The sequence below is a fragment of the Pogoniulus pusillus genome, chromosome 4 (genome assembly GCF_015220805.1).
Source record: "Pogoniulus pusillus isolate bPogPus1 chromosome 4, bPogPus1.pri, whole genome shotgun sequence".
NCBI classification, from domain to species: Eukaryota; Metazoa; Chordata; class Aves; order Piciformes; family Lybiidae; genus Pogoniulus; species Pogoniulus pusillus.
The window spans coordinates 20,796,420-20,867,334 of NC_087267.1; the positions used below are offsets into that span (position 1 = coordinate 20,796,420).

The window sequence follows — 70,915 nt, forward strand, 5'->3', positions numbered from 1 at the left end:
TACAACTACCTGAAGGGAGGCTGTAGTCAGGTGGGAGTTGGTCTCTTCTGCCAGGAAACCAGCAACAGAACAAGGGGACACAGTCTCAAGTTGTGCCTGGGGAGGTCTAGGCTGGATGTTAGGAGGAAGTTGTTGGCACAGAAAGTGATTGGCATTGGAATGGGCTGCCCAGGGAGGTGGTGGAGTCACCATCCCTGAAGGTGTTCAGGCAAAGCCTGGATGAGGCACTTAGTGCCATGGTCTAGTTGACTGGCTAGGGCTGGGTGCTAGGTTGTCCTGGATGATGTTGGAGGTCTCTTCCAACCTGCTTGATTCTATGATTCTATGGTAGAGAATGGCTGGACTCCATGATCTTAAAGGTCTTTCCCAACTGAAATGAATGGTTTTCTTTCTGCATTTTTTAAATGTCATCTTTCTTCTTCAGAGGGGGAAAAAAAGACAACAAACAAACACAAAAGACCCCAATGTTCAAAACTTGCATCATTACTATATCTCAGGTGCACAGCTGTGGAGGTAGACTGGTGAGATTAGACTGCCTAATTATTATATTCCCTTATGTCTAAATCTAACATGATTGCTCTAAAGCTGAAAATTAAGTGTACCCATGTATTGAATTTGTCCTCCCCCTCAAAGCTTTAAAATTAAAGAACAAAGCTGCCCTTGCCATCCCTCCCAAAACACAAACATATCTCGTAAGTAAATTGATATCACAACTGAGAAACCCAAATGGGCTTCAGTTTTCTTGTAAGTTTTAAGAACTAAACTTCTGTGTGCTATGCAATGCTAAAGAGTTATGGAAAGTTTATGTTCAAAAGTCAAGTTTTACTTTCTGCTTCAAGCCCCCAACACAAGGAGGACATGAAATCATAATCATAGAATCAAGCAGGTTGGAAGAGACCTCCAAGATCATACAGGCCAACCTAGCACCCAACCCTATAAAGTCAACTAGACCATGGCACTAAGTGCTTCATCCAGGCTTTGCTTGAACACCTCCAGGGACAGTGACTCCACCACCTCCCTAGGCAGCCCATTCCAATGCCAATCACTCTCTCTGACAACAACTTCCCCCTAACATCCAGCCTAGACCTCCCCCGGCACAACTTGAGACTGTGTCCCCTTGTTCTGTTGCTGCTTGTCTGGGAGAAGAGAGGCAGTTGGAATGAGTCAAGAGGAGGGCCATGAGGATGCTCAGAGGGCTGCAGCAGCTCTGCTATGAAGACAGGCTATGAATGTTGGGGCTCTTCAGCCTGGAGAAGAGGGGGCTTCAAGGAGACTTTGAAGTAGCTTTCCAGTATCTGAAGGGGGCCTACAGGAAGGCTGGAGAGGGAGTACTGACAAGGTCTTGTAATGACAGGATGGGTTTAAACTGGAAGAGTGGAGATTTAAACTGGATGTTAGGAAGAATGTCTTTCCAGTGAGGGTGGTGAGACACTGGAACAGGTTGCCCAGGGAGGCTGTGGCTGCTTCTTCCTTGGTGGTGTTCAGGGCCTGGTTGGATGACACCTTGAGTGGCCTGTTCTAGTGGGAGGTGTCCATGACTATGGTGGGGGGTTGGAACTGGATGATCTTTGAGATCCCTTCCAACCTAAACCATTCTATGATTCTATAAGCAGGCCTAACCTCAAAACTGCATTGGGTTGCAGAGGGCATCATGCAGCCAAGTTTTGAAAGTCCCAAAAGCTGGAGTCTACACAACATCTGCAGGTGCAGCCTCAGAGTTGCACCACTCTGACAGTGAGGAATGTTTTTCCTTGTGGCCAGATGGGGTTTTCCTTGCTGCAGCTTGTGACCATTGCCTTCTGCTTCATTCTCTCTTTACCTCCAAGAAAAGTTGAGTGTCATGGCAGTAAACTATGTTTTACAGCACTGGCCTCCAACTTAAGTGCCATCAAACTCTCTGGGTTTTCACAAGAGAAAAAGAGTTCACACACAGAATCACAGGACATTAGAGGTTGGAACTGAACTCCAGAGATCATCCAGTCCAATATCCCTGCCAGGGTTGTCCATACAGGAATGCATGTGGTTTTGAATGTCTCCAGAGAAGGAGACACCACAATCTTGCTGGGCAGCCTGTTTCAGTGCTGTAAAGAAGTTTCTCCTCATGTTGAGGTGAAATCATTGATGTTCCAGTTTGTATCTCTTGTTCCTTGTTTTACTACTGTGCACCACCAAAGAGAGATTGGCCCCATCCACTTGATACCCTTCAGATATTCATAGGCATGAATCAGATCTGCTTTCAATCTTCTCCAGTCTAAACAGTCCCAGGGCTCTCAGTCTCTTTTCATAGGGGAGATGCTCAAGTTCCCCCAGTCATCCTTATGGCACTCTGATGGACTATCTCCAGCACATCCCTGTCTGTCTTGCATTTGGGAACTCAAAACTAGACACAGTATTCCAGGTGTGGTCTACAAGACCATCAAGAAATTGAAGTTTCCTTCAACTCTGAGCATCCAAAGACATGTCTGAAGTCTGAAAAATTGCACAGCAGAAGATTTCCCAAAGAGCACATTTCTACTTATACTGACTGTGTTTCCAGTGCTAAGAACAACTGAGTAGAAGTGAAAGACAACAGAGCCAGTGTGGACAAAATGCTGCACAAAGAGATGAGTGTCAGCTTTCAAACTAGAATGTAACCAAGAGTCTTTCAGAGGCTGCTTTGTATCTTTTTGCTCCCTTGACCACTTGCCCAACACTTCTGTGCTGTGACCCAACCTCTGATCTTCTTCACCTTGTCTCATTTGTCTTATCTTGAGGCAAGGGCATAGAATCACAGGATGGACTGGGTTGGAATAGACCTCCAAAGATCATCCAGTCCAATCCCCCTCTGCAGTCAGCAGGGACATCCTCAACTAGATCAGGTTGCCCAGAGCCCTTTTGACCTCATCTTGAATGTCTCCAGTGATATCCTCTCATCTACCTACCACCAAGCATATTAGGTGATCTGTGGGGTAGGTTATGTCCAGGTGCTGATCTGAGTTGCAGCAGAAACATGTTCCCACATGTGGATGTGAATTCCCATCCTCAGAGCAGTGGGTGCCCAAACCTGGGTAACTCCATTTCAATAACCAGACTCATCTCTTTGGAAGTGGAGGGTATCAGCAGCTCTCACTGCAGATTGGAACCACTCTCTACTCCACAAGATCTAAGAAAATTCAGACCCTTTAAAATGACAGAACCACTCTCTGTTCAGAAAACACAACCTTTTAGGGACTGGTTCTGCTTTGGCTGGGAAGGCTGCCAAGGATTTCAGCTGGAGGAGGAATGAGGCCCTTCATTTCAGCTAGAGCAAAACAACACAAACAGCATCACAGATGCCCATCTGGGATGTTTATAAGCAGGGAAATTGGTTTTCTTATCTACCTCCTCTTCAGAGTACAGTGAAATATTTGGGCTTTCTCTTTCTATCTGCCTCTGTTGCATTACATTTAGAAAGCTCACAGTCTCTAAAGCTACTGGTAAAAAGTTGCCCCTGTCCCTTTTGGGACTTGCAAATCAGGGCTGAAAGCTTATCACAGAATCATAGAATTATCAGGGCTGGAAGGGACCTCAAGGATCATCTAATTCCAACCCCTCTGACATGGCCAGGGACATATCACACTAGATCAGGTTGCTCAGAGCCCCATCCAGCTTGGCCTTAAAGTCCTCCAGAGATTGGGCTTATGTCAATCTCCTTCCTGATTGGAAAGGAAAGCACCAAGAAAAAAAGGTGGCCACTTCTCAGGAAGCCATCCTGTAGAGAAAGCCACTGAGGGAAGCTGCTCTAGCAATAGGACTGTCTGTGATGCATGTGCAGGTGACTTAGTACTCCTGAAACTGGGAACGGATTTCCAAAACATAGAGAAAGGGGAAGGGGGGGAGGAGGAGGAGGGGGGCGGGGTAGAAATAGAAGACCCAAACCTATATTTTTGGCAAGCACAGTGCAGAAGCTGCCAGTACATACTGTGGTCCGAGCCCCAGTGGGATGTGCTTACCTCATTCGTTTCACGTAGGTGAAGCTAGCCAGGATGTTTGCTTTAGCCGTGGGCAGTGTGACAAGAATGGGACATCCAAATAAGGTCACTCAGGATGTGTTTAACAACACCGGGTAAAGTCTGTGGCAAAGGTTCATGCAGACACATACACACAGAGCATCCACTGTACACATCTCCGACTCAGTGCGTCATTATGCCTGGAATAACTTCTGGAGAGGCACTCCACCCTTGTACTTCCAGTCCTGACAATGTGATTGTCCCAGAGTCGGTTATTACAGTGATTTTAAGGAAGGGGGAGGCAGAGGGAAGCGCCTCTGATTTCTCTGACCTCTTTGAAGAGAAGCAGCACACAGAAAACCGTGAAGAGCTGAAACAGTTCCAAATCTCACTGCCTGGTGAGAGCGAGAGGCTTCCCGAGGCCATCCCAGATAGCCAGGGAGCAGAGAGTTCTGCAGAAGGCCACACACACCTGTTTAAATAGAAGTCAATATGCTTTATTAAGCAACAGTGCTGCAGGTACTGCTATGTGATGAAAGGCAGCGCAGCACTGCAGGGGAACGTGCATTTCCACTCGTAGGAGAATCTGGGAAGGCCACCCCGTTACCTGGAGGAGCAAACTCCTTTTATTTACCTGCAAAGTTCTGACAGTGAATAAAGCACTGGAGAGCAGCTAGGCAGAGAGAGACCTGGGGGTACTGGTTGATAGTCAGCTCAGCATAAGCCAACAATGTGCCCAAGTGGCTTAAGAGGGCCAAAGGCATCCTGGCTTGTATCAGGAATAGTGTGTCAAGAAGGACAAGGGAAGTTCTTCTGCCCCTGTACACAGATTGTTAGGCCACACCTTGAGTACTGTGTCCGGTTCTGGGCTCCCCAATTCAAGAAAGATGTTGAGGTGCTTGAACATGTTCAGAGAAGGGCAGCAAGGCTGGTGAGGGGGCTGGGGCACAGCCCTACAAGGAGAGGCTGAGGGAGCTGGGGGTGTTCAGCCTGGAGAGGAGGAGGCTCGAGGCAGATCTTATTGCTGTCTACAACTACCTGAAGGGAGGCTGTAGCCAGGGGGGGTTGGTATCTTCTCCCAGGCCACCAGCAAGAGAACAAGAGGACACAGTCTGCAGCTGTGCCAGGGCAGGTTTAGGCTGGATGTTAGGAAGAAGTTCTTCACAGCAAGAGTAATTGGCATTGGAATGGGCTGCCCAGGGAGGTGGTGGAGTCACCATCCCTGGAGGCGTTCAAAAGGAGGCTGGATGAAATACTTAGTGCCATGATTTGTTGATTAGAAGATGATAGGTGATAGGTTGGACTCGATGATCTTGAAGGTCTTTTCCAACCTGGTTAAGTCTGTGATTCTGTGAAGAGGTAAATGAGAGCAAAACATTTGCAGCAATCAAAATTTGTTACCAAAAATGCTTGCCTTTCCCTTTAAGGCTGCCACAGTTGACTGATGTGCTAAGCAATAAAAGAAAGGACTTCCTTAGCTAGAAGCAAGACTGCTGATTTGAAACAGTTTTGCTGATTTGAAATGTTAAGTTTAGGTGAAAAAAAAGCCCACCTAAGTCAAAATTAGGGAAAGTCAGATCCCAAGCTGCTGCCATGAGCCTAACTTGGCTTCTTCTGTGTACAGTTTTGGGTACAGTTTGCAGTTAAATTAACACCCTTAAGGACATTGCAAAACTTTCTACTGAACACTTGCTTCATTCATCACAGAAGTTATGTCCACTTACAGATACTCAGAGCTTTGTGTTCTATTTGCTGTGTGTCCTGGGCCACCACTCCTTGCACAAGCTGCACAAGCAAGGCACTGGCCTCACATGGATTAGAAGTGAAGCACCTGGCCCAGTTGAGTGCCCAGATTGATTGGTTCAGCCTCTGAAGGAATCTCAGAGCCTTAGAGGTTGCCAGGGACCTCCAGAGATCATTCAATCCAACCTCCCCTGTCAAGGCAGGATCCCCTAGGGTAGTCCACAGAGGAATGCTTCTAGGAAGGTTTTGAAAGTCTCCAGAGAAGGAAACTGCACAACCTCTCTGGGCAGCCTGCTTCAGGGCTCTGTCACCCTCACCGTAAAGAAGTTTCTCCTCGTGTTGAGATGAAACCTTCTCTGTTTCAGTTTTTATCCACTGCTCTTTGTCTTATCACTGCTGACCACCAAAAAGAGATTGGCCCCAGCCACTTGACACCAACCTATCAGATGTTTATAGACATGAATCAGATCTCAGTCTTCTCCAGACTAAACAGGCCTGGTTTTTTAGTCTCTCTTTGTAGGGGAGGTGCTCAAGTCCTCCAGACATCTTTGCGGCTCTCCCCTGGACTCTTTCTAGCAGGTCCCTGTCTCTCTCAAACTGGGAGCCCAAAATTTGACAGAGTATTCCAGATGTAGTCTCCCCAGGGCAGAGCAGAGGGGCAGGAGAACCTCCCCAGCCCTGCTGGACACACTTTTCCTGATGCACCCCAGGATGCCACTGGCTCTCTTGGCCACAAGGACACATTGCTGGCCTGTGCAGAACTTGCTCTCCACCAGCACTCCAAGGTCTTTTTCCACAGAGCTGCTTTCCAGCAGGGCAGCCCCCAGCCTGTACTGGTGCCTGTTGTTATTCCTATCCAGATGCAGAACCCCGCACTTGTCCTTATAGAACTTCATGAGGTTTGCTTTTGTCCAGCTCCCAGCCTGTTTAAGTCTTGTTGGGTGGCAGCACAGCCTGACAGGTGTCAGCCACCCCCTCCGATTTGATATCAGCAGTGAATGTGCTGAGGGTGTACTCAATGCCCTCATCCAGGTCACTGATAAATACATCAATGAAGGAGCAAGGAGACAGCAGTAGAAGATCTGGGATAAAGGTGTGGCAGAGATAAGAGAGAGAATGAGATTTTAAGGGACAGAGCATCAATGATTTTCTCAGATTTTTGGCCTGCAAGCTGGGGTCTGTCTTACCCATTTTTTCTTTTCAGCCTTGCTCTGAACTGTGAATTTCCTCACTTTGCCTAAGTGGTTTCCAATACTCATCACAGATGGTACCTCTGGGCTGTCACCCAGCTGCCTTTGCACTGTGCTTCCGAGGAAAGCCCTGCACCACTGTGGCACCTGGCACTGGCTGTGTAGCATCCCTGTTGCAGGAAGTGGAAAATATGGGAGTAGGGCAGTTGAACATCTTCCTTATGAGGAGAGCCTGAGGGAGCTGGGGCTTTTTGGCTTGGAGAGGAGAAGAATAAGGGGTGATTTCATTCATGTTTATAACAGTGTAAGGGGTGAGTGCTAGGAGGATGTAGCCAGCCTCTTCTCAGTGATGCCCAATGACAGGACAAAGGGCAATGGGTGGAAGTTGAGGCATAGGAGGTTCCACGTGAACCTGAGGAAGAATTTTTCCATGTGAGGGTGACAGAGAACTGGAACAGGCTGCCCAGGGAGGTTGTGAAGTCTCACTCTCTGGTGACATTGGATGCATTCCAATGTGATCTGCTCTAGGTGATCCTGCTCTGTTAGGGGGGCTGGACCAGATATCTTGAGGTCCCTTCCAGCATCTGACATTCTATGATTCTATGATCATAGAAGCATAGAATGAACCAGGTTAGGAGAGAGCTCCAAGATCATCCAGGCCAACCTAGCACCCAGCCCTATCCAGTCATCTAGACCACGGCACTAAGTGCCTCATCCATGCTTTTCTTCAGCACCTCCAGGGATGGTGCCTTCACCACCTCCCTGGGCAGCCCATTCCAGTGCCAATCACTCTCTCTGCCAACAACTTCCTCCTAACATCCAGCCTATACTTCCCCTGGTACAACTTGAGACTGTGTCCCCTTGTTCTATTGCTGGTTGCCTGGCAGAAGAGACCAACCCCACCTGGCTACAGCCTCCCTTCAGGTAGTTGTAGACAGCAAAGAGGTCACTCCTGAGCTTCCTCTTCTCCAGGCTGCACACCCCCAGCTCCCTCAGCCTCTCCTCATAGGGTTTATGTTCTCTGTTCATTCCTGAGGCATGGGTCAGACCTGCCCTTTCCCATCAGTATGTCTCAGGATCCACATGTTATCACACAGCATTCACTTTCCCACCTGCCTGCTTACAAGTTTTGGCTCCATATAGGAGGGACTATCCTAAATCAAACTGTCACATTTGTATGACATTTAGCACCACCTGAATTAGCTATGTGAACAAAAGTAGTAGTTAAAGTCAGCAAGATTTAACAAGGCCAAGTGCAGGCTTCTTCACTTTGGCCACAACAACCCCAAGCAGCACTACAGGCTGGGGACAGAGTGGCTGGAGAGCAGCCAGGCAAAAAGGGACCTGGGGGTGGTGGTGGATAGTAGCTGAAGATGAGCCAGCAGTGTGCCCAGGAGAGCCAATGACATCCTGGCCTGGATCAGGAGCACTGTGGCCAGTAGGACAAGGGAGGTTATTCTGCCCCTCTACTCAGCACTGGTCAGGCCACACCTTGAGTGCTGTGTCCAGTTCTGGGCTCCTCAATTCAAGAGAGATGTTGAGATGCTGGAATGCATCCAGAGAAGGGCAACCAGGCTGGTGAAGGGCCTGGAGCACAGCCCTGTGAGGAGAGGCTGAGGGAGCTGGGGGTGTGCAGCCTGCAGAAGAGGAGGCTCAGGGATGACCTCATTGCTGTCTACAACTCCCTGAAGGGAGGCTGTAGCCAGGTGGGGTTGGCCTCTTCTCCCAGGCAACCAGCAACAGAACAAGGGGACACAGTCTCAAGTTGTGCTGGGGGAGGTGTAGGCTGGATGTTAGGAGGAAGTTGTTGTCAGAGAGAGTGATTGGCATTGGAATGGGCTTCCCAGGGAGGTGGTGGAGTCACTGTCCCTGAGGTGCTGAAGAAAAGCCTGGCTGAGGCACTTAGTGCCATGGTCTAGTTGATTGGGCAGGGCTGGGTGCTAGGTTGGACTGGATGATCTTGGAGGTCTCTTCCAACCTGGTTGATTCTATGATTCTAAGTTTGCTGGAATCTGTCTGGTCTTCAAATATGGTTCTTTTTTTTTCTTCTTCTTTTTTTGCTTCCAAAACATGCAAGATCTGTAAGACAGCAGCTAATCCTTACTGAGATCTGAGAAAAGCTCTCTACATTTGTCAAGTGTCTGAGGAAAATACTGCATCCTTGACAGGGGAAGGACATGGAACTGATAGAGTGGGTTCAAAGGAGGGACATTAAGAGGATCAGAGGGCTGGAACACCTCAGCTACAAGGACAGGATGAGGGAGCTCAGATTGTTCAGCCTGGAGAAGGGAAGGCTCCAGGGAAACCTAATAGCATCCTTCCAATACCTGAAGGGGGCTACAAGAAGGCTGCAGAGGGATTGATTGCAAAGGCCTGCAGTGACAGGACACGGGGAAATGAGAGTAGAGTAGATTTAGATTGGATGTTAGGAACAAGTTCTTCACTGTGTGGGTGGAGGAACACTGCAACAGTTTGCCTAGGGAGGTGGTTGGGGCCCCATTTCTGGAGATATTCCTGGCCAGGCTCAACAGGGCTCTGAGCAACCTGATCTAGCAGAGGATGTCCCTGCTGGCTGCAGAAAGGTTGGACTGGATGAGCTTTGGAGATCTTTTCTAACCTAAACCATTCTATGAGTCTAAGGTTCTATGAATATAGAGATATCAAAAAGCAGTATCTACAGGTGGTAGAAGTTGCAGAACTATTGTTACTACCGGTGCAACATCACAATAATACCTGAGCAGAAAGGTTGTCTTGACTTCCACTAGACTGACAGACACAGCTGAAGTAGTACAGAAGCTGTTATGGAATCATTAAGGTTGGGAAGACCTCTAAGATCAACTAGTCCAACCATCAAGCCAGCACTACACCTTCATGAACAAGTGAATGGGTAGGAGCTGGTAAGTGGCAGACCAGCAAGAAGGAATAAATGCATCAGCCTGCTGGGGGAAGTACAGGCTGGATGTTAGGAGGAAGTTCTTGCCAGAGAGAGTGATTGGCATTGGAATGGGCTGCCCAGGGAGGTGGTGGAGTCACCATCACTGGAGGTGTTGAAGCAAAGACTGTCTGAGGCACTTAGTGCCATGGTCTGGTTGACTGGCTAGGGCTGGGTGCTAGGTTGGAGTGGATGATCTTGGAGGTCTCTTCCAGCCTGGTTAATTCTATGATTCTATGAACAGAGAAATGGACTGTTAAGACAAGCCTACATCCTATCAGCATTTATAGGCTTGCCTTTTTTTTTTTTTTTTTTTTTTAAGGAGTGTATAAAAAGCCAAAATTTGTGTTATCATCCTCAGAATCACAAATGTATATAGCTGAGGGGTAAGCAACTGATGTCATTTACCTGGACCTGAGCAAGGCCTTTGACACTGTCCCACACCACAGCCTGGTCTCCAAGCTAGTGACACATGGGTCTGATGGGTGGATCACGAGATGGATGAGAACTGGCTTGATGGCCACACCCAAAGAGTGGATGTCAATGGCTCCATGTCCAAATGGAGGCCAAGTTGAGTCCCTCCGAGGTCAGTCCTGGGACCAGTCTTGCTCAACATCTTTGTGGGTGCCATGTGGGTGCCCTGAGGAGAGGTACTTGGGGGTGCTGGTGGACTAGAAGCTCAACATGAGCCAGCAGTGTGTATTTGCAGCCCAGAAAGCCAACCAGAGCCTGGGCTGCATCACGAGAAGTGTGGCCAGCAGGGAGAGGGAGGTGATTCTCCCTCTCTACTCTGCTCTGCTGAGACCCCACCTGGAGTACTGCATCCAGTTCTGGAGCCACTATTACAAGAAGGATGTGGAGATGCTGGAGTGTGTCCAGAGAAGGGCCAGGAGGATGCTCAGAGGGCTGGAGCAGCTCTGCTGTGAGGACAGACTGAAAGAGTTGGGGCTGTTCAGTCTGGACAAGAGAAGGCTCCCAGGTGACCTTCTTGTGGCCTTCCACTATCAGAAGGGGGCCTACAAAAAGGGTGGGGAGAGACTTTTTCGGCTATCGGGGAGTGACAGGACTGGGGGGAATGGAGCAAAGCTGGAGGTGGGGAGATTCAGAGTGGAGGTGAGGAGGAAGTTGTTGATCATGAGAGTGGTGAGAGCCTGGCATGGGTTGCCCAGGGAGGTGGTTGAGGCCCCATGGCTGGAGGTGTTTAAGGCCAGGCTGGCTGAGGCTGTGTGCAGCCTGCTCTAGGGTAGCGTGTCCCTGGACATGGCAGGGGGTAGGAACTTGTGGTCCCTTCCAACCCTGACTGATTCTATGATTCTAATGTCAAGCTTCTTTAGCCCAGTAGCTTAAACAGAGCTTAGCAAAGTCTGGAAGCTTGCTGGCCCTGAGAGAACCATTTGAAAATGCCAAACAGTTTAAGCAGGTGAAAGATGTCTTTCTTTCTTTGCCATATACATAAAAGTTACAGATCTGCAGATGACTGGAGCAGGTGCAGAGAAGGGCGATGAGGCTGGGGAGAGGTCTGGCAAACATGGCCTATGAGGAGCTGCTGAGGGAACTGGAAATGTTTAATCTGGAGAAGAGGAAGCTGAGAGGGGACCTTTTTGCCCTCTACAACTACCTAAAAGGAGGTTGTAGTGAGGCTGGAGCTGGTCTTTTCTCCCAGATTACTACTGATAGGACAAGAGGAAATGGCCTCAAGTTGTGTCAGGGCAGGTTTTAGGTTGGATGTTGGGAGGAAGTTCTTTCCTGAGCAGGTGGTCAGGCACTGGAACAGGCTGCCCAGGGAGGTGGTGGAGTCACCATCCCTGGAGGTGTTTAAAAGGAGAGTGGATGTGGTGCTTGAGGTTATGGTCTAGTGATGAAGGCTGCTGGGATGAAGGTTGGACTGGCTGACCCTGGTGGTCCTTTGCAACCACAGCGATTCTTAGTGCTTAGATGTTGTGCTGAGGGATTTGGTTTAGTCAAGGACTTGTCAGTGTGAAACTGATGATTAGACTCGATGAGCTTGAAGGGCTTTTCCAACCTAAGCAATTCTGTGATTCTGTGACTGGCATGTGCTAAAGTGGAGTTTGAATGCAGTTTCCAAGCATTTGAGAATCCTGTCTCCGCAGCTGAGATACCGGAGAGAAACCACAGGCAAGCACCAGAAAAATGTCATGATGAATATAGGATATCACAACAAGAACATTTCATTCACAAGAAGAACCACAACACATTCCAAGAGGTCACACATTATCCTAGAGGTGCCTCTCACAAAAACTTTAGCAGCTGTTTCAGAGGTAGATTCATATTGCCATGGTTGTCTAATGAAACGGAGCAAAAGAAAACCAAACCAAACAACCAAATGATGACAACAATTCCCCAAGCATTTATTTTAGTAGTGAAGTGAAAAATATTGGGGGATAGTTTCAATGATAAATCAATACATAGAAACACAGAATCATAGAATGATAGAGACATAGAATCATGAATCATAGAATGAGAAACAGAATCATAGAATCATAGAATGATATAAACAGAATCATGGAATCATAGAATGATAGAATGGTAGAAACAGAATCATGGAATCATAGAATGATGGAAACTGAATCCTGGAATCATAGAATGAGAGAAACATAGAATGATGGAATCATAGAATGATAGGAACAGAATCATGGAATCATAGAATGAGAGAATTATTGAAACAGAATCATAGAATCATAGAATAAGAGAATGGTAGAAATATAGAATGGTAGAAACATAGAATCATGGAATCATAGACTAAGAGAATGGTAGAAACAGAATCATGGAAGCATAGAATAAGAGAATTATAGAAACACAGAATCATAGAATAAGAGAATGTTAGAAACATAGAATCATGGAATCACAAAATGATATAAACACTATCTCACAAAATGATATAAACACTATCACAGAATCATAGAAACATAGAAACATAGAATCATGGACTCAGAATAAGAGAATGGTAGAAATATGGACTTGTGGAATCATAGAATAAGAGAATGGTAGAAACAGAATCAAGGAATCATAGAATAAAAAAACTATAGAAATATAGAATGATGGAATCATAGAATGATTGAAACAGAATCATGGCATCACAGAATGAGAGAATGGTAGAAACACAGAATCATGGAAGCACAGAATAAGAGAATGGTGGAAACATAGAATCATGGAATCATAGAACAAAAGAATTGTAGAAGCAGAATCATGGAATCATAAAATGATATAAACACTATCATAGAATGAGGGAATGATAGAAGCAATAAATGATGGAATCATAGAATGATTGAAACAATCATGGGATCACAGAATGAGAGAATGAGAGAAGCATAGAATGATGGAATGGTAGAAACAGAATAATGGAATCATAGAATGATCAAATCAGAGAATGTTTTGGGTTGGAAAGGACCTCAAAGGCCATTTAGTCCAGCCCCCATGCACTAAGCAGGGACATCCTTCACTAGGCCAGGTTGTCCAGAGCCCTATTTAGTCTGACCTTGAATATCTCCAAGGATGAGGCCTCCATTACCTCCCTGGGCAACCTGTTCCAGTGACTTAGAAAAGAACAAGGAAGAAGAGAAGCAAACATAACTCTCCTTTCCTTCCAAACCATGGTTTAAATAAAAGCATTTGAGATCACAGAATCATAGAATCATAGAATCAACCAGGTTGGAAGAGACCTCCAAGATCATCCAGTCCAACCTAGCACCCAGCCCTATCCAATCAACTAGACCATGGCACTAAGTGCCTCAGCCAGGCTTTTCTTGAAGACCTCCTAACCGATGAAACATCTTCAGCCTGGATTGCCTTTTAGTGAAGACAGCCTTGTCAGCCTTCCCAGTTTCAGGCATGACCCCAATGCCCTTTGGCTAAAACCTGCTATCATTTACACAGGTGTATACACACTGATGCAAGACTCTAAATTTACACAGATGTAAGAGAATCATTTGGCAGCACTTGGCTAATTTTAAACAATAAACCCAAATCAAATCAACTCTTGCACTTGGTCACAGCTGAATCAATCCGTGATATGCTTGGTGCTGCTGGCACTGCTCCACAACTTGCTAATGAAACAAAGAATTGTGCATACTGAGCTCAGCTACAGGCTGTAGCTGAACCTGAGGCTGCTACAATTCAGATTCTCAGGTTCCACTTAAAGAGTAAATTATTTAGTGATTGTTCAGCACTCTTCTCGAGTTTTGTGTTGCTTTGTGACAGAAACCTTAACACATTCCAGTTTTATAACCTACTATTGCTATGGTCACTGTTTTACCTGTCCACACAGGGTGCTACCAGTTCAGGTTCTTCATACAATGAAGGGAACCACATTTTTTTTGTTCGTGAAGACACAGAACGCTGGCAGGAAAACTCAAAAGTGATGTAAAGAATCCAACAGAGGGTTACAAGGGTGACGAAGGGACTGGAGCACTGTGTAATGAAGAAAGACTGAGAGACCTCAGGCTTTTTAGTCTGAAGAGGAGAAAGCTGAGAGGGGAACAAGGCTGGTGAGGGGCCTGGAACACAGACCCTACGAGGAGAGGCTGAGGGAGCTGGGGGTGTGCAGCCTGCAGAAGAGGAGGCTCAGGGATGACCTCATTGCTGTCTATGACTACCTGAAGGGAGGCTGTAGCCAGGTGGGGGTTGGTCTCTTCTGCCAGGCAACCAGCAACAGAACAAGGGGACACAGTCTCAAGTTGTGCTGGGGGAGGTCTAGGCTGGATGTTAGGAGGAAGTTCTTCACAGAGAGAGTGACTGGCATTGGAATGGGCTGCCCAGGGAGATGGTGGAGTCACCATCCCTGGAGGTGCTGAAGAAAAGCCTGGATGAGGCACTTGGTGCCATGGTCTAGTTGACTGGATAGGGCTTGGGGGATAGGTTGGCCTGGATGATCTTGGAGATCTCTTCCAATCTGTTTGATTCTATGATTCTATGGTCTAATAAATATCTGAGGGCTGGGGAGGCCAAGAAGGAAGGGACAGGGACAGCCTCTACTCACTTGTGCCCTGGGATAGGACAAGGGCAATGGATGGAAACTACAGCACAGGAAGTTCCAGCTCAACATGAGGAAGAACTTCTTTACTCTAAGGGTCACTCTGGAATAGGCTCCCGAGAGAGGTTGTGCAGTCTCCTTCTCTGGAGCCTTTCAAGACCTGTCTGGATGTGTTACTGTGCAACCTGAGCTAAATTCTATGGTCCTGCTCTGCCAGGGGGGTTGGACTCAACGATCTCAGGAGGTCCCTTCCAACCTCTAACATCCTGTGATCCTACTGGGAAGTACCAAGCTCCCCAAAGAGCTTGTCTGTGCATTCTGCACATTTCTGAGGCAATAATGAAGGTATACATACCTCCATTTAATCTAAGCCTCCAGACCAGCCTCTCTGATCTTCTGTGCAGGATCCCAACACTGATCCTAGCAGTGAGAAAAGGAATTGGGATGCAGTGTTGCAATCTCTGGGGGACCTGACTGATTAATTGAACAGGCTGCCCAGAGAGGTTGTGGAGTCTCCTTCTCTGGAGACTTTGAAGCCCTGTCTGGATGTTCTCCTGTGCAACCCGCACTAAATTCTATGGTCCTGCACCAGCAGGGCTTTGGACTGGAAGATCTCCAGAGGTCCCTTCCAACTCCTAACAACCTGTGATCCTGGGTACCTTTAAAGACTTTTTTTTTTTAACTTCTCCATCATTTATTGTTTTTCAGCTTGGTCATGTCCCTTTGTAGTTCTCCCAGGCTTGCTTGCCATGCCTGAACTAATAAAACTGTGTCGAAGGGGAATGACTTCAGGCACGGTTCAGTTCCTAGATCTGCTGGCCCTGCTAAAGACTGCCACCCGGGTGTGCAACGCAGGAACAAACATGCAGTTTGTAAATGGTTTACAGGGTCATTTGCAGGTGCATTTGGTCAAGTTTAAATGATTGAAGTGCCTCAACCAGGAGAAATAAAAAGCACAGCTGGGTTGTGCTCACATCAAATGTTGTTCCCCCAAACAAAGCAACACAAATACTCCGTGATCAGCCCCAAAGCTTCCCTGCTGAACTGACACCATAAGCAAGGAACAACCAAACCTAATATCAGCTTTTGATACCGGCATTTTCAAAACATTTTAGCAGCATTTGATGTTTCCACCAAATCAGAATGTGTCCTGGGAACTGAGAGAGGGGACATGGGAATCTGAATAAACATCTCCAGAGTGGGGCTGGGGCGGGGGGAGAAGTGGAGGGGAGGGAAAAAAAGCAAGATAATTCAGGTCTGAAAGGTCATAATTCAGGTCTGCAGGGTCATTCCCTTCAGGAAAAGTTCAGTGCAGTGGATTGCTCTTCCTGGATCTAACAGTAGGGGCGTGGGAAGCTTTCAGATGTCACAGGGTTGTAGATAACATTTGAACATATGATTAGCTTTCGTGAGCTGTCTTTAGAAACCTTACATTTTTCCCCCCCCACACCTTAGCCAGAGATCCTTCCCTTGAGGTTTCGGGGCACTTAAAATGTTGCTTTGACACAAATCAAGGATGTGGAGAAGTTTTTCCTGTGTGATGTCACTTTGCTGCCCTTTATAAGCCTCTGCAGAAAAGAAGGGAACCTGCCTGAGCATTCACACTCCAAACAGAGGTGACCAAGGGTGAGCAAGAAGCACAGATAGCAGCCAGGACCAGTGAACTATGTCACAGAATAGTCACTACAGCTGCCTGGGGTACATCCTGCTCTGGAGCCTGAAGGCTACCCTTGCCTTTCCCAACTCCTCTCCACTGCTGAACCCCAGCTGGGGAAATGGAGATCGCCTGATGCACCTCTACACAGATACAGAGAGACACAGCTTCCATCTCCAGATCAATGCTGATGGCTACGTGGATGGTGTCCCTCACCAAACCATTTACAGTAAGTAGCTTACTATGGACCTCCAGGATTTGTTGGAGCAGGGGAGGGAGAGCAAGGCTCTTGATTTTTTTACCCCACCTGCAGGAAATTTCCTCCACTCCTTAGGCAGACAGAGGAGTATAGCTAAGGAATGGAAAATACACATCATTCTAATCCTCCTTTTTGTTTGACAAACAAATACAATTGCTCCAAAGATATCTAGTAGATGAGGAATTTCATTCCTCACATAAGAAAAGTAAAGCCCTCTGGTCCCTGCAAGCAATAACTGCCTGAATTATCCTTTGCTTCATGAGTTTACCCACAGCTTCTTGTAGAACTCCCTATGAGAGTTTGCTAATGGCACCTCCCAGATAGCTAATTCCCATTGCAGTGACAATTTTCCTAAAGGAACCACGCTGAGGAAGCTCACTTCAGCAGTGGTGAAAACCTGACAGCATCTGTAAACCCTCTTTTGGTTTTTTTGGGAGGTGGGGGTGAGGGTGTAGTGAGCTGAGAGCTACTGAAACTGATTCTATTGTGCATTGAACATGGAAAGTAAAACTGACTCTAATGTGCATAGAAGATGGAAATGCAAAGGCTGATTAAAGAGGGGCAAAACTATGGAAGGCCAGACTGTCATAAACCAAAAGATCACAGTATCACAGTATCATCAGGGTTGGAAGAGACCTCTTTGAGGTTTATGAGCAGCATTCCCTACTCTCAAACTATCTCACCATCATTTATTTTCATGGCAAAACTAAGGTATTTTTCTTCCTTTGCTGAATCATAGTACACCTGGAGTTGGAAGGAACCTTAAAGACCATCTAGCTCCAACTCCCTTGCCCATGAGCAGGGACACCTGCTCCTAGACCAGGTTGCTCAAAGCCTCATCCTGACTGGCCTTAAATGTTTCAAAGGATGAAACATCCACAGACTCTCTGGACAACCTGTTCCAGTGTCTCACCTCCCTCATAGTAAAGAACTTTGTCCTAACATCTAATCTACATCTACCCTACTCTATTTTAAAGCCGTTGCCCCTTGTCCTGTCACCACATATCCTTATAAATAGTCCTCATCAACTCAGGTATTGAGGGGGCCACTATTAGATCTCCCTATAGCCATCTCTTCTTCAGGTTGAACAGACCCAACTCCTTCAGTCCATCCTCATGGGAGAGGTGCTCCAGCCCTGTAATAATTTTTGCAGTCCTCTTCTGGACCTCCTCCCACAGATTTATGTCCTTCTTGTGCTGGGGGCTCTGGAGCTGGACATAGTACTCCAGGTGAGGTCTCACAAGAACAGAGAGGCAGAGTCACCTCCCTTGACCTGGTAGCCATACATCTGGTCCTGCAACTGGGAAAGAGCAATAAACTGCACCAGTACAGGCTGGAAGATGATCTCCTGGCAAGCAGCCCTGTGGAGAAGGACCTGGGAGTGCTGGTGGGCAGGAAGCTATCCATGGCATAGCAATGTGCCCTGGTGGCTGAGAAGGCCAATGGGATCCTGAGGGCATTAAGTGGACTGTGGCCAGCAGATCAAAGGAAGTTCTCCTTCCCCTCTACTCTGCCCTGCTGAGACCTCACCTGGAATATTGCATTCCGTTTTGGGCTCCTCAGTTCTGGGGATGACTGGATGAGGCACTTAGTGCCATGGTCTAGTTGCTGGACAGGGCTGGGTGCTAGGTTGGACTGCGTGATCGTGGAGGTCTCTTCCAACCTGCTTGATTCTATGATTCTGTGTTTACTATTATTGCTGCACTCAATAAAAAAATGGAAGTGTGTGTATTGATGATTTTAAATCATTGTTTAAGGAGTAAAGGATGGTTTTAAAAAATACAATTTAATCCAGGAGGGAAAAGGATCAGAGACTGCTTTTATTTTATTTTTTTTCTCTACGAATTGCTAATCAAACACTTGCAGGAACACTTGCACTGCCTTGTTGTTCCCTCCTCTATATTTAAAGGTTTTATACAATTCATCAACTCTGGAATAGGCTGCCCAGGGAAGCAGTGGATGTCTCCTTCCTGAGGGTATTCAAGGCCAGGTTGGTTGAGCAGGTGGGGCTTTTTGAAACATAGAATCAACCAGGTTGGAAGAGACCTCTAAGATCATCCACTCCAACCTAGCACGCAGCCCTCTCCAATCAACTAGACCATGGCACTAAATGCCTCATCCAGACTTTGCTTCAACACCTCCAGGGACAGTGACTCCACCACCTCCCTGGGCAGCCCATTCCAATGCCAATCACCCTCTCTGCCAACAACTTCCTCCTAACATCCAGCCTACACCTCCCCCAGCACAACTTGAGACTGTGTCCCCTTGTTCTGTTGCCTGGCAGAAGAGACCAACCCCCACCTGGCTACAACCTCCCTTCAGAGAGTTGTAGACAGCAATGAGGTCAGCCCTGAGCCTCCTCTTCTGCAGGCTGCACACCCCCAGCTCCCTCAGCCTCTCCTCACAGGGCTGTGCTCCAGGCCCCTCACCAGCTTTGTCGCCCTTCTCTGGACACACTCCAGTATCTCAACATCTCTCTTGAATTGAGGAGCCCAGAACTGGACACAGCACTCAAGCTGTGTCCTTACCAGTGCTGAGTACAGGGGCAGAATAACCTCCCTTGTCCTACTGGCCACACTGTTCCTGCTCCAGGCCAGGATGCCATTGGCTCTCCTGGCCACCTGGGCACACTGCTGGCTCATCTTGAGCTATTATCTACCAGCACCCCCAGGTCCCTTTTTGCCTGGCTGCTCTCCAGCCACTCTGTCCCCAGCCTGTGTCTCTTCTTGGGGTTGTTGTGGCCAAAGTGCAGAACCCTGCTTTTGGCCTTGTTCAGTCCCATCCCCTTGGCCTCTTCCCACCCATCCAGCCTGTCAAGGTCCCCCTGCAGGGCTCTCCTACCCTCCAACAGATCAACACCTGTTCCTAGCTTGGTGTTATCTTCAAACTGACTGATGCTGGACTCAATTCCCTCATTCAGATCATCAATAAATATACTGAACAGGATATTGAGAGGCTATTGAGAGGTGTTCCTGCCTATGGCATGGAGTAGATGATCTCTGAGATCCCTCCCAACCTCAACCGTTTTATGATTTTATGTACTTTGGTCAAGAACCAGCACAATGCAAGCAGCAAAATGCCATGTTCTTCCCATATCTGAAATGAAGCAAATACACCAATGTTTGGAATGGTGGAGAAGGAAAGATGTAAACAGACAAAAAAAGGAGTCAGGAAAGAGAAGGTGACTGAATCTCTGCCAGGTCACTGTGAGATGCCAAACAAATAAGAAGTGGAAAGTTCTGCACCAGGGCTGCAATAACCTGCTGCAGCTGCACAGGCTGGATGTGTACAGTTCTCCTGGGTAGGACCTGAGGCACCAAGTCAAGTACAAAGGGCACCAAGTCAAGCACTAGTCGACAATACACTCACTGACTTCGAGGCAAACCATCTCCTTCATCAAGGAGACTAAGGAAAACTGATATTCCTTCTTTACCTGGCATCAGTGAAACTGCTCTTGGAGCACTACAGCAATCCCAACTCAAGATGGATGTGGGGAAAATTAAGCTGGTCTGGCAGAGGGTTTTCAGGATGGTCAGGGGGCTTGAGCGTTTTCTGTTGGGAAAGGCTGAGGGAGCTGAGCTTGTTGAGTACAGCAGAAAGGTCAAAGATAACCTAATGCCACAGGACAGCCACAAAGATGAAGGAGACAAATTGACCTTGGTTGTGGCCAATGACAGAACTAAGGGCACTGTCCCCCGACTATGGCTCAGGACTTCAGAGGAGACATCAGGGGGAAAAGTGTTGTCTTTGGGAGGTTAGTGCTGCATTGGAACAGGGCACTCAGACAATTGCTGGTGTCTCCACCCTGGGATTTTTCCAAACTCATAGGCAAAGTCACAACTAACCTATCTAGGGTGGGTAACAGTCCCAGGTCACATGGCAGGTGTGTTTCAGACCCCTGGAGCACACTCCATCCAGAGTACCTGTAGATCATTAAGTCAACAGCACAGTGTAGAACTGGCTCCTGGATATGACATCTTTGTTTTTAATAAACAGGTGCCCTAATGATCAAGTCTGAGAGTGCTGGCTCCGTGATAATCACTGGTGTGAAGAGTGGACGTTATCTGTGCATGGACATGAAGGGAAACATATTTGGTTCGGTGAGTGACCTTTACCAAGACTCTACACTGAAAGGCAGTTGTGGTCTGCTGCTGTGGTGCCCACGAGGATGCTCAGAGGGCTGCAGCACTTCTCCTAAGAGAACAGACTGAGGGAGTTGGGGCAGGTCAGTCTGGAGAAGAGGAGGCTCCCAGGTGACCTTCTTGTGGCCTTCCACTGTCTGAAGGGGGCCTGCAGAAAAGCTGGAGAGGGACTTTTTAGGCTGTCAGGGATTGACAGGACTAGGGGGAATGGAGCAAAGCTGGAGGTGGGGAGGTTCAGACTGGAGATGAAGGGAAGTTGTTGAGCATGAGAGTGGTGAAAGCCTGCAATGGGTTGCCCAGGGAGGTGGTTGATGCCCCATGGCTGGAGGTGTTTGAGGCCAGGCTGGATGAGGCTGTGGGCAGCCTGCTCTAGGGTAGGGTGTCCATGGCCATGGCAAGGGGGTTGGAAATAGATGGTCCTTGTGGTCCCTTCCAACCCTGCCTGATTCTGTGATTTCCTCAGCTAGGGCATATCTTAGAATAATAGAATCAACCAGGTTGGAAGAACTCTCCAAGCTCATCCAGTCCATCCTAGCACCCAGCCCTGTCCAATCAACTACACCATGGCACTAAGTGCCTCATCCACTCTTTTCTTGAACACCTCCAGGGATGGTGACTCCTACAGCATAAAGATGCAGATTTAAGCAAGCTGAAGAGGTGTCACTTAGGTTAAAATTTCCTCCTTCCTTTGATTGTTTTGAGTTGTAGACCTCACAAAAATCATCTGAGTTCTGCTTGGGTGAAGGAGGGCAGTGACAGGCAACGTGAATGCCTGCTGCAGGGTAGAGTCATGGGTTGGGGACAGCTCAAGCAACAACAGGTTATCATTATAATATCTTTAGTGAAGACCTGGACATGCATCTCAGATCTATCAGATCAGCAGTGTGCCCTGGTGGCCAAGAAGGCCAATGGAATCTTGGGGTGCGTCAAGAAGAGTGTGTCCAGCAGATTGAGAGAGGTTCTCCTCCCCCTCTACTCCGCCCTGCTGAGGCCTCACCTAGAATATCTGGACACCCTAGTTCAGGAGGAACAGGGATCTGCTGGAGAGAGTCCAAGGGAGGGCTACAAGGATGATGAAAGGAATGGAGAAATGCCTGATGAGGAAAGACTGAGGGACTCGTGGCTTTTTGGTCTGGTGAAGAGAAGACTGAGAGGGGATCTAATCAATTCTATAAATATCTGAGGGACAGGGGTCAAGAAGGAAGGGACAGGGACAGCCTCTGCTCACTTGTGCCCTGTGACAGGATAAGGAACAATGGATGTAAATTGCAGCATAGGAAGTTCCAGCTCAACGTGAGGAAGAACTTCTTTACTGTAAGGGTCACAGAGCACTGGAACAAGCTGCCCAGAGAGGTTGTGGAGTCTTCTTCTCTGGAGACTTTCAAGCCCTATCTGGATGCATTCTATGGTCCTGCTCTGGCAGGTGGATTGGCTTTGAAGGTATCCAGAGGTCACTTCCAACCCCTAACATCCTATGATCCCATGATCTACATTTGATTAAGCTTGAACCACGTGAGTTACAGAGTTGGCAGATCAGAAAGACCTCACTCCTCTTTCCATCTTTAACTGGCATTTTGCCATCAGCCCAAATCCCTCTGCTGACAGGTGCCATATTTTCTTCTTTTCCTTTTCTCTAAGCATTACTTCAGCCAAGAAGACTGCATCTTCAACCACAGGACACTGGAAAATGGATACGATGTCTACCAGTCTCCCAAACACCACTTCCTGGTTAGCTTAGGCAGAGTTAAACAAGTTTTCTTGCCCGGTATGAATCCACCACCATACTCACAGTTCTTATCCAGGAGAAATGAAATCCCTTTGTTTCGATTCAACACACCTGAGCCTCACAGGCACACCAGAAGTGCAGATACAGACCCAGCGGACCCTCACCAGCTCCTGGTCCCGCAGAGAAAGATCTCCACCTTTGGATCTCAGTTGCAAGAGCAAGCAGACTTCTCCCACATTCCCAGAGAGCCCATGAGGATCAACCAGAATGATGTAGTCAACCCAGATGACCCACATGCTATGATGGATGCCAGGAGGTATGCAAGTCCTCGCTTCTATGTCACAAGATAACTGTGGCCCCAGCACCTGCAAGCTGATAGAAGTGGGAGCATAGCACGCTCAGTCTGAATGTCAAAATGGCCATAAGAAACTTGAAAGACATTGGGAAAAAAGTCTCCTTAATTCCAAGTTTTGTACTTATAGATGACAGTTTACTGAAAAAAAACAAACAAACAAAAAAAAAAACACATCAAAACCAAGAAAACCAAAACTCAAGTAGGACATTTTCCATTTGGGGCTCTGTTTTACTGCAAAGAAAATCCATTTTTGAAGAGAATCATACAAACTATCAATGGGGGAAAAAAAAGAGTCATACAAACCATCAATGGAAAAAAAAGAGTCATACAAACCATCAATGGAAAAAAAAGAGTCATACAAACCATCAATGGGAAAAAAAGAGTCATACAAACCATTAATGGGGGGGAAAAAAAAGAGCTTGGTTGAATGAAACAAGAAATTTATGTTGCATTCTTGATGGGACTGGGATGAGAGCATCTTAGAGCATCTCAGGTTCCAAGAGAGAGAGAATCTTCTTGCTGTTGCCATCCCTGGCTGTGCAAGTGCAGCAGACAAACCATCCCAGGGTGTGTTGTATTATTATATACCATTGTTCTACATGTTTTCAGCTGTTAAGTTGGAGCTTCAGTCACTTGTCACACCTGTGATCACTCTGCTGTCAGAACAGCAGCACACATGGGGAAGTTGGAGTAACTGATGGGAGAATGGGACAGGGTCAAATAGTTTTGTGTAGACAGAGTAATTTCTAGTATTTATGAATCCAAGATGAGGTTACTGAATTGTAATACCAAGATGTAGAAATATAACTATAGAATGGCTTTGTTTGGAAGGGACCTCAGAGATCATCTACTCCAATCTCCGACTGCTCAAGGCCACCTCCAACCTGGCCTTCAAAACTCCTAGCCAGGAGGCATCCACAACCTTCCTGGGCAGCCTATTCCAGAGTCTCACCACTCTTGTACTGAAGAACTTCTTCCTAAGATCCAGTCTAACCTTGCTCCAAGTGTCCCTCCAGTCTCCTTCAGCTTCAGTCTATTTCCCCTTGTCCTGTCTCTAGACACCCTCATGAAAAGTACCTCTGCAGCCTTCCTGTAGGATCCCTGCAGCTATTGAAAGGCAGCTCTAAGGTCTCTCCTGGAGCCCTCTTCTCCAGGCTGAACAACCCCAGCTCCCTCAACCTGTCCTCACAGCAGAGGTGTTCCAGTCCCTGGACCATCTTTGTGGCCCTCTTCCGGACTCACCTCAACAGCTCTGTGTCCTTCTTGTGGGGACACCAGAACACCTTTGCTTCTTTCCAACCCAGAGAGAGGTAACAGGGTTACTGACAATGAACAGTTTTGTACACTGATGAACTGCAGGGGGGCTAAAAAAGGAGCAAGGTATGGCTTACAGGCACAAAGCTGCTAATGGCTCATGAAGACTCTCATCTGATGAGTGAAAATTTGGTTTTATATTTAAAAAGGGAGAATCTAAAGTTTAGCATCCTGGTTTCTACTTAGTTCTGAGCAGGTATCAGATGCTTTGTATTTATTAGAGTGAAATTAATCTTAACCAGATCTCTAATACTGACAAAATGTTTCCCCTATATTGGTGCATCTCATGGATAAGTTCACTTAGCAGAATCTAAACTCCATATATATACATAGAATTTTACCAGTCTCCAGTTAAAATAGGTTATGTCCAGGTGCAGGTTATTCTGGGTTGTTTATTCAGTATATTTAACAGCCTGACAACAGGCTGAGAAGTGGCACATTTGTCCCAGGTGTGCTCATAGCAGTAATGGAAAAGGCATTAAGCTGAATTCAGAGAATCATAGAATCAAACAGATTGAAAGAGACCTCCAAGATCATCCAGGCCAACCTAACATGAAGCCCTGTCCAGTCAACTAGACCATGGCACTAAGTGCCTCATTCAGGCTTTGCTTCAACACCTCCAGGCAGCCCATTCCAATGCCAATTGCTCTCTCTGCCAACAACTTCCTCCTAACATCCAGCCTAGACCTCCCCCACCACAACTTGAGACTGTGTCACCTTCTTCTGTTGCTGGTTACCTGGCAGAAGAGACCAACCCCACCTAGCTACAGCCTCCCTTCAGGTAGTTGTAGAGAGCAATGAGGTCAGCCCTGAGCCTCCTCTTCTCCATGCTGCACACCCCCAGCTCCCTCAGCCTCTCCTCACAGAGCTTGTAAAGGAGTGATTTTAACATATTTAGATTGTCAGGGTGGGTGGAGAGTTGTGCATTTTCTTTCCTTACTCAAAATACAGCCAACCATTTTACCCTGCTGCCTACACAGTGGGGAGCTATGAGATTATTTCTGTGCTCTAGTTCAATCATTTCACTTCATCCCCACACCATTCCCTTTGTTTTTTTTCTTTTGGTTTTTGCTCCTCGAGAGCTCTGCTCTGCAATTTCAGAAGCATTTTAATTGTTGTAAGCTTCACAGATCTCTCCAGGACTCCAAATCACCAGACCTCCAACCATTTCACAGAATCACAGACTCCCTTAGATTGGAAAAGCCCTTCAAGCTCATCAAGTCCAATCATCAGTTTCACCCTGACAAGTCCTTGACTAAGCCAAATCCCTCAGCACAACATCTAAGCACTAGGAATTGCTATGGTTGGAAAGGACCACCAGGATCAGCCAGGCCAACTTTCATCCCAGCAGCCTTTATCACCAGACCATAGCCTCAAGCTCCACATCCACTCTCCTTTTAAACACCTCCAGGGACGGCGACTCCACCACCTCCCTGGGCAGCCTGTTCCAGTGCCTGACCACCTGCTCAGGAAAGAACTTCCTCCCAACATCCAACCTAAACCTCCCCTGATGCGACTTGAGGCCATTTCCTCTTGTCCTATCATTAGTAATTTGGGAGAAGAGACCAGCTTCAGCCTCACTACAACCTCCTTTTAGGTAGAGCCTCAATAACGAAAAGGTTCTGCCTTGGTCCACAGCACACTTCCATCAGAAATGTCTGTGGGTTAACATCTCTTTATTTATCTCTTATCTCTACTCATTAGGAAAAAAAAAAGACAAAAACCAAACAAGAAGGGTTGCTGGCTCCAGCAGCAGCCAGGGGATTTAATCCCTAAGCTAAGAGGGAATGTACAGTAGATTTTGCATCCCCCCACCCCTCTTCCTCTGCTTCCTCCTATAATTGCAGCTATAGGAACTGTATAAAAATGCCAAAAGAACTAAGTCTTTGAAGGAGAACGCAGGCAATCACCAGCTAGGGGAAAGAATTCCTTATTTATATCCCAGTATTTATTTATTTATTTGAGTGGGGCTTGAGTACCACAGAATATTTATGAACATATTTATGTCTGTCTGTCGCTGTGTTGTAGAGACTGTACCCATTTCTAAACAAGGGCCAATAAACTTTTCCTTCTCTCCAGCTGCTGGATTCAGCTTTGTGTGGTTTGGCTTCCCCATTACAGAAGGATTTGAGTGAGCAAAAGGTGCTAGCAGCAGCCGAAACGTTTTGTGTCCCTTTAGCCCTTCTGATTTTCAACCTCATCGTTTGCAGCTTCCTGGGCGTTTCATGCACCAGACCATCCAAAGTCCTGTTGTGATGGTTTGGGTGTTCCCTGTCCCCCCACACTTTGTAAATCGCCCAGACTAGACTCAGCCAGCTCTGGAAATATGAATGAAGCTTATATTTACAGCTTAGCTCAATATACAAGCAGAGATTTACAGTATATGCAGCTATAGACAGAAATAGACAAGGTAAAAGGTAATACAGAAACACAACAGCCCTCCCAGAAACCTGAGTCTCCAGGAGGGGCTTCCAACTGCCCTTCCACCTTCCCCCTACCCCTCTCAACCTTACCCCAGTCCCAAGGAAGAATGGAGGTTCAGCCAGGGGAGTTAGGAAGCAAAGTGGAGTAGTCAGAGAAATGGAGGGTGAGGTTAGAGAGAGAGATGCAGCTTGGAGCTCCCCAGCAGCAGAAGTGCCTTATCTATGTTTGGACTCTTGTTCTTATACATCTCAGCAAGCCTATGAGCGAGGTAGACATCAGCCTTGTTTTCCTTTCACAGTCTGTATAGGTTCTTCTCACTGAAACATCCTAGCTAGGTTCAAACTAGCACACCTGTGAAGGTGAAGATGAAAATACACTCTTACTAAAACTAGACTGACCATGAAGATCTCTTGGTCTCCAGAGAATCATAGAATGGTTTAGGTTGGAAAGGACCTCAAAGCACATCTAGTTCCAACCCCCTGCCATAGGCAGGGACACCTCCCACTAGAACAGGTTGCTCAAGGCCTCATCCAAGCTGGCCTGGAACACCTCCAGGGAGGTAGCAGCCACAACTTCCCTGGGCAACCCTCACTGTAAAGAACTTCTTCCAAACATCTTGTTTAAATCTGCCCTTTGTCAATTTAAACCCATTACTCTTCATCCTCTCATTACAAGACCTTGTAAATAGTCCCTCTCCAGCCCTCCTGTAGGTCCCTTTCAGATACTGGAAGGCCACTCCAAGGTCTCCTCAAAGCCTTCTCTTCTCCAAGCTGCAGAGCCCCAACTCTCATAGCCTGTCCTCATAGCAGAGCTTCTGCAGCCCTCTGAGCATCTTCACTGCCCTCCTCTTGTGCTGGGGGCTCCAGAACTGCACACAGTACTCCAGGTGGGGTCTGAGGAGAGCAAAGGGGGAGAATCCCCTCCCTTGCCCTGCTGGCCACACTGCTCTTGATGCAGTCCATGTCACCTCTCCTGGGACACTTCTGCAATCCAAAAGCAATGGAAAACCACTGGTCTAGTAGGTGACTCCTGCTAGGAAATAGTTGTGATCCTAGCTTTAAGATCACAGGATGTAAGGCGTTAGAATGGACCTCCAGAGATCTTCCAGTCCAAGCTCCCTGCCAGAGCAGGACATAGAATCTAGTGCAGGTTGCACAGGAACACATCCAGACAGAGCTTGAAAGTCTCCAGAGAAGGAGACTCCACAACCTCTCTGAGCAGCCTGTGCCAGTGCTCTGTGACCCTTACAGTAAAAAAGTTCTTCCTCATGTTGAGCTGGAACTTCCTGTGCTGTAGTTTCCATCCATTGTCCCTTGTCCTATCCCAGGGCACAAGTGAGAAGAATTTGTCCCCTCCCTCTTGACCCCCAGCCCTCAGATATTTACAAACATTGATTAGATCCCCTTGAAGTCTTCTCTTCACAGATCAAACAACCACAGGTCCCTCAGCCTCTCCTCACAGGGCAGTGCTCCAGCCCCTTTATCATCTTCATAGCCCTCCCTTGGACTCTCTCCAGCTGATCCCTGTCCCTCCTGAACTGGGGAGTCCAGAATTGGATGCAATATTCTAGATGAGGTCTCAGCAGGGCAGAGTAGAGTGAGAGAGATAGGCAGGGGGTTGGAACTAGATGAGCTTTGAGGTCCTTTCCAACCTAAACCGTTCTATGATTCTCTGGGGACCAAGAGATCTTCATGGTCAGTCTAGTTTTAGTAAGAGTGTACTTTCATCTTCACCTTCACAGGACTTTGGTTGGTCTGATGCATGAAACACCCAGGAAGCTGCAAAAGATGAGGTTGAAAATCCCTTGATCTGCTGGCCACACTCCTCTTAATGCATTCCAGGATCTCACTGGCCTTCTTGGCCACAAGGGGACCTTGCTGTCCTAGGGTAGAAGGCACTTGGTACATTACCACTAGTGCTCACACAAAATAGTCTAACTCCATCTCTAGGGCTAAGATTCTGCTTTGCAGCAGACAGGTCACAGACTGGACAAACTGTAGGTAACATCTTCATAGTTCTTTCCTGAAATGGTCCCAGGCCCATCAAGACTCAGAAGACAACTGCAAAATGGCACCTGTCCATAGGCCTGACAGGTTATCTCCTCAGCGTGCTTCCCCTCATTGCAGATACTCTGTGGAGCTCTGCCATAGTCAGTAGCATTATTTGTATCTGCTACAGTGCTAATACCAAAGAACCACAGAACCACAGAATGTACCTCCAAGCTCATCCAATGCAACCCTCAACTCAGCACTCAAGGCTCAACACTAAACCATGTCCCTAAGTGCTCGGTCCACACAGTGCTTGTACACCTGCAGGTGTGGTGACTCCAGCACTGCCCTGGGCAGACCACTCCAATGTTTGAGAGCCCTCTCTGTCAAGAAGTATTTCCTAATATCCAGCATCAACCTCCCCTGTCACAGCTTGGAACCATTTCCTCTGGTCCTGTCACTTGCCACGGAGGAGGAGAGGATGCTCCCTCCTTGCTTCCCTCCTTGCTCCAATCTCCCTTCAGGCAGTTGTAGAGAGCAATGAGGTCTCCACTCAGCCTTTTCTTCTCCAGACTGAACACCTCCTGCTCCCTCAGATGCTCTTCACAGCCCAGGTGCTCCAAGCCCTTCTCCAGCCTCTTTGCCCTTCTCTGGACACACTGCAGCCCCTCAACAACCTTCCTGCAGTGAGTGGCCCAGAATTGAACACAACACTTGAGGTGTGGACTCACCAGTGCTGAGCACAGGGGATGATCACCTCCTGTCCCTGCTGTCCACAGTGTTTCTAACCCAAGCCAGGATGCCATTGGCCTTCTTGGCCACCTGGGTGCAGTGCTGACTCACATTCAGTTGACTGTCAACCAATACCCCCAGGCCACTCTCCAAGCTGCAGATTTCCTACCACACATCCCCTAGGCTGTAGCATGGGACTCTTGTGATCTATGTGCAGGACTTGGCACACGGCCTTGTTGAACTCATGCAATTAGCCTTGGCCCATCAGTGCAACTCATCCAGACCCCATTGTAAAGCTTCCCTACCCTCTAGCAAACCAACACAGCCAACCAGCTTGGTGTCCTCTGCAAGCTTACTGAAGGTGCGCTCAATCCTCTCCTCCAGCACATTACCAAAGGTACTAAAGAGGACAGGCCTCAGCACTGAGCCCTGGGGACACCACTAGTGAGTGGGCAGCAGTCATAGTTAGCTCCATTCACCATCACTCGCTGGGCTTGGCCATGCAGCCAGTCTTCAATCCAATGCAGGGCCACGAGCATCTGAAGGACAACATTGTGGGGAACAACACCAGAGGCTTTGCTGAAGCCCAGACAGACAGTGCTCATGGCACTTCCCTCATAGAATCATAGAATCAACCAGGTTGGAAGAGAGATCTAAGATCATCCAGTCCAACCTATTACCCAGCCCTATCCAGTCAACTAGACCATGGCACCAAGTGCCTCATCCAGGCTTTTCTTGAACACCTCCAGGGGTGGTGACTCATCTCCTAGGTGGGTCACCCTGTTGTAGGAGGGGATCATTTATGCTATGATTTTATCATAGACTGACCTGTGCAGTCACAGGTGATGCATCCTCAGTAACATCTCCACACTCCTATATTTTTATTTAAGCTCATGACATAAAAATTGCCCCAGGAGGACCCTGAACTTGGACATCACTGCTTACTCACACCCATAACTTGCTTGAATATCTCCTTCATCTTTTTTTTCCCTTTCTATTTTGTTCTTCCTAGGAACATTTGCACATTGAACGGAGGGTTTCTAGCATGGCATTGTGTCAACTGTTCAAAATATCACATAGGTCATATTCCATCATATTTTGCTCTTGCCTAGACATCAGTTATTTCATCAAAGAAGAATTAGTGTAGTCTAGTGTGAATAACAGCAAAAAAACAACCCATTAAATTATATTCCAGGTTTTGTTTAGAATCATAGAATCAAGCAGGTTGCAAGAGACCTCCAAGATCATCCAGGCCAACCTAGCACCCAGCCCTGCCCAATCAACTAGACCATGGCACTAAGTGCTTCATCCAGGCTTTGCTTGAACACCTCCAGGGACAGCAACTCTACCACCTCCCTGGACAGCCCATTCCAATGCCAATCACTCTCTCTACCAACAACTTCCTCCTAACATCCAGCCTAGACCTCCCCCAGCACAACTTGAGACTGTGTCACCTTCTTCTGTTGCTGCTTGCCTGGAAAAAGAGACCAATCTCAGCCGGCTACAGCCTCCCTTCAGGGAGTTGTAGAGAGCAATGAGGTCAGCCCTGAGCCTCCTCTTCTCCAGGCTGCACACCCCCAGCTCCCTCAGCCTCTCCTCAGAGAGCTGTGCTCCAGGGCCCTCACCAGCTTCATCTCCCTTCTCTGGACACAGCACTCAAGGTGTGGCCTGACCAGTGCTGAGTACAGGGCAAGAATAACCTCTCTTGTCCTACTGGCTACACTATTCTTGATCCAGGCCAGAATGTCATTGGCCTTCTTGCCCACCTGGGCACACTGCTGGCTCATCTTCAGCTACTATCTACCAGCACCCCCAGGTCCGTTTCTGCCTGGCTGCTCTCCAGCCACTCTGTCCCCAGCCTGTAGTGCTGCTTGGGGTTGTTGTGGCCAAAGTGTAGAACCCTGCACTTGGCCTTGTTCAATCTCATCCCCTTGGCCTCTGCCCACCCATCCAGCCTGTCAGGGTCCCCCTGCAGCACTCTCCTATCCTCCAACAGCTCCACACCTGCTCCTAGCTTGGTGTTGTCTGCAAACATACTGATGCTGGACTCAATCTCCTTGTCCAAATCATCAATAAAGATTTACTTGTCTGTAATGAACTTCTCCAGAATCCGTTATAAAGCTTGGAATGTTAAAGCCAAGCTCACAGTTTTTGGAATATTACTTTGTTCCCTGTCCTCACAGAAAAGATTTTGTTTCGTGTTCTCTAGTCTTATGGTTCCTTGCCCATCCCGACAGATCTAGTTAAAATACTCACTTATGGATGTGTAATTTCAGATCTGCCTTCAGAATTCTGGGATGAAGATTAGTCATTTCCCCTCACAGAGGCATATTAAATACTTTAGTTCCTGGCTTCCAGTGGAGTATTTTCCCTGTCCTTGTACCCATTATCCCTCTTCTTTTGACCCTTGTGTCTAATGCTGCTGCAAATCAAGGAATTCATCTGGGGGATATCATTTAAGTCTGCCTGATCTCTACTCTGGGCACACACTGCAACATTTTTGATAGTCCTTTCACAGAATCACAGAGTGTTAGGGGTTGGAAGTGACTTCCAGAGGTCGTCAAGTCCAGGCCCCCTGGCAAAGCTCCTTGTTCTCTACTTTGATGTGAACATCTTGAGATAGATTTGCTGCTTGTTTTATTTTCATAGAATCACAGCATCACAGAATCATAGAATCAACCAGCTTGGAAGAGACCTCCAAGGTCATCCAGTCCAACCTAGCAACCAGCCCTGCCCAATCTACTAGACCATGGCACTAAGTGCCTCATCCAGGCTTTTCTTCAACACCTCCAGGGACGGTGACTCCACCACCTCCCTGGGCAGCCCATTCCAATGCCAATCACTCTCTCTGCCAACAACTTCCTCCTAACATCCAGCCTAGACCTTCCTTCTCTCAACTTGAGACTGTCACCCCTTGTTCTGTTGCTGGTTGCCTGGGAGAAGAGACCAACCCCACTTGGCTACAGCCTCCCTTTAGGGAGTTGTAGACCGCAATGAGGTCAGCCCTGAGCCTCCTCTTCTCCAGGTTAAACACCCCCAGCTCCCTCAGCCTCTCCTCATAGGGCTTGTAGGCTGAAAGTGACCTTTGAGATCATCTAATCCGACCTTCCTGTCACGGAGACACCTCTCAACTAGACCAGGTTACTCAAGGCCCCTATTCAACCTGGCCTTCAACTTCTCCATGGAGGAGGCATCCACAACCTCCCTGAGCAATCCATTCCAGAGTTTTAACACCCTCACAGTGAAGAATTTCTTCCTAAGATCCAATCTAAACCTATTCTCCTTCAATTTAAATCCATTTCCCCTTGTCCTATCAGTGGACACTCTTGTAGAAAGCCCCTCTGGAGCATCCCTTCAGGTATGGGGAGGCAGTTAGAATGTTCCCCCAGAGTCTTCTCTTCTCCAGGCTGAGCAATCCCAGCTCCTTTAGCCTATCCTCATAGCAGAGCTGTTCCATTTTGCAAATGCTGGTCATGTAGCTAGGGTACAATGTGCTGTAACTTCCTTTCTACTCCTCCTAGGCTCTGTTACCAGAATCAGGAACTCATTCTGAGTGTTGATTTAACTGGGCCTGGAGACCCTCTTTGTAATCTCTGCTTGTTTGAGATGTAACTTCTAGATATTTTTCACCTTTCTACTCAGCAAGCAAAGCTTTCCCCTCCCCTCTTTCCTCCATGTCAAGTCTATTTAATGTCCTTAAGTACAGCTGACCTTATTAAGCTGACTCTCTGATTGTAGTCTTGAAATAAAACCTTCCTTCACCTCAGCTTTGAAGTAAACTCACATCCCAGTAGCTAACTCTTCCTAAATATGACCTACCACAGCCAAGTCATCTTAGGTTTAGCTACAGCTTGAACAGTGAACTGGGCATCAGAGGGAAACTACCGCATCCAGTTGTGCCCCAAAAGGAGTTCTGCCTAGAACTCGAGTGAATTCCTTTGGTCATCAACAACTGCCTGTTCATGACTCGTAGTTTTCATCCTGGTGTCCTCCTGTGCCTACAGTTTCATAACCTCTTCTCCTATTGTGTTCTCAGAGGCCTCATCTATCAGCTTCTGGCATTCAGGTAGAACATCTGTAGACTCACACAGGGCTCCCTGCATGCGAGGAAATGCCAGAGATGTTTGTGAATGCCACTAGAGCTATCTCAGCACCGGAGACCTGCCCACACAGTGAGTCACCGAATCACAGAATTAACCAGGTTGGATAAGACCTCAAGGATGATCGAGTCCAATCCACAGATGCCAGGGAAACAGCTCACAAACTGTGCAGTTGATTTGTGCTCACACAGCTGCCCTTTGCCTGAGGTTACTGTACATCCAAAAAAGCCTTCATCTCACGGCCAAAGCCCTCACAAGAGGGAGAGAGCTAGGGAAAGTCTGATGTATTTTAGGGCCATGCATGTGGGCTGTGAATCTGAGGCAGACTCATGAAATATCAAAAGCTTGGACAGACAATGCATCTGATCTGAATTCTATAGACACCAAAAAGAGAGAAAAAAAAATACAAACCACCACCCCTAAACCAACAAAACCCACCCCCTCCAAGGAGAGGACTGTGTATGGAAAACAAACCCAAAGGAACTATGGGGATAGAGCAAGTATCTTGGAGAAATGAGCTGATACTTTAGAGGAAGGAAACTGATCTTACCAGAGCATTCTGCCCATGTGCATGCTCGGTGACACATTCAGCAGACCTGCCAGCATATGATGTTGGTGGAGCTAAAACTGAGGAACAAGTGTGCTATCATGCAGGGATCTTTAAAGTTCTCTTTGCCTCTCCTATCATCTTTTCCAACAAGGTTAGAAGAGACTTCTAAGATCATCCAGTCCAACCTAGCACCCAGCCCTAGCCAATCAACTAGACCATGGCACTAAGTGTCTCAGCCAGGCTTTTTTTCAACACCTCCAGGGATGGCAACTCCACCATCTCCCTGGGCAGCCCATTCCAATGCCAATCACTCTCTCTGCCCACAACTTCCTCCTAACATCCAGTCTAGACCTTCCTTCTCTCGAGACTGTCCCCCCTTGTTCTGTTGCTGGTTGCCTGACAGACGAGACCAACCCCACCTGGCCACAGCCTCCCTTCAGGGAGTTGTAGACAGCAGTGAGGTCAGCCCTGAGCCTCCTCCCCTTCAGGCTAAACAACCCTGGAGTGTCCTGGCTAAACAATTAATCAAGCCTGATCTGGTAAAAACATATCTTAAACAAGATCACAGGATATTAGGTGTTGGGACCACTGGAGATCTTCCAGTCCAACCCCTCTGACACAGGAGGATCATGGAATCTAATGCAGCTCACACAGGAACACATCCAGATGGGCCTTGAAAGTCTCCAGAGAAGGAGACTCCGCAGCCTCCCTGGACAGCCTGTTCAGGTGCTCTGTGACCCTTACAGTAAAGAAGTTCTTCCTCATGTTGAGCTGGAACTTGCTGTGCTGTAGCTTGCATCCATTTGCCCTTGTCCTGTCCCAGGGCAAAAGTGAGCAGAGGCTGTCCCTGTCCCTTCCTTCTTGACCCCCAACCCTCAGATATTTACAGATATTTATTAGATCCCCACTCAAGTCATCTCCTCTCCAGACTGAACAGCCTCAGGTCTCTCAGCCTTTCCTCATAAGACACTGCTCCAGTCCCTTCATCAGCCTTGTAAGCCCTCTGCTGGACTCTCAAGTAGATACCTGCCCCTCTTGAACTGAGGAGCCCAGAACTGGATGCAATCTTCATTAAAACAAATAATTATTAATTAAATATTAAAAAAAAAATAAACATTTTAAAAAATACCAAACATGAACAATTATTTTATCAAAGGAGGTCACAACTCCCCTACCTTTTTGAAGCATCACTTTTGGGGAGAGAAGAATGTCACAGGATTCTGCAACAGAAGAAAATGACTTCTTAGAAATGAAGGGGATGAGTTTGCTCTTGATCCTGGTGATTGCCATAGTTACCTTTTCTTCCCCTATTGTTCAGCTGAAAAAGCTTTGCCAAGGGGGTTTTGTTTCAAGCTTTGCCAGTTGGAAAGATAAAGCCTGCACTGGTGCTCTCAAATCTGCCCACAGGCCATTCGGTGGGTATGCTGAGAATTTCTAACCTTTGCTTCAGCTCCATTTTCCTACAGAGCCAGGAAGATACCTTTTTCCCTATCACTTGAAATCCTTATGATCCTGGTCATGTGTTTAACAGTTTGATCTGCTTTTATGGCCTCTTGCATCTTGGCAGCTCCTGCTGAAAATCCACCCTGTAGTTAAGGCCTTGTCTCCTGACGCTAATTAGAGCCTGGCATTTCACAAGGACAAAACATTCACTGCCCAGCACTGAGTAATCCCTCAAATATTTATGTTCTGCTGCTATTCCTAACAGAAACAGCTATAACTGCAGCGTTCCCATGATCCCAGTAAACTCTATGGAATTACTGTATCAATGCCCAAGTGTCAGTATTACAAGGGCAAGAAGAAAGATTTAATCTCAGTGACAACTTAAAGACTTTAAGAGACCGGTACTACACAGAATCTCAGAACTTTAAAGGTTGGAAGTGACCTCCAGAGATCATCCAGTCTAACCTCCCTGCCAAAGCAGGATCCTCCAGGGCAGTCCACATAGGAATGCACAAAGACAGGTTTTGAAAAGTCTCCAGAGAAGGAGACTTCACAACCTCTCTGGGCAGCCTGTTCCAGGGCTCTGTAAAGAAGTTTCTGCTCATGTTGAGGTGAAACCTTCTATGGTGCTGTTTGCATCCATTGCTCCTTGTCTTATTGCTGCTGACCACTGAAAAGAGATTGGCTCTACCCACAGAGACCTAAAGAAAAAAAATAAAAAGCTTTACAATTAACTTCAGAAGCTTCCAAACCCACTGAATTATTTCTTTTAGTGCATGGAGAAACTTACAGCTGATATTACAAAAAGGCATAAATGTATTAAGGCAAGCTCTAAGCTCACTTAGACCAGCATCCTGTCTTCAACTGCTTATGCACTCCTGGCCACTGGCAGATGTTTGCAGCATCAGGTAAACTGTTTTCCTCTTTGTGAACAGACAGATGGTTTCATAGCTGTTGGCTGGATAAACAAACAAAGTCAAGCACGGAGCCCTAGTCTCACCTCTAGGTTCTTGAAAGCACTACATTAGAAGCCTACCTCAAGTTACCACAGGGCCAAACAGTGCCCACTTCACCCTCTACATTTCAACAGTACTGAATGAAATGCACACAGAAGCAGATCCCTGTTCTGCATTCAGGTAGGAATGGGAACCTTCCTAGTGAAAGTCAGTCACAAGAAGCACTACAGTGCAAGTCATCAGTCACAGTAAGCAACTCTGGGGCTGCTTGAGGGGGGGTCGCAGTAAAGTATAGATACCCACTTACAGAACTGTTGGATGGTTTGGCTTGGAAAGTGACCTCTAAAGGTAATCTAGTCCAACCCCCCTACAGTCAACAGGGACATCCTCAACTAGATCAGGTTGCTGAGTACTGTTGAGCCTCACCTCGAAGATCTCCAGAGATGGGGCCTCAACCACCTCCCTGGGCAACCTGTTCCAGTGTTTCACCACACTCATGCTGAAGTGCTTCTTCCTGACATCCAATCTAAATTTGATCTTCCCTATTTCGAAGCCACTGCCTCTTGTCCTATCAATCCAGGCCTTTGGAAACATTTTCTCTGCAGCCTTCTTGGAGGTCCATTCAGGTACCGGAAGACTGCTATCAGGTTTCCCTGGAGCCTTCTCTTCTCCCAGCTCCCTGAGCCTGTCCTTGTAGAGGAGGTGTTCCAGCTCCCTGATCATTTCATGGCCCTCCTCTGGACCTACTCCATTAGGTCCTGTGTTGAGGGCTCCCGAGCTGGATGCAGTACTCCAGGTGAGGTCTTACCAGAGCAAAAGTGGCAGAATCACTGCTTTTTCCTCCTAAAGATTCAGTCTCTGCTTCAAGGCAAAGAAGCCAACCAGCTTAAAGTACACAGAACAGTGTAATTTTTTATTGTTGTTATTATATTACAAAAACTCCAATCAGTTAATTGTGTACAGTTGCAAGCTGTTTAAGGACATCCTTAACATTTCACCATCAGCAGTGACTCTTCTTTCCAAAGAAGAGTCATGGCAACAATGTTCCATAAGCCCTAAAAAGGGCTCTTCTTTCCACAGTAGAAGATCAGCCTGGGTTTTTTCAGAAGGAAAGAAAAAGACAAAACCAAACCAACCAAACCAACCAAAATCCACTTAGAAAAAAAACAAGCCAGGAATGTGCATGGCTTGAGCAAAGCTTCAGAGAGTAATATTAACAAAGACTATTTTACTTCAAAAAAAAACCCCACAAACCAGACAAAATGGAATTCCATCCAGGAGGCTTTATTAAAACAAGCTTAAAAGATGCAAATGAAGAAAAAGTGTGTGGATGTTACATAAATAACACAGATAAGCTTCCAGAGTCACACCACAAACACTTCAGTGGAGAAAGAACTCAGCACTACTGGCAGCTATAAACAACTCTGAATCAATCAAACTTGCCTAATTCTAGGCAAACATTCATCAAGTGTATGACTGCAGCTGAACAAAAGATTCTAGTCAGGTACAACTCCCCCCCTATCGATAAGGCTCCTTTTCAGAAGAGAGATTTATTTCAGCTACGTGCATCTGAATCTTCATCCTGCTTACAGTTAAAAATAAATACTTTTGGTTTTGTCTTCAACAGAGAAGGCTCAACAACACTAACAACTTCTTACAAGACACTCCTGTGAGGTAGGTATAGCATCATTCCCATTTTAGAAATGGAAGAGATTTGCCCAGAGTCTCACAGCTACTCAAGGAGCAGAGGCAGGAATATATCCCCTGACTCTGCACCCAACCTTTCCCACTAGGCAATGCTCCTATTGCATTCAAAAGCTTCTTTCAAGCCAATCTATATTGAATATTACAATACAGCATTTTGTAATAAAACAAGAATACAGTCTACCTCACATCAGAGGTACTATTCCTCTCTCCTCCCCTTATCTGGAGATAACCAAAATAATTATGGTCTATTGAAAAGAAGTTTTAAGAAATATGCACTGCAGGAGTAGATATGCAAGTGACTGGAAGTATCCAGAAACATTTGTGTTATTTCCCTAGTGCCAACTGATACTGGGCACAAGGACCATGCAAATTGTGGTATGGATGGTAAGCAGTTGTATGCCTTCAGTTTTGCAGTTTAGTGTCAAGTAACTCCAGTCTATCTCAAGTAACTACTACAGATACCTTTCCCTGGCTTAGCATAACGGTCATCTAAACCAACCCGCTCCTACAAGGACTCTTAAAACACTTTTGGAGCAACACATTCAGCTCCCACATTCACCAAGTGAGAGTCTTGATTAAGACAAACACATGTGATTTCAGGTTTTAACACGTTTCCATTTTCAAGTTTCACAATGAAGTGACTAACTCCTGTATTTGGACTGACAGAAGACAACTGAGACTTTGTTGAATCTGTCGGTAAAGTACAGTTGAGATCTGAAACAAAATAACCAATCCAGTTCCTCATGTAGGCTCCGTGACTCACCACTAATATATTGGCATCTAATGTCTGAGAAGCTCCATCAGAGCTAAGTTCTGTTTCACTGCAGTGGTTTGTCCAAGGGAAACCTGAGTGTTCTCCAAGTGCTTCTGAGCTTCTGCTTGCTGCAGCACCCACGTCTTGCTCTTTCTGTTCCAATTCAACAGCGAGCCGACACAGGAAGTCAAAAAAATCCTTTGCACGTTCTCTTACCTAAAGAGAAAGGTCAAAAGAGCAAAGTGTGAAGAATGCAAGAGACTTCAGCTTCCAAAATTTGAAATGGAACGACCTCAGTTACAAGACATACATGTATCATAAACAACTAAGTCTCACAAATCAAAGGGAAGTTCATTGGAATGCCAAAGTTAATTGGAATGCTGAAGAACCCCAATGCCCGAGGTTGGCAGAGCAATTGCCATCATCCTTTTGCAAACAAGAGCTTCATGAGGAACTAATCTCAAAATCCAATACAGAGTTTGCCTGCTTGGAAGCCACTCACTGAAAACTGCTCCAAGTAGTGGGGTTTTTTTAGCTTAGAAAATAAGCACCTTTGCTTGGCTGGGCTCTCAATAAGACCTTCCTAAGTACACAGCAGCTGCACTGATAAAATGGCCTAGAAAGCAGGGCATGAACAAACAAAAAAAATATAATACTTCATCCAGTGTTTCTCCTCCAGAAGGTGTGAATGAAGGACATTGCTCTCCAGCAGCCTTTGCCATAGCCTTCAGGTCAGTCAGAGGCCTTCCTTCTGCAACACCGTATTTCTGTAAGAGGCAAATCACAAAGAGCAGGTTCAGCAAGACGGACTGATGTTCCAGCACCACTTCCAATGTGAACATCTCTTAATAGCTTTGTTTTCTTGGATTTTCTTGAGGCATAACTCCCTTTCACATTTTATCTCAATACTGGAGGAGGAATCTTTATATCTGCGACAGAGAAATACATGAGGAGCAGCATGTCATTTACATTCATCTTCGTCTTTGCCTTGAGATATTTTTCCTACTGTCATTCTAAGCATATAAAATTCAACTGTCTTTGTAACTGAGGGTATCCTGCAAACACTTCTGCATGTAGCTGTTGAAATGAGGAGGTGGTGGAGTCGCCGTCCCTGGAGGTGTTGAAGAAAAGCCTGAACAAGGCACTTAGTGCCATGGTCTAGTTGATTGGGCAGGGCTGGGTGATAGGTTGTACTGGATGATCTTGGAGGTCTCTTCCAACCTGGTTGATTCTATGATACTTTTCAGTTGCAAAAATACTACAGGCAATTATTTTTCACAGGTAAAGGAACATGTAATTTCTCTACAAACTCCTGAAACCTCCACAACAGAGAGGAGCCCATTTTAAAATCAGAAATATTGGGAAAAAAAAAAGAGAGAGATGAAATCCCCACAAGTGATCAACTTGGTGGTGAATGGTGCCACATCCAGTTGGCAGCTGTCACTAGTGGTGTGCCCCAAAGATCAGTGCTGGGCCCAGTCCTATTCAGTGTCTTTACTGATGACCTGGAGCAGGGGATTGAGCCCAGCATCAGTACGTTTGCAGATGACACCAAACTAGGAGCAGGTGTGGAGCTGTTGGAGGGTAGGAGAGCCCTGCAGAGCGACCCTGACAGGCTGGATGGGTGGGCAGAGGTCAGTGGGATGAGATTTAACAAGGCCAAGTGCAGGGTTCTACACTTTGGCCACAACAACCCCAAGCAGCGCTACAGGCTAGGGACGGAGCAGCTGAAGAGTACCCAGGAAGAAAAGGACCTGGGGGTACTGGTAGATAATAGCTGAAGATGAGCCAGCAGTGTGCCCAGGTGGCCAGGAGAACCAATGGCATCCTGGCCTGGATCAGGAGCAGTGTGGCCAGTAGGGCAAGGGAGGTTAATCTGTCCCTGTACTCAGCACTGGTTAGGCCACATCTTGAATACTGTGTCCAGTTCTGGGCTCCTCAATTCAAGAGAGATGTTGAGATACTGGAATGTGTTCAGAGAAGGGCAACAAAGATGGTGAGGGGCCTGGAACACAAACCCTATGAGGAGAGGCTGAGGGAGTATAGCCTGGAGAAGTGGAGGCTCAGGGCTGACCTCATTGCGGTCTACAACTCCCTAAAGGGAGGCTGTAGCCAGGTGGGGGTTGGTCTCTTCTCCCAGGCAACCAGCAACAGAACAAGGGGACACAGTCTCAAGTTGTGCTGGGGGAGGTGTAGGCTGGATGTTAGGAGGAAGTTGCTGCCAGACAGAGTGATTGGCATTGAAATGGGCTGCCCAGGGAGGTGGTGGAGTCACTGTCCCTGGAGGTGTTCAAAAAACAGACTGGCTGAGGCACTTAGTGCCATGGTCTAGTTGATTGGGCAGGGCTGGGTGATAGGTTGGACTGGATGATCTTGGAGGTCTCTTCCAACCTGCTTGATTCTATGATCAATTTGAAGAACCTATTAAAAATAAACAGTAAAGTATCCCTCTGCTTTTTCTGGGACATGACGAAGAAAAGGCTGAGGTCCTGAATGCCTTCTTCGCCTCAGTTTTCAACAGTGAGGAGGGAGGAGTTCAAGGCAAGTGGCCTCTTGAACTGGGGGATGGGGTCGGGGAGCAGTGTGTTCCCCTAGAAATTCATGAAGAATTAGTTCAGGACCTGCTGAGCCACCTGGACACACACAAGTCCATGGGACCAGATGGGATCCATCCCAGGGTGCTGAGAGAGCTGGCAGCTGAGCTGGCCAAGCTGCTCTCCATCATTTTCCAGCAGTCCTGGTTCACTGGAGAGGTCCCAGGAGACTGGAAACTGCCAACGTGATCCCCATCCACAAGAAGAGTTGGATGGAGGAACCTGGGAACTACAGACCTGTCAGCCTGACCTCAGTGCCAGGAAAACTGATGGAGCAGGTTATCTTGGGGGTGATAAGAGCACACCTGAGGGATGGCAAAGAGCTCAGGTGCAGCCAGCATGGGTTTAGGAAGGGCAGATCCTGCCTTTCTAACCTGATCTCCTTCTATGATCAGGTGACCCGCTTGGTGGATGTGGGGAGGCCTGTGGATGTGGTCTATCTGGACTTCAGTAAGGCCTTTGACACTGTCCCCCACAGCAAACTCCTGGCTAAGCTGTCAGCCCACGGCTTGGATGGCAACACTCTCTGCAGGGTTAGGAACTGGCTGGAGGGCCGGACCCAGAGAGTGGTGGTGAATGGTGCCACATCCAGCTGGTGGCCAGTCACTAGTGGTCTCCCTCAGGGATCAGTGCTGGGCCCCATCCTCTTTAACATCTTCCTAGATGACCTGGATGAGGGCATGGAGTCAGTCATCAGCAAGTTTGCAGATGACACCAAGCAGGGGGCAGATGTCATTGGGTTAGAGGGCAGAAGGGCTCTGCAGTGGGACCTTGACCGCCTGCACAGATGGGCAGAGTCCAAGGGGATGGCATTCAATAGCTCCAAGTGCAGGGTGCTGCACTTTGGCCACAACAACCCCATGCAGAGATACAGGCTGGGGTCAGAGTGGCTGGAGAGCAGCCAGACAGAGAGGGATCTGGGGGTACTGATTGATACCTGCCTGAACATGAGCCAGCAGTGTGCCCAGGTGGCCAAGAGAGCCAGTGGCACCCTGGCCTGCATCAGGAATGGTGTGGTCAGCAGGAGCAGGGAGGTCATTCTGCCCCTGTACTCTGCACTGGTTAGACCACACTTTGAGTGCTGTGTTCAGTTCTGGGCCCCCCAGTTTAGAAGGGACATTGAGATGCTTGAGTGTGTCCAGAGAAGGGAGACGAGGCTGGTGAGAGACCTCAAGCACAAGCCCTATGAGGAGAGGCTGAGGGAGCTGGGATTGTTTAGCCTGGAGAAGAGGAGGCTCAGGGGTGACCTTATTGCTGTCTACAACTACCTGAAGGGTGGTTGTGGCCAGGGGGAGGTTGCTCTCTTCTCTCAGGTGGCCAGCACCAGAACAAGAGGACACAGCCTCAGGCTGCGCCAGGGGAGATTTAGGCTGGAGGTGAGGAGAAAGTTCTTCACTGAGAGAGTCATTGGACACTGGAATGGGCTGCCCAGGGAGGTGGTGGAGTCGCCATCCCTGGAGCTGTTCAAGGCAAGGTTGGACGTGGCACTTGGTGCCATGGTCTAGCCTTGAGCTCTGTGGTAAAGGGTTGGACTTGATGATCTGTGAGGTCTCTTCCAACCCTGATGATACTGTGATACATATCACAGAATCTGTCAGGTTGGAAAAGCCCCTCAGGATCACCAAGTGCAACCAATATGCCTACTCGACAAGGTTCACCCTAAACCATATTTCCAAGCGCCACATCCAAATGACTTTTAAACACATCCCGGGTCAGTGACTCGACCACTCTAGACTCAGTCTAGATTTAGACTGGAGATTAGGAAGAAATTCTTTCCAGTGAGGATGGTAAGACACTGGAACAGGCTGCCAAGGGAGACTGTGGATGTCCCCTCCCTATAGGTGCTCAAGGCCAGGTTGGATGAGGTCTTGAGCAACCTGGCCTAGTGGAATGTCCCTGCCCATGGCAGGGATGTTTGAACTAGCTGATCTTCAAAGCCCCTTTCAACATAAATCAGATGTTCTTCAAGATCCTTTCCAACATAAAGCATGCTATAAATCTATGAATCTATTTTACTGCTGTGGACAGGATCTTCAGAAAACAAGAAAGGGAAAAAGACCTTAAAAATGTATGCTAATGGACTTAGAGCACATGCAATTGACTATCTTCAATGACATCCAAAGTCCTGAGACCTCCAAATAAAAGGCCCATAGGAGACAGTAGTAAAAACCCACAAGTACCAGGTAGATGATATGCATCATTAGAAAACATGTAGTTGGATCATGATGAAATATTTAACACCTGTGATGTATTTTACAAGGCAAATATACTTGGAGGTGCATGACGCTTTTTGACCTTGAGGATCTCCAGCAGCGGTAACAGATGAATACTTCTCCCTCTAAACATTAATACTGCACTGCCACTCAGTAGCAGATGAAAACACATTCAAGGGAAAGCTTTGACCTTTCCATCCTGACAGTGAAAACACTGCAGTTATCATAAATACTTAAAGAAAGAGCAAATGCTGCACTGTCAAATGTTCAGTTAAATGCATTCCAGAAATCTGATGCTGATGACTAAGACACAGACTCATGTTCACTCCTGAGGCTTTTCTGACTTGCTCTTGCTGCGGCTATGCAATTAGAATCACAGAATCAGAATGCTGTGGGTTGGAAGGGACCTCCAAGGGTCAGATAGTCCAACCCCCCTCTGAGGTCATCAGGGGCATCCTCCATTAGATCAGGCTGACAGAGCCCTGTCGAGCCTCATCTTGACTATCTCCAGGGTTCAGGCCTCCACTACTTCCCTGGGCAACCTGTTCCAGTGTTCCACCACTCTCATGCTAAAAAGCTTCCTTCTAACATCCAACCTAATTTTACTTGTCTTTAATTTCAAACCACTGCTCCTCATCCCATCACTGCAGGCCTTTGTAAACAGTCTCTCTGCAGTCTTCCTGTAGGCCCCCTTCAGGTACTGGAAGGTTGGTAATTACCTGCCACAACTCATTTATTACAGTCTTCAGAATTTAGATGTACTGAAATACATTTACTTTAGTCTGTCAGTCCCTTTTGATTTAGCAAAGTATTGGCAGACTAAGAACCCTCTGAAAGATGTGAAGAATGAAGTGCTCCAACTGAAACAGCTGAAAATTAAACCCTAATCTTGTAAGCTTTTTTTCCAGGCTTCTCTCTTGAAAGCAAAGCATGAGAGAATCATAGAATCATTTAAGTTGGAAAAGACTTTCAAGATTGAGTCCAACCCATTAACCCTACTCTATCATGCCCATGACTAAACCATATCCACAAGCACATCTACACAGCTTGTAAACACATCTAGGGATGGTGATTCAATCACCTCCCTGGGCAGCCTGTTCCAATGCTTCACAACCCTTCCAGTGAAAATATTTTTCCTAATGCCCTTCCCAATTTCCCCTGGTGCAGACTGAGGCCATTCCCTCTTGTTCTATCACAGCTCATTGGGAAAACAGATCAACAACCACCTCACAACAGAACAAAAGATTAAGAGGGACAACAACGTAGATTCTTTTAAAGGACTTTTCTTCTTATCATGGAATTTAAATCTCATTTATCCAAAGTAGTGATTTACAATTTGTAGCCAAATGAAATACCATGAAAGAGGGGAAAGAAACATAACGGAATCACAGAACTGTCAGGGCTGGCATGGACCTCAAATGTCATCCAGCTTCAATCCCCCTGCCATGGGCAAGGACACCTCACACTAGATCAGGCTGCTCAGAACCACATCCAGCCTGGCCTTAAACACCTCCAGCAATGAGGCTTCCACCACCTCACTGGGCAACCTGTTCCAGGGTTTCACCACCCTCATGCTGTAGAACTTCTTTTTAACATCCAATCTGAATCTACCCACTTCTACTTTTGCTCCATTCCCCCCCAGTCCTATCACTACCTGACACCCCAAAACCTCCCTCCCCAGCTTTCCTGTAGGCCCTCTTCAGATACTGGAAGGCCACAATGAAGGTCTCCTTGGAGCCTTCTCTTCTCCAGACTGAACAGCCCCAACTCTCTCAGTCTGTCTCCCTGGAAGAGGTGCTTCATCCCTCCCTCCATCCTCGTGGCTCTTAACAGAGATTTAAGATGATGAGCCATAATATTTTCAAAACTTCCAGCTGGTAAAGCACAACCCAACAACACTGGATGGCATTTAACTTGCTGGTACCAGAGGAAGAACTTAAACTTCTGACAGAAAAAGAAGATCCAAACAGGAAATGCTGCAATCGTGATCTGCTTTGTAGAACACTCTATTTTTCTTTCCCTGCTGGCAATATGTTATCCCACTTTGTTTTGTAGCATTTCCTTACTAAAAATTAATCTGGCACTCTCAGTGAAGTATCTGAAGGGTGAGCCAGTATCTGAAGTCCTTCTGATCAAGAAATACCTAAAACCAGACAGGAGGTACATTTATGCTTCTTATGCAGAGAGGCTAATCAGGGAAGCAGACAAAAAAACAGACAGGAGGTATATCTATGCTTGTTATGCAGAGAGGCTAATCAGGGAAGCAGACCACTCTATGGGCAACAGAAAGCTCAGCAGGAATCTGTGCAAATCAAAAGGTATAAACAGGTAAAAAGCCAACACTGGGTTGTGCCATCAGGCTAGAGAAGGTAGGCAGGGGGAGCATTTTAACATCTTATGTATGGGGCTAGAAAACATGGCTAAGCTTTCTTCCCCTGTACTCAGCACTGCTCAGGCCACACCTTGAGTCCTGTGTCTAGTTCTGGGCTCCTCAATTCAAGAAATGTTGAGATACTGGAACGTGTCCTGAGAAGGGCAACAAATCTGGTGAGGGGCCTGGAACGCAGCCCTGTGAGGAGAGGCTGAGGGAGCTGGGGGTGTGCAGCCTGGAGAAGAGGAGGCTCAGGGCTGACCTCATTGCTGTCTATGACTACCTGAAGGGAGGTGGTAGCCAGGTGGGGGTTGGTCTCTTCTGCCAGGCAACTAGCAACAGAACAAGGGGACACAGTCTCAAGTTGTGCTGGGGGAGGTCTAGGCTGGATGTTGGGAGGAAGTTCTTCACAGAGAGAGCGACTGGCATTGGAATGGGCTGCCCAGGGAGGTGGTGGAGTCGCCATCCCTGGAGGTGGTGAAGAAAAGCCTGGCTGAGGCACTTAGTGCTATGGTCTAGTTGATTGGCCAGGGCTGGGTGCCAGGTTAGACTGGATAATCTTGGAGGTCTCTTCCAACCTGGTTGATTCTATGATAAGTAGCTCCCTCTACATGTTACTTGAATCAAAGCATGATATTGCATCACAAATCACTATGGCTTGGTGTTACTTCACAATTCTGCACCTGATGTGAAGAGTTGAGTTTTTTGTGATGAAAAGCACCTGAAACAGTGCTCTTCACTGTTAGTGTCACCATTTCACAAACCAACTATCCACTAGCAGTTAACTTCCATTTGCAGTTATTCACCACTCAACATTAAAATCAGCTCTTTTGGTACTTACTCTCTCTCGAAGTCTTGCATCATATTTGATTTCCAAGTCTTTGCAGAAGTTATTCTTCCCTAGAATTGTGGCAGCAGTCTGAAAAAGTGAATAGTGTCAGATCAATGAGCTGCTTCAAATAGCTAGACCACCTCATGCCACCATAGCCAGTGTAAACCACATTAGGAGTACCCAACAACCCAAACAAACAAGGTAAGAAGTTTTCCAGCTAGTGGTGTCTGTCAGAATTGGATATATGGCAGAAAAGACAGAAAAGCTGCAATCTTCTCAAAGTTCACAGAACTGTCAGAGTTGGAAGGGATCCCAAGGATCTTCTAGTTCCAACCCTTTCTGCCATGGACAGGGACACCTCACACTAGATCAGTTTGCTCAGTCATATCCAGCCTAGCCTTAAAAATGTCCAGAGATGGGGCTTCTGCTATCTCCCTGGGCATCCTGTTCCACTGTGTCTCATCACCCTCATGCTGAAGAACTTCCTAACATCCCATCTAAATCTTCTCTCCTCCAGTTTGGATCCATTCCTCCTAGTCCTATCACTACCCAACATCAAGAGAGATACTGGAATGTGTCCAGAGAAGAGCAACGAAGCTGGTGAGAGGCCTGGAACGCAGCCCTGTGAGGAGAGGCTGAGGGAGCTGGGGGTGTGCAGCCTGGAGAAGAGGAGGCTCAGGGGTGACCTCACCGCTGTCTATAACTACCTGAAGGGAGGTGGTAGCCAGGTGGGGGTTGGTCTCTTCTGCCAGGCAACCAGCAACAGAACAAGGGGACACAGTCTCAAGTTGTGCTGGGAGAGGTCTAGGCTGGATGTTGGAAGGAAGTTCTTCACAGAGAGAGTGATTGGCATTGGAATGGGCTGCCCAGGGAGGTGGTGGAGTCGCTGTCCCTGAAGGTGTTCAAGGAAAGCCTGGATGAGGCACTTAGTGCCACTGTCTATTTGATGGTCCAGGGCCGGGTGCTAGGTTGAACTGGATGATCTTGGAGTTCTCTTCCAACCTGTTTGATTCTATGATTCTAAGAAGCACTTACCTGCTTTGCTCGAAGGAGGTCACTTGAAAAGACATGAGTAAACTTCACATTACTGAGAAATAAACCAGCAGCATCTGCCTGTCTGAAACCAGTTGCAGAGAGTGGCTCATCCACTCCTTGACCTACAAACCAAAAGCCCATCCACATTAAGACATGGAAGTATTTAGCAGCTGAATAAACATGGCAGCAACAAAACAACATGCTCAGTCATAAACGTAGAATGGCTCAGGTTGGAAGAGACCTTAGAGATCATCTACTCCAACCTCCCCAACAACGGTAGGGACATCTCTCAACTATATTTGGCTGCATAGGCCTCATCCAGCCTGGCCTTGAATGCTTCCAGGAAGGAGGCATCCAACCTCCCTGGGCAGAGTTTCATCACCCTTGTACTGAAGAATGTCTTCCTAAGATCCAGTCTAAACCTACTCTCTCTCAGCTTCAAATCATTCCCTCTTGTCCTGTCTTTAGACACCTTCATGAAAAGTCCCTCTTCAGCCTTCCCTGGAGGATCCCTTCAGCTACTGGAAGGCAGCTCTAAGGTCCCCAAGGAGTCTTGTCTTCTCCAGGCTGAACAACTCCAGGTCCCTCAGTCTGTCCTCACAGCAGAGGTGCTCCAGCTCCTGGATCACTTTTGTGGCCCTCCTCTGGACTTGCTGGAACAGCTGTGTCCTCCTTATGCTGGGGACACCAGAACTGGTTGGGGGTGGGGTCTCAAGAGCAAAGAGGCAGAAGCCCCTCTCTTGCCCTGCTGGCCATACTTCTCTTGCTGCAGCCCAGCACACAATTACACTTCTGGGATGCATGAGGGCACTGCTGGCTCATGGTGGGCTTCTCATCAATCAACACCACCAAGTTTCTTTCTTCAGAGCTACTCTCTGTATTATGACCTTTCAGTATCTTAAGGGGGCCTACAAGAAAGCTGAGGAGGGACTTTTCAGGCTGTCAGGAAGTGATAGGACTAGGGGGGACAGAAAAAAGCTAGAAACGGGTAGATTCAGACTGGTTGTTAGGAAGAAGTTCTTCACCATGAGGGTGGTGAGACCCTGGAATGGGTTGCCCAGGGAGGCGGTGAAAACCTCATCCCTGGAGGTGTTTAAGGCCAGGCTGGATGAGGCTCTAGACAGCCTGATCTAGTGTGAAGTGTCCCTGCCCATGGCAGGGGGAGTTAGAACTAGATGATCCTTGTGGTCCTTTCCAACTCTGACTGATTCTATGATACTCTCAGCCCTCTCTGCACCCAGTCTGGATTTGTTCTTGGGACTGGCCTGACCCAGCAAAATGCTTCTCCTTCAGTAATGCCAACCATAAATAAAGTGTTCCTCTGGTCTTCCTTAAACTCAGTTATACAAATCTTATGAATAAAGGTGTAGTACAGGCTAGGGAGATTATGTGTGATATTTATATTCATGTATACATATGACCAATTTAAACTTACAACAGAGGCCTACGTTTTCTACAATCACTTGTCTTGTTTAGAATGGTCACTGGTAGGTTTCCTGCAAGAGGAATATCACAACTGAAACAAGGAAAAGGACAACAGAACTGAGCTGATAGTTTTGATACCAAACAGCTATCATGGGGGGAAATAAACGATGCACATTGGGAGAGTCAAGACCTGACCAATACAAAATGTTTGCTTCTCCCCATTCCTCACCATTGATGACACCTTGAAGAAGTGAGACAAGAAGAGAGCAAGCAGAAAATGCTTGCAGTTTCACAAGAGTCTCACAGCTGAGGAAAACACAATCTGCTGGAGGCTCTTCCTCTCCCATACTCCACCCTCCACACTATGCTCATGCAGCTGCAGAGTGAGCATGCTGATGGAGCAAACCCAGTTGAAATGCAGCAGCCCTTCCAAAAATCATTTTCAGACAGAGGAATCAGTGAAACTAGCTGCTCAGAGAGCCTGTGGGAGAACCAAGAGTTGTGTCAGAGAGACAAAGCTGTAACATATATAGAACACTTTGAGTTGGAAGGGCCCTTAAAGATCATCCTGCTCCAACTCCTCAGCCAGGCTGCTCAAAGCATCATTCAGCCTTACACGTTTGCAGGGATGAGTCATCCACAGGTTCTCTGGGCAACCTGTTCCAGTGTATCACCACACTCATACTGAGTTTTTTTATTTGTGAAAAAGAGTTCTGGACATTTTTAAGCAAGTCTTGAGCACTTCCTCATCTACTGCTGCCATCTCTGTAGGTTTGCTTTGAAAGAGGCCCTTTTTCACTTCACAAACTGGCTGTTGAGGTGTTAATGATGCCCAGTGTCAGTAATGGTTGGCTACCAAGGACTTTTCCAGTTGTCTGGTTTTGTGAAAGACAGAATTACTAGTTTTCCAAACATTTTGTGACTATTTGAATTTATAATTATTTTGCTTATAAGTAACACTGTAACACTGCTTCACAGGTGGCCAAGAGAGCCAATGGCATCCTGGCCTGGATCAGGAACAGTGAGGCCAGTAGGACAAGGGAGGTTATTCTGCCCCTCTACTCAGCACTGGTCAGGCCACACCTTGAGTGCTGTGTCCAGTTCTGGGCTCCTTGATTCAAAAGACATTTTGAGATACTGGAATGTGTCCAGAGAAGGGCAATGAAGCTGGTGAGGGGCCTGGAACACAAACCCTACGAGGAGAGGCTGAGGGAGCTGGAGATGTGCAGCCTGGAGAAGAGGAGGCTCAGGGGTGACCTCATTGCTGTCTACAACTCCCTGAAGGGAGTCTGTAGCCAGATGGGGGTTGGTCTCTTCTGCCAGGCAAGCAGCAACAGAACAAGGCGACACAGTCTCAAGTTGTGCAATCAGGTGACTGGCTTTGGAATGGGTTGCCCAGGGAGGTGGTGGAGTCGCTGTCCCTGAAGGTGTTCAAGGAAAGCCTGGATGAGGCACTTAGTGCCACTGTCTATTTGATTGGACAGGGCTGGGTGCTAGGTTGGACTGGATGATCATGAAGGTCTCAAACAACCTGGCTGATTCTATGATAGAATCACAGAATGCTAGGGGTTAGAAGAGAACTCAAAAGAGCATCCACTCCAACTCTCCTGTCAGAGCAGGACCACCTAAAGCAGGTCACACAGGAACACATCCAGATGAGTTCTGAAAGTCTCCAGAGACGGAGACCACACGACCACTGTGGGCAGCCCGTTCCAGTGCTCTGTCAGGGAAAAACAATTAATTTTCCATCTCTAACAAGCTATCAGAAAAACTGACACTAACCTTGCAGAATCTTGTCTTTGTTGTATCTTGTTTCTCCACTGCAAAAGATTAAATCAGAAGAAAATTATCTCACAACGATATGATGAATGTTCAAATCATTATTACATTAGATACTAACTGGAGAGAGCAGAGTCTGAATATGAAAAAATGAGATACAGTACAGCATAACCTCTTTTAAAAAGGACTTAACAAAACAAACACACACACTCCTCCCCCCAAAAAAAACCCCTCAGACAACTTTCAATTAGTCAGTATCACTACTTAAGAATGGCTTAGGTTGGAAGGGACCTCAGAGATCACCTATTCTAACCTCCTCATCATGAGCAGGGACAACTCTCAACTAGACTCAGCTGCACAAGACCTCAGACAATGTGGCCTTGAACATGCCCAGGGAAGAGGCATCCACAGCTTCCCTGGGCAACATATTCTAGAGTCTCAGCACCCTTGTACTGAAGAACTTTTTCCTAAGACTCAGTCTAAACCTGCTCTCCCTCTGCTTCAAACCATTCCCCCTTGTCCTATTGCTAGACACCCTTATGAAAAGTCTCTCTCCAGCCTTCCTAAGGACCCCTTCAGCTATCGGAAGGTAGCTTTAAGTTCCCCTGAAATCTTCTCTAGGCTGAATAACCCCAGCTCCCTCAGCCTATCCTCACAGCAGAGGTGCCCCTTGGGTCATCCTTGTGATGCACTCCAACGGCTCTGTGCCTCTCTTATGCTGGCAACACCAGAACTGGAGGCAGTACTGGAAGTGGAGCCTCATAAGAGCAGTGTAAAGAGAAAGATACTTCTATTCACTAAGACAAACCTATTTGGAACAAAAGGAAGTGGTTCCTTTTTGTTATCATAAATGCAGTATAACTTAGTTGTTATTATTTCATCTCCATGCTGGAGAGAGGAAGTTGCAAAGTTGCCCCTTGGTCTGACAGTAGCCCTGGCAATCCACAGTCATAGAATCAATCAGGCTGGAAGAGACCTCTAAGATCATCCAGGCCAACCTATCAAGCCAGTCCTGTCCAGTCAACTAGACCATGGCACTAAGTGCCTCATCCAGGCTTTTTTTTGAGCACCTGCAGGGACGGGGACTCCACCACCTCCCTGGCAGCCCGTTCTTAAGATCTTAAAGAGCTTTTTTTTCCAATCTTAACGATTCCATGGGAAAATCACCTTAATAATTTTAACGAAGTCACAGCGGCGAATGCACATTCCGTAACATTGCACCGCCACCCCTACAAGAGCTCTCCGCCCCACCAGAGCTTCCTTCCGGCAGGAGCAAGGCCTCAAGAGCAGTACCTCAGGGGTCACAGCGCTTACTAACGCTAGGTGTGAGGCAGCGCTGCCACGCCGCGCCGGCATGAACGAGCCTCTTCACTAGCGCACCCCAGCACAGGCTCACGCTGATGGCAACCAGACCCAACGACACCAGAGGCCGCCGGCAGACCACCACCCCGCAAGGGTCACTGACCCCCGCCAGCCCAGCCCGCCTCCCTCGGGGGCTGGCCCAGCGCTCCGCTGCTCCGCCTACCGGGACTACTTGCCGCGACACGTCGCCTGTCCCCCCCGGCAGCAGCCGCGGCCCTGAGGGAGCAGCGCACGCTCAACCGACCGCCCCGGGCGGGCATGGCGGGAGGGTAACGGAACCCCGCCGATGTCACGACTCGTCCCGGCACTGCCGGCAGAAAAGGGGAAGGCAGCGGGGAAAAAGGGCAGGGACAAGGGCAAGACCCGGGCCCGGCACCGCCCGGGACGGTGTGCCACGGTACTCACTGCCGGACGACGGTCAGCCCGAAGCGAACCATGCCTTGGCCACGCAGCTGCGCGCAGGCCTCCCCTCGGCGCCAGCCGCCAGCACCTCCGGCCCGCACTGCGGCGCCCTGCCGCTCGGCGCCCGGCGTGACGTCACGGCCCCGCCCCTGCGGGGGGAAGTGCTGGGGCGGGGGCGAGCCCGAAGCGGGCGGTGCCTGCGGCGGCTTCCATCTGTGGCCGCGAGTGCCCCGCCTCAGGGTCACGGCGCTGCTCTTTGTCTGCTTCGGAATGCATGGGCTGTGCCCGCGTCACCTGTGTTCCGCGCTCCAGGGCACGCAGTCGTGGTCCGTCCCTCGTCCTGCACTTGGGTCAAAGTAGCCCCTGCGGCGTTACAGGTTTGGGACAGTGGCTGGAAAGCTGCCCGGCAGAAAAGAATCCGGGATTCCTGGCTGATAGCCAGCTGAAGATGCGCCAGCAGTGCGCTCAGGTAGCCGAGAAGGCCAACAGCATCCTGGCGTGGGTCAGAAGTAGCGTGGCCAGCACAAGTAAGGAAGCGATCGTTTCCCTGCACGCAGCGCTGGTGAGGACGCACTTACAGCTGCTGCCTTCACTACGCTGAGGTCCTGGAGCATGCCCAGAGAAGGGCAGCAAAGCTGGTGAAAGGTCTGGAGAACAGGTCTGAGGAGGAACGGCTGAGGGAACTGTGACTGTTCAGTCCAGAGAAACGGAGGCTGAGGGGAGACCTTGCTCTCTCCCACCGCCTGAAAGGGGGTTGTAGTGAGGTGCGTGTCACAAGAGGAGGTGGCCGCAAGTCACACCAGGGGAGGCTTAGGCTGGACACCAGGAGAAATTTCTTTACGGAAAGAGTTGTGAGGCACTGGACCAGGCTGCCCGGGGAAGCAGTTGAGTCACCATCCCTGGAGGGGATTAAAATAGGTGTTGATGTTGTGCTAAGGGACACAGTTTAGTGGTGAACTTGAGAGTGCCAAGTTAATAGTTGGACTTGATGATCTCAGAAGTCTATTCCAACCTAAGCAACTCTGTGATTTTGTGTTCTTACTTTACAATTAGATATCTTTCACCTCAAAACTAGTTTTCATGTAGTCTGATGATTCTGGTTCCAAGGCTTTGAGTCAGCTTACTGTGCTGCAGAAGGTTTAGTGTTTGAGGAGGCTCTGCCTTGTTACATCAACCAAGTGAACTACAAAACCTAAACAGTGACAGGACTTTGCCCAGAGTAGTATCAATGCTTGGAAAAGTTACACTAATTGTAAGTCAATTAAAAGTTTTGGAAGCCGAATCATACTCCCAGGTCATCATTACCAAAGATGGGAGCTGTTTCAAAGCACTGATTTAGAACAGCAGTTTAGAAGGCAAAGCATCCACAGTGCAGACGTGCACAACCAGCTGGGACCATAATAGCTCTCATCATCTAGATTAGTCAGGGCTGGAAGGGACCACAAGGATCATCCAGGTCTAACCCTTCTGCCATGGGCAAGGAGACCTCACACTAGATCAGGTTGCTCATAGCCCTATCCAGCGTGGCCTTTAAGACCTCCAGGCTGGGAGTGTCCTGTGCATCAGAAGTCCAGGACCACCATGTATTTTCTGATAAGACAGGTTTTCATCTCAAAGTTCTTTTTGCCCAAGTAATTTCAGCTTTAGATTGGTGGAATATGGAATTGGGATCCATAGTCCTGAGATAGGTGAACTATGTATCAAGACTGTTGCAGAATGGTTTGTTGGACAGAGGCCTCTGGGGCTCTGTAGCCACCATCTGTCTTGATTCAGAAGTCAGGAAGGAGACAAGGTTCTTTTGAGCATTGGTGAAATTAGGACACAATTGAGTTCGTATATCAAAGTGAGACTATTTATTACTTTGAAACAAAACAGGGAAGGAAATGAAAAGAGTGGAGAAAAAGAGGGCAGGAGAGATAATTATCACCCCATGGTCCTTCTTTGGTGGGTTGGAGGGCGAGAGGGGAAACATTCCTGGAATGCTGCCTCCAGTCTGAGGTGTGCCAGGTGATGTCCTCCCCCTAAGCTGGCATAGCTCAGGAGTATTGTGCTGTTCCTGGCTCATTCATTGTAGCTCTGCCTGGCCTACACCCTTGTCACATTAGAATGCATATAAGACTCCCTGGTCTGCAATCTCTGTGGGCAGAGCTGACACATCTGCTGGCTCCTTCATGATGATCTTATCTTTGTTGTGCCAGGTCTGACCTTAATGTAATCATCACGTTCACAAGGTGATCTACATTCAGGAGACAATTCCCACACCATCCTTCTTGGGAAATAATAGAGGAAATGGAGTTGAGGGAAGTAACACATCTACCAGGTCCACACTCTGTATCATGGTGATGTTTTCAGACACAGGAATGAAACTGACATCTGAGCCAGATACAATAAAGCAGGTCTTCTCTCTGTCCCGGTAGTGTTCTTTCTGTACCAGCTGACAGCATTTTTGGGAAGCTAAGTGACACTTGTATGTCATTCTGTCATTCTATGATCTATTGTCAGTCTATGAGTCTAAGACATCTGCATTTTGTAGTTCACACCGTTTGTTGCCTATGCATTGCTTGCTGCGTAAGGAGATCCTTTGTTTGCTAGAGCTTGGCATTCACACTCTATTGAGAGTGAAAAAACAAAGGGGAAAAAAAGAAGTCTTGGAAAAGCAGAAATTTATATTGCTGTCACTTTTCCACTTCCTCTTTATGAAGATACTTGATTAAATCCATCCAGTTGGCAGCTGTCACTAGTGGTGTGCCCCAGGGATCAGTGCTGGGCCCAGTCCTGTTCAGTACCTTTGTTGATGATCTGGAGCAGGGGATTGAGTCCAGCATCAGTAAGATTGCAGATGACACAAGCTAGGGGCAGGTGTGGATCTGTTGGAGGGTAGAGAGCCCTGCAGAGGGACCTTGTCAGGCTGGATGGGTGGGCAGAGGCCAATGGGATGAGACTGAATGAGGCCAAGTGCAGAGTTCTGCACTTTGGCCACAACAACCCTAAGCGGCTATACAGACTGGGGACAGAGTGGCTGGAGAGCAGCCAGGCAGAAAGGGACCTGGAGGTACTGGTAGATAGTAGCTGAAGATGAGGTAGCAGTGTGCCCAGGTGGCCAGGAGAGTCAATGGCATCCTGGCCTGGCTCAGGAACAGTGTGGCCAGTAGGAGTAAGACATGGGAGGTCATTCTTCCCCTGTACTCAGCACTGGTCAGGCCACACCTTGAGTGCTGTATCCTTTTCTGGGCCCCTCAATTCAAGAGAGATGTTGAGATACTGGAATGTGTCCAGAGAAGGGCAACGAAGCTGGCGAGAGGCCTGGAGCACAGCCCTGTGATGAGAGGCTAAGGGAGCTGGGGGTGTGCAGCCTGGAGAAGAGGAGGCTCAGGGCTGACCTCATTGCTGTCTACCGCTACCTGAAGGGAGGCTGTAGCCAGGTGGGGGTTGGTCCCTTCTGCCAGGCAAGCAGCAATAGAAGAAGGGGACGCAGTCTCAAGTTGTGCAATCAGGGGAGGTCTAGGCTGGATGTTATGAGGAAGTTGTTGGCAGAGAGAGTGATTGGCATTGGAATGGGCTGCCCAGGGAGGTGGTGGAGTCACCATCCCTGGAGGTGTTCAAGCAAAGCCTGGATGAGGCACTTAGTGCCATGGTCTAGTTGACTGGCTAGGGCTGGGTGTTTGGTTGGCCTGGATGATCTTGGAGGTCTCTTCCAACCTGGTTGGTTCTATGATTTTAAACACCTGTATCTCTCAGCAAACACTGAAATAGGGCTTAGAAGATGTTTTCCCCAACACAGAAATACAGCATTCATCTCAGGAAAGGTCCTGCTGGCCAGAACTAACCAAGGATTCAAAATGATTGTTATTTTAGGAAATCAACCATAAACATTTGGTCAAATAATCAGTGTCTTATTGAAGTGAAATAGCATAACAAGTAAAACATGTTTCATGGATGCAAAAAGCAAGGCAAGAAATGGGAAAGTCACTTAAGGGCAAATAAAAATGTCCAAAGGGTTGTAATAGCACACAGGCAGTGATAAAATAGCATTTAAAGTTGATATTTTAATCATTTTGCCAGTGGTGTTCTGTAGTTGACAACAAGATCAATGACCAGGCTGGAGAGCTGGGCAAAGACAAATCTCATGAAGTTCATCATGAAAATGCTGAGTCCTGCGTCTGGAGAGGAATAACAGCAGTTAATAACAGTACAGGTTAGGGGTTGCCCAGCTGGAAAGCATCTCCATGGAGAAAGACCCTGGAGTGCTGGTGGACACCAAGTTCTGCCTGGGAGAACAATGTGTCCTTGTGGCTGAGAGAGCCAATGACATCCTGGGGTGAGCAAGAAAGGTGTGACCAGCAGGGCTAGGGAGGTTCTTCTCTGCCCTGCTGAGACTACACCTGGAATACTGTGTCCAGTTTTGGGCTCTTCAGTTCAAGAGAGACAGGGACCTTTTGGAGAGAGTCCAGCGAAAAGCCATGAGATGAATGAGGGATTGAGTGCCTCCCCTATGAAAAGAGACTGAGAGGCCTGGGGCTGTTTAGTCTGGAGAGAAGACTGAGAGGAGATCTGATCAATGTATACAAATATCTGAAGGGTGGGGATCAAGTGGATAGGGCCAATCTCTTTTTGGTGGTCAGCAGCAATAAGACAAGGAGCAATGGATGCAAACTGGAACACAGAAGGTTTCACCTCAACATGAGGGGAAACTTCTTTACAGTGAGGGTGCCAGAGCCCTGGAACAGGCTGCCCAGAGAGGTTGTGGAGTCTCCTTCTCTGGAGACTTCTCAAAACCTGTCTTTGTGCATTCCTATGTGGACTACCCTAGGGGATCCTGCTTTGGCAGAGAGGTTGGACTGGATGGATGATCTCTGGAGGTCACTTCCAGCCTTTAAAGTTCTGAGATTCTGTGATCTGGTGGAAAGAGTCTAATGGATAGCTACGAGGATGATTAAGGGACTTGAACATCTCTGCTATGAAGAGAGACTGAGAGACCTGGAGCTGTTTAATCTTGAGGAGTCTGAGAAAGGGATTTTATTGATGCCTGTCAATATCTGAGGGGTGTCAAGGTGAAGGTGCCAGGCTCTTTTTGGTGGTGCCTAGTGATAGGACAAGGAACAGTGGTGGGTACAAGCTGGTTCCACAGGAGGTTCCACCTCAACATGAGGAGACACTTCTTAAGCAACTCTTTAAAGCCTGGATTAGGCACTTAGTGCCATGGTCTAGTTGATTGGACAGGGCTGGGTGATAGCTTGGACTGGATGATCTTGGCAGTCTCCTCTAACCTGTCTGATTGTATCGTTCTTTATGGTGATGAAGCCCTGAAGCAGGCTTCATCACCATAAAGAACGATACAGTCCTCTGGAGGCTTTCAAAACCTGCCTGGATGCATTCCTGTGTAGCCTGGCCTAGGTGATTCTGCTTTGGTAGCGGTGATTGGACTTGATGATCTCTGGGGGTTGCTTCCAACCCCTAACGTTCTGTGACCCAATTGCTATTATCAAATACTAACGTGAGATTGCTACTGATAAAGTGGACAAACTGGCAGAAGAAAGAATTGCAAATCATCCTTTTCTCCTCAGCAAGATGAACGATTACAGACAATCTGATTAGCCAGAGTATTAATTGGCCACATAGCTGAGTGTGTTTCATTTAGGAATTCAGAACCAGATGGAAAAAATGCCATCTAAAAATTTGAGAAATTAATATGAATTGCTTGGAGCTGTGACCTGATTTTGTGACTGATTTGTTCCTTAACACCAAACAAATTCTAAATGAAGACCAAGCTGTAATTTATTTCATTCAATAGCAGTTTACAGCCGATGCTAAGTGAAATAATTTCATGCAGCTGTGGGTGTCTGTTTCATTCCCTCCTTATCTCCCTTTGGCCATGTGGCATAACCTTGTGTTTCTGCACTGCCTCTCCTCCACAGGTTTCAGAACTGATGTTTTCAAAGGGTAAGGCTGGTGACATGTCTAGTCTCTAAAGAAACCAGTGCCAAATGACTCAACCCTGGCCTATTTCTTTTGTATCACCATTAAAACCAGCTGCATTTTGCTATGATGATAAGACCCCAGCTGTGTTTCAAGCTTGTTTTAGAAGGACAAGAAACAAATTGTGAGCCAGTGCTGTTAGGTGCTCTACTCCTATCACCAAATCACAGAAACATCCTGCTTAAAAAAAGCCCTTCGTGATCACCAAATCCAACCTAAAATCTTACTCTACAACATTCACCTTAAACCATATCCCCAAGCACCACATCCAAACGACCCTTAAACACATCCAAGGTCAGCGACTCCACCACCTCCGTGGGCAGCTCATTCCAGCGCCTGAACACTCTGTCTGTGAAAAACTTTTTTCCTATTGCCCAGACTAAACCTCCCCAGTCTCAGCTTGAGGCCATTCCCCGTTGTTCTGTGTCCAATTATCTTTGAGAAGAGACCAGCACGCTTTGATACAGCTCCCTCTGCAGAAGTGGCAGCAAAGTTTTAAAGAGAGTTTGGGGTCACACAGTTTGTGTTCATGAGAACACATCTTGAATGCCCTGCAGCTTCTGACTTTACAACCTTGCAATTTGGCTCCTCCATCGTCTTTCCTTTTTTCCATTGTTTAGTCCTGTTGCCTTTACTCCTGTCTTCCTCATCATTGCACTGTGTGCAGGCTTTCTCCTGACCATTAACATTCTTATTTGTCATTTCCTCCTCCTTAGTAATTACTCTGTGCTGCTGTAGCACCTCGTGGCAGTCCGTGTTCTTGAGCCTGTTTTTTAACATTGCCCCTTGCAAACAAAGCCTTTATAAAGCACAGCTTTTGCTGTCAAGATATTATCATTTCCTGCACCTACCTAGCCTCTTGGAGGGCTTTTCAACTCTATGATTAGTCTTAAACCCACAACAGGAAGCTGATGAAACCTCTCAAGAAGTCAAAGTCAGATTCAAACTCTGAAGTTTCTGGTAGCGTTAATGGTGCCACTGGTGGACACTACTGAGAGAGTCTCCTCAGGCTGGAAGTGGTAACAGGTAAAGAAAAGCACCTAAAGATGTCTCTGATGCTGAGCAAACTTGGAGGTCTCATTAACCCAAAGGGATGAGCCCTGACCCCCAGCCCCTGGCAAGGGAGATTCCATCACTCACTCCTCAGGGCTCTTCCTGTGGCAATGTGATGTGGACAGGAGCTATGCCAAGGGCAGAAGTGTGGCACAACCTCTCCAGGCTCCTGATGATGGACAAGGAGTCAACAAGACCCCAGGGCTGGAAGGAGGAGCTGTCTGCTCATAGGCATCAGTGGCTAAACAACTGCAGGAGCACAGGAGCTCATAGGATGAGGAACAGTCTTTTGAAAAAGTCATCAGCAGATGGAGAGAGGTGAATCTGCCACTTTGCTGGGGTGAGACCTCACCTGGACTACCTCTAGCTCTGGAGGCATCAGCACAGGAAGGACATGGACCTGCTGGTGCCATGACAGTGATCAAGGGGCTGGAGCAGCTCTGCTGTGAGGACAGGCTGAGGGAGCTGGAGGTGTTCGGCCTGGAGAAAAGACTCTAGGGAAACCTAACTGCAGCCTTGCAGTACCTGAGTGGGCTACAAGAAGGCTGCACCGGCACTGGTTACAAAAGCCTGCAGTGATAAGAGGAGAGGCAGTGGTTTGAAATGACAGGAAAAGAGAATTAGATTGGATGCTAGGAAAAGAGAATTAGATTGGATGCTAGGAAGAAGTTCTTTAGCATGAGAGTGGTGGAAGACTGAAACAGGTTGCCTAGGGAGGTGGTTGAGGCCCCAGCCTTGGAGATATTCAAAGTGAGGCTAGACAGGGGTCTGAGCAACCTGCTCTAGCAGAGGATGTCCCTGCAGGGGGGTTGGACTACATGGCCTTTGGAGGTCCCTTCCAACCCAAACCATTCTATGATTCAGAGAAGCCTTCTGAGTGTGACTTTCTAGAGATCTAAAGAATTAAAAGCTTTTGTGGATGGGAAATGAAACATTTTAAAATTATTTTTTCCCTAATACACATTTTAAACTGGAATAATGTTGACTGTCTAGTGAAGTTGTCATCATATGGATCACATATCACTAGCACCAGACAATACCATCAATCCAGGGTGAGTTAGCTGGTCTCCATGAAACAACAGTTGGCAGTTAGGAGCACAGAACTGAAATCATCGCTTGGCTGTGTTCCCTGCAGCCCACTTGTGATTCAGGATCTGATCTTGCTTCCTGCTCTTACAATTACAGCAGCCCAACCAAAACCGAGGCTGAATTTGTTAGTATTTTTACTCCCTGCATAATATGTCTCAAAGAACATGTTGTGTGTGAAGAAATTACTGACTTGGTGAAATCCAAGCCCAGAGACTGCACTAGGGACAAATCTTGAGTTAGATGGGCTGGAGAGCATGGTTGTGCAATATCAGCTCCATCGGCTGCTTTCATGAGAAAGTAACTTTAGGGAAGTGTTGACTTATTTTTATGTGATTTTCAGTGTGATAGTGGCTCTGCAGTGAGCAGCAAAGCCAACTCCTTGTGCCTCTGGCTGAGCAGAAAAACCTTCTGTGCTCCTGCAACAGCACTGTAGACCAATTTCCTCAAGCTCCCCCCAAGTGTAAAAGTTCAAGCCATGGCTGCAGGCTTTCTGGTGGATGAAGGCATTCAGGTGATGAGCTACTGGAGAAGTGAAACGGTTCAGTTAAACATTTCACTTTCCAGGCTAGGAAACCCTTGGAGGAGCTCCAGGAGCAGCTGCAGCTGTAGGAGTTACTTTACTGTCATCTAGTGGTCCTCCTGCAGTCTGCACCCCCGGGGTTTGTTGTGGTCCACTTTAAAGAGAGCTTCCACTCAACGAGCTTTGCATTTCTCTTACAGGAAAATACTTTCTCTTCTGCGCTGGTCCTGCTAACCGTCGAGAGGAATCACATCTAAATTCTATGCAATTTTCTCTTGCAAATATCATAGAATCATAGAATCAAGCAGGTTGGCAGAGACCTCCAAGATCATCCAGTCCAACCAAACACCCAGCCCTATCCAGTCATCTAGACCATGGCACTCAGTGCCTCATCCAGACTTTTCTTCAACACCTCCAGGGACAGTGACTCTACCATCTCCCTGGGCAGCCCATTCCAATGGCAGATCACTCTCTCTGGGAAGAACTTCCTCCTAACATCCAGCCTGTACTTCCCCTGGCACAACTTGAGACTGTGTCCCCTTTTTGTCTTGCTGGTTGCCTGGCAGAAGAGACCAACCCCCACCTGGCTACAGCCTCCCTTCAGGTATCTGTAACATATAACAGCTCTGCTACGAGGACAGACTGAAGCAGCTGAGGTTGTTCAGCCTGGGGCAGAGGAGGCTCTTGGGAGACCTAATAGCAGTCTTCCAGTACCTGAAGTGGGCTGTAAGAAGGATGGAGGGAGACTGTTGACAGAGCCCTGAAGTGACAGGACAAGGTGCAGTGGCTTCAAACTAGAGAAGGGCAGATTTAGATTGGATGTTAGGAATAAGTTCTTTACCATGAGCGTAGTGCAACACTGAAACAGGTTGCCCAGGGAGGTAGTTGAGGCTCCATCCTTGAAGATATTCGAGGTGAGGTTTGACAGGGTTCTGGGCAGCTTGATCTAGTTAAGGAAGACTCTGCTGACTATGGGGGAGTTTGGACTAGATGACCTCTGGAGGTCCCTTCCAGCTCAGAACATTCTATAATTCTATGATTAGGCCAAACTTTAACATCTAAATGTAGGAAAATAAAGAATACCATCAGGACACTCCAGAAGGATTGATACTTTGTTGTGTGTTAGAAGCAAATCCAAAGAAATTGAAAGAAAAAAAAAACTTTTTTGGAGAAGCAGAGATGTTGAACTCAAGGAAAGAGGGAAAACTGAGAGGAATTTTTGGTTTTATATGTATGTGATGGGTAACAATCATAGAATCATAGAATGGCTTAAGTTGGAAGGTACCTCCAAAGATCATCTAGTCCAACCCCACTGCAGTTGAGCAGGGACATCCTCAACTAGACCAGATTATCCAGAGCCATGTGGGCCTCAGCTACCTCCCTGGGCAACCTCTTCCAGTGTTCCACCACCCTTATGGTAAAAAAAATCCTCCTAACATCCAACTTAAATTCACTCTTCTCTAATTTCAAACCATTGCCTCTTATCCTATCACTTCACAAACAGTCCCTCTTCAGCCTATGGGATGGCTGCCATTAGGTGTCCATGGTGACTCCTCCAGGCTGAACAATACTGAATCCATTCCTCATCCTCCAGCTGGTTATGTTCCACTCACAATTTTGCTCAAGCTCTGCAAACCCTGGTCATCAGAAAGGTCAGAGTCTGTTGTTCCTCAGGGATGTTTGCTTGTCTCCTGCCAGACAAACCAGTGTCTGCTGTGAAAAACATTACCAAGCAGTCTGAGGAGCCACAGACCCAAGCATGGCCACCCTGCTGACGTTTCTCTCTCCTTCATTGCTCTGGCCTAATTCTCCTTGTAGTTTCTGTATGTTACTTTTTGGAAGAGCTCAAATGACATCCCAGTTTATCCTTAGAGAAGAACTCAACAGCAAGACAGAGCTATCACCACATAATTTCCACAGATGGACAGACATTCAAGGAGACAGACATTGCTCCTTGGCTTTTTTTTCCCCCTTACCCTCTGCATCAGCTCCTCTATTTCTTTCTAGTAGGTTGCAACAGAACTGAGAGCAGCAGTCCCTCATGCCAGGGATATTGCATGCAGTCCTCACACTTAAGTGTAAATACCTCACCTTGTAAGCCTTGATGTAATATATCCCCTTCTGAAGGGTGCTGTTCCCACAGAGCACCTGAAACCCAGCTGAGCTCTGGCCTGATGTTCTTCCTGCCAAGTATTCTGTACCAAGACCCTTGCAGTTTTCTTTCTTCAGCACACACAGCGGGCTGGGTTCAGCAGAGAAATGTAGCTCTTTTCCTGAATCAGGGTCTAGCAATGCTGCTGCTGCTCCTCCTTAAGAACTGGGTCAAGAACTGGATGGAAGGCTGGGCCCAGAGAGTGGTGGTGAATGGTGCCACATCCAGTTGGCAGCTGTCACTAGTGGTGTGTCCGAAGGGTCAGTGCTGGGCCCAGTCCTATTCAATATCTTTATTGATGATCTGGAGCAGGGGATTGAGTTCAGCATCAGTAAGTTTGCAGATGACACCAAGCTAGGAGCAAGTGTGGACCTGTTGGAAAGTAGGAGAGTCCTGCAGAGTGACCTGGACAGGCTGGATGGGTGGGCAGAGGCCAGTGGGATGAGATTGAACGAGGCTAAGTGCAGGGTTCTGCACTTTGGCCACAACAACCCCAAGCAGCTCTACAGGCTGGGGTCAGAGTGGCTGCAGAGCAGCCAGGCAGAGATAGTAGCTGAAGATGAGGCAGCAGTGTGCCCAGGTGGCCAAGAGCCAATGGCATCCTGGCCTGGAGCAGGAACAGTGTGGCCAGTAGGACAAGAGAGGGTTATTCTTCGCCTGTACTCATTACTGGTCAGGCCACACGTTGAGTGCTGTATCCTTTTCTGGGCTCCTCAATTCAAGAGAGATGTTGAGATACTAGAATGTGTCCAGAGAAGGGCAACGAAGCTGGTGAGGGGCCTGGAGCACAGCCCTGTGAGGAGAGGCTGAGAGAGCTGGAGGTGTGCAGCCTGGAGAAGAGGAGGCTCAGGGCTGACCTCATTGCTGTCTACAACTACCTGAAGGGAGGCTGTAGCCAGGTGGGGGTTGGTCTCTTCTGCCAGGCAACCAGCAACAGAAGAAGGGGACACAGTCTCAAGTTGTGCCAGGGGAGGTCTAGGCTGGATGTTAGGAGGAAGTTCTTCACAGAGAGAGTGATTGGCATTGGAATGGGCTGCCCAGGGAGGTGGTGGAGTTGCCGTCCCTGGAGGTGTTCAAGCAAAGCCTGGATGAGGCACTTAGTGCCATGGTCTAGTTGACTGGCTAGGGCTGGGTGCTAGGTTGGACTGGATGATCTTGGAGGTCTCTTCCAACTTGCTTGATTCTATGATTCTCTGTTGTCTCCTAGCAGCATCAGCTGCTGCTCAGTCTTTTCAGTGTGAGGGGTACCTGCTGAAATGCAAAATCACCTATGAGAACCCTTTTACAGAGAACACTGCATCAAAAGAAAGGAAAGAGCATGTTCTGGGTGTGTTTATTTTTTAATATTCCAGGGAGGTATAAAGTAAACGTGGTCCAGCTGGCTTTCTCCAGGGATCTAAAGGGATCCCCAAAGTTTTTTTCAAAGAAACTTTCCCTTAATTGGGAAAAATGATTCAGTCTGCTGTGGGGGGCAAAGAAGCAGAGCATAGCCTGTTTCACTCCGTGCCAGCTGGCTGGCTTCAATTTGCAAACTGCACAGAAAAGGCTCTAACACAATCCTTTAAAATCTGGATGGCAACTACTCTGTGCCTGGAAGGGGCTGCAGAAGGGTGTGAAAGTGTATCAGCGAAGCCATATGCTTTCCTGGCTTATTTCTTCCTCACGAAATGTGACATTGAAGTCATAGGGTCATAGAATTGTCAGGGGTGGAAGGCACCTCAAGGATCATCCAGCTCTGACCCCCCTGCCATGGGCAGGGACAACTCACACTAGATCAGGTTGTTCAGGGCCACATCCAGCCTGGCCTTAAAGACTTCTGGTGATGAGGCTTCCACTACTTCCCTGGGCAGCCTGTTCCAGTTTCTCACTGCCCTCATGCTGAAGAACTTCTTCCTAACATCCAATCTGAATCTACCCACTTCTACTTTTGCTCCATTCCCCCAGTCCTATCCCTACCTGACATCCTAAAAAGTCCCTCGGCAGCTTTCCTGTAGGCTCCCTCAGATACTGGAAGGCCACAATAAGGACTTGTCAGAGCTTTCTCCTTTCCAGACTGAACAGCTCCAACTCTCTCAGTCTGTCTCCATTAGAGAGGTGCTCCACCTTCCCCTTCCACCCATTGTCCCTTGTCCTCCTGTCACTGGGCATCACCTGGCAGAGCCTGGCTCCATCTTCCTGGCACTCACCCTTTACATCTTTATCAACATGAATGAGGTCACCCCTCATGCTCCTCCTCTCCAAGCTAGAGAGCCTCAGCTGCCTCAGTCTGCCCTTCTAAGAGAGATGTTTCACTCCATCATCTTTGTGGCTCTGCGCTGGACTCTCTCAACCAGTTCTATGTCATTCTTGAACTGAGGGACCCAGAACTGGACACAGTACTCCAGAAGCAGCCTCACCAGGGCAGAGCAGAGAGGGAGGAAGAGAACCTCTTTCCACCTACTAACCACAGCCCTTCTCATCCACCCCAGAATGGCATTGGCCCTTCTGGCCACCAGAGCACATTGCTGGCTTATGGTCAACCTTCCATCCACTAGGACCCCCAGGGTCTTTTTCCCCTTCACTGTTGTCCAACAGGTTAGTCCCCAGCCCATAGCGACACCTCAAGGGTAATGCTTGAGGGTTAGCACCGTATTGGACCTCTCCTACCAAGATTACTTGGCCAGGCTTAATGGAAATTCTACCTGCCTTTACATCAGCTTTACATTTGTTGATGTGGCCAAGAATTTACAGTATGAGGCAAGAAAGGAGCTGGTGGGAAAATCACAAAACCCATTAAAATCTACCAATGGAGCTTCTGCTGTCTTCAGCAGGGATAGAAGTTCATTCTGCTTGTGCTGGCTACAAGAGATTTGCTGGGAATTTTGCAAAGTGGCTACATAATTAATGGACCAATTTAAAAGAAACCACAGCAGAAGAGTTTGAAATGAGCATGAAGGTTACCTTCTTTGAAGTGCAAAGGCAAATTCCCTGCTTAGAAAGCTCAAACTGCATTACTAGCCCTTACAGCGACATTTGAGGGAGTATAAAATAAAACATGATCTATCTCACACTCTGAGATTGGAAGCACCCAAGCAATTCATAGATCCACAGAATGGTTTGAGTTGGAAGGGATCTTAAAAGTCATCCAGTTCCAGCTTCCCTGCCATGAGCAGGAACACTTCACACTAGACTGGGTTGTTCAGAGACCTTATAGAACCTGGTCCTGAACACTTCCAGGAAGGGAGCATCCACAACCTCCCTTGGCAACCTGTTCCAGTGTTTCACCACCCTCACTGGAAAGAGTATCTTCCTAATCCTCAGTCTAAGTTTGCCCTCCTCAAGCTTCATTCCCTCTCATCCTATCACTACAAGCAGTTGTAAAAAGTACCTTCTGTCTTCTTGTAGCCCACTTCAGATACTGGAAGGTCACTATAGGGTCTCCCCAGAGCCCTCTGTCCTCCAGACTGAACAGCCTCAACTCTCTCAGCTTGTCTCCACAGGGGATGCTCTCCAGCTCTCTGATCATGTTCATGGCCCTCCTCTGGATCCGCTCCATGTGCCTCTTCTTCTGGGGGCACCAGAATTGGATGCAGTACTCCAGAGGAGGTCTCACAAGAGCAGAGGGGCAAAAATCACCTCAGTTGTTCTGCTGGTCCCACTTCTTTGATGCAGCCCAGGGTATGTCTGCCTTCTGGGCTTCAAGTGCCCATTGTGGGCTCATGTTGAGTTTATCCTCAACGGACACCCCGAAGTACCTCTCCTCAAGACTGCTCTTGAGCCTTTCCTTGCCTGGAATTGCATGGCCGAGGTTTTTTGCTGGCACCTCAGTGCACAAGCTTTCTCTCCTTTGCCTCAGAAATGTTCTTAGACACAAAAGCCAGTTTCCCATGCAGCTGTTTTAAAGCATGACTTTGCTTGTGTTGCCCTTCCTTAAAATCCTCAGGCTGTCCTTATGTAAAGTGTAGAACCGTGATGGGCAGAAATTGGTTGCAGATGGTAAGAAGACACTACAAAACAGTTTGACATAACAGTGGAACTTAACCCTATTGTATGTGGCTTGTCAGCATTCAGTCAGCTCTCTTTAAAGGGAGGGAACAGGCTGTTGTCCAATTAATATCAATTTTAGCTTCTGGGCCCTATATCCACTAGTTTTGAACACACACACTTAAATGACAACAGAAAATTTCTTTTACACTAAATCTAGACTTACTAAAACCTTTGAAAACACAAAAGCTGTGGAGTACATCCCTGCAGTCCCAGGAGGACTACAGGTGACACCACAGTAAGCAAGGAATGCATCACCTAAACCCTGAAATTAGACCCTTTGAGCTTGAAACCACCAACAGAAGGTGTTAACAACCCTCACAAGTCCCATTTCTTCACAGGCTCCAAGTTGTGCCTACAAAATGCTGCAGGTTGCTGGTTCTCTTGTCAAAAAGTGGTCAGAGGAACATGGGGACTCATTATGCTTTAAAACATCTACCTTTGGTGCAGACAAGTGTGAAATTGGAGGCTCATAGATCGCTTTAGAGGGAAGTCTTAAGAGACTTTGCCTAAAGCCTCAAGTCCCAAGGTTGTGTGATTGTGCCTAGAAAGATCTGTGTCTTCTGACTCCTCACCTTATGATTTGGTTCATTTTCCTGTCTTGTCCAGGTTTTTTTTCTGTAGAAGACTGCTGCTGGGGAGCAGGGAAGAAGGGCAGATGCTGAAGTCAGGCCAAGCATGTCTCACGGGAGGTTGGACAGTTCACAGCAAGCATCCACAAGCAAGAGACATAGAAGTGGGAGCGGGACAGAACAAATATCCCACCTCATAGCCACAGGCTGAGGAAAGAGACTTCACAGAATCACAGAATTAACTATGTTGGAAAAGACCTTAGAGATCAAGTCCAACCTATTGGTCAGCTGAGTATGAGCCAGCAGTGTGCCCAGGCAGCCAGGAAGGCCAGTGGCATCCTGGCTTGGATTAGAAATGCTGTGTCCAGCAGAAGTAGGGAGGTGATTGTCCCCCTGGACTCAGCTTTGGTGAGGCCACACCTCAAGTATTTGCTCAGTTTGGGGCATCACAATACAAGAGAGATGTGGAGGTGCTGGAGCAGGTCCAGAGGAGGGCAACAAATGGCCTGGAGAATAAAGCTGAGGAGCAACTGAGGGAGGTGGGGATGGTTAGTTTGAAAAAGGAGGCTGAGGGGAGACCTCATTGCTGTCTATGACTACCTGAAGGGACACCGTGGAGAGGCTGCTGCTGGTCTCTTCTCACAGGTACCTGGAGACAGAACAAAGGGGAATGTCCTCAAGCTGAGACTGGGGAGGTTTAGACTGGGCATTAGGAAACCTTTTTTCAGTGAAAGAGTGGTTAGGCATTGGCATGAGCTGCCCAAGGAGTCACCGACCCTGGACGTGTTTAAGGATCATTTGGATGTGGTACTTAAGGATATGGTTTAAGCTGAATCTTGTAGAGTAGGGTTATAGGATGGGCTTGGTGATCCTGAGGGGCTTTTCCAAACTGGATGTTTCTGTGATTACCTAACACCATCTAATCAGCTAAACCATGGCACCAAGTGCTACATTCATTCTTTAAACACATCTAGGGACGGTGACTCCACTGCCTCCCCAGGCAGTTCATTCCCATGTCCTATCACTCTTTATGTGAAGAATTTTTTCCTGACATCCAGCCTAAACCTCCCCTGGCACAGCCTGAGACTGTATCCTCTTGTTCTGTCACTGGTTGGCATGTGGAGGCTCATTTCTTCCCATTGGCCTCAGTACAAAGCCCTCCCATTTTAAACAGAATTTGCCTAAAGCTTACAGAAAGAAAAACATTCATTTTTGCAGCAGCATTTAAATGCCCAAATAACTAAGTGGAGATGGAAGTATTTCAGTTAGCTACAAAAAGTGGCCTCTGTGGACTGTTTCACCAGCTCAGTTTAATTTCCACTAAATGTTTTGATCCAGAAACTTACCATTTTTAAGACTTTGTTCACTTTAAATCTCACAGAATTGTTTCACAGAAGAAACATGCCAGAATGTGCTTATCCAGAAGGCAGTGAGCTATGTTTTACATAAAAACTTGTTCTGTGACTGCAAAGTTCAATAGTTCACATTTTACATGACTGCTGACACCATCTAGCTAGATCAGAGGCTTTAGAATCATATCTTTAGCATTATAGAATGGTTTAGGTTGGTCATCTAGTCCAACCCCGCCTTGCAGTCAACAAGGACATCCTCTACTAGATCAGGTTGCTCAGAACCTTGTTGAGACTGACCTTGACTATCTCTAGGATGGGCCCTTAACCACCTCCCCGGACAACCTGTTCCAGTGTTTCTCTACCCTCATGGTAAAGAACTTGTTCCTAACACCCAATCCAAATCTGCTCTTCTCTCATTTCAAACCATTGCCCTCATCCTCTCACTGCAGCCTTCTTGTAGGTCCCCCTGATGTACTGTAAGGCTGCTATTAGGTCTCCCCAAAGCCTCCTCTTCTTCAAAGAATCAGTCATAGAGTCAGCCAGGTTGGAAGAGACCTCCAAGATCATCCAGGCCAACCTAGCACCCAGTCCTGCCCAGTCAACTAGACCATGGCACTAAGTGCCTCATCCAATCTTTGCTTGAACACCTCCAGGGACAGTGACTCCACCACCTCCCTGGGCAGCCCATTCCAATGCAAATCACTCTCTCTGCCAACAGCTTCCTCCTAACATCCAGCCTAGACCTTCCTTGGCTCAACTTGAGACTGTGTCCCCTTGTTCTGTTGCTGGTTGCCTGGCAGAAGAGACCAACCCCCACCTGGCTATAGCCTCCCTTCAGGTATTTGAGACAGCAATGAGGTCAGCCCTGAGCCTCCTCCAGGCTGAACAAACCCAGGTCACTCAGCCTGTCCTCACAGCAGAGGTGTTCCAGCTCCCTGATCATTTTTGTGGCCCTCCTCTGGACCAGCTCCATCAAGTCCATGTCCTTCCTGTGTTGAGGACTTCAGAGCTGGGCACTGTATTCTGTGTGAAGCCTCAGCAGAGCAGAGGGAGGTGCCAAAATCCCCTTTCTCTATCTGCTGGCTGCACTGCTTTCAATGCAGCTTTGTCTGCATCTTCACAACAATTGAATAAAACCACGACACAGAAACTTGAAGGTCAAGGTGAGTTTATTGTCCATACAGCATACCTAATCCCGCCAAAACACTTTTCTTAGAACCATCTTTAAGCTAGCCAAA

The 70,915-nt window shown here is 47.5% G+C and overlaps 2 protein-coding genes across 3 annotated transcripts; one reads left to right on the top strand and one right to left on the bottom strand.

Moving 5' to 3' along the window:
* Positions 1-16,489: 16,489 nt before the first annotated feature.
* On the top strand, positions 16,490-22,954 carry FGF23 (fibroblast growth factor 23). The gene is made up of 3 exons (XM_064142910.1): positions 16,490-16,706; positions 20,733-20,836; positions 22,517-22,954. Exons 1-3 carry the CDS (start codon positions 16,490-16,492, stop codon positions 22,952-22,954), a joined length of 759 nt encoding a protein of 252 aa, XP_063998980.1.
* A 14,404-nt stretch (positions 22,955-37,358) lies between these two features.
* TIGAR (TP53 induced glycolysis regulatory phosphatase) lies at positions 37,359-53,109 on the bottom strand. Of its 2 annotated transcripts, XM_064142346.1 has the most exons (6): positions 52,944-53,109; positions 51,180-51,217; positions 47,973-48,094; positions 46,947-47,024; positions 39,584-39,694; positions 37,359-39,143 (listed from the first exon to the last, which is right to left on the bottom strand). In XM_064142346.1, exons 1-6 carry the CDS (start codon positions 52,973-52,975, stop codon positions 38,691-38,693), a joined length of 834 nt encoding a protein of 277 aa, XP_063998416.1. In that variant the 5' UTR covers positions 52,976-53,109; the 3' UTR covers positions 37,359-38,690. The 2 variants fall into 2 exon arrangements, with proteins under 2 accessions (XP_063998416.1, XP_063998417.1); XM_064142347.1 differs by lacking the exon at positions 47,973-48,094 and having other exon boundaries at positions 52,944-53,108.
* Positions 53,110-70,915: the final 17,806 nt, after the last annotated feature.

Excerpts from the sequence above, each read along its gene's own strand:
- FGF23 (XM_064142910.1), top strand. The coding sequence starts at position 16,490 with ATGTCACAGAATAGTCACTACAGCTGCCTGGGGTACATCCTGCTCTGG. Across the intron at positions 16,707-20,732 it reads CCCTCACCAAACCATTTACA|GTGCCCTAATGATCAAGTCT; the intron begins GTAAGTAGCTTA and ends TTTAATAAACAG. Across the intron at positions 20,837-22,516 it reads AGGGAAACATATTTGGTTCG|CATTACTTCAGCCAAGAAGA; the intron begins GTGAGTGACCTT and ends CTTTTCTCTAAG.
- TIGAR (XM_064142346.1), bottom strand. The coding sequence starts at position 52,975 with ATGGTTCGCTTCGGGCTGACCGTCGTCCGGCA. Across the intron at positions 51,218-52,943 it reads GGGCTGACCGTCGTCCGGCA|TGGAGAAACAAGATACAACA; the intron begins GTGAGTACCGTG and ends AATCTTTTGCAG. Across the intron at positions 39,695-46,946 it reads ATGCAAGACTTCGAGAGAGA|AAATACGGTGTTGCAGAAGG; the intron begins GTAAGTACCAAA and ends TGCCTCTTACAG.